At 42.2% G+C, this 59,653-nt stretch overlaps 1 protein-coding gene across 2 annotated transcripts; it reads left to right on the forward strand.

Annotated features, from left to right (window-relative positions):
* Window positions 1–29,663: 29,663 nt before the first annotated feature.
* KLF3 (KLF transcription factor 3) lies at window positions 29,664–55,706 on the forward strand. Of its 2 annotated transcripts, none has more exons than XM_075024402.1 (7): window positions 29,664–30,285; window positions 34,421–34,459; window positions 41,425–41,521; window positions 47,357–47,852; window positions 48,320–48,470; window positions 54,141–54,301; window positions 55,469–55,706. In XM_075024402.1, exons 3-7 carry the CDS (start codon window positions 41,465–41,467, stop codon window positions 55,648–55,650), a joined length of 1,047 nt encoding a protein of 348 aa, XP_074880503.1. In that variant the 5' UTR covers window positions 29,664–30,285; window positions 34,421–34,459; window positions 41,425–41,464; the 3' UTR covers window positions 55,651–55,706. The 2 variants fall into 2 exon arrangements, with proteins under 2 accessions (XP_074880503.1, XP_074880507.1); XM_075024406.1 differs by lacking the exon at window positions 29,664–30,285 and adding an exon at window positions 30,628–30,950.
* Window positions 55,707–59,653: the final 3,947 nt, after the last annotated feature.

Consider the following 59,653-nt stretch of genomic DNA (forward strand, 5'->3'; position numbering starts at 1 on the left):
TTTACGGAGGCGAGCTATGGCCAAGAAAGGAGGTTTGTACTTCTAGTGGTATAATGCCACTAAAGGTCATGTTAGAAGAACCAAGGAACTCTGTATTACAAAGTTATAAAGAGCCCTTAAGTTTCAAACTGATGGCAGTGAAAAATGAGACTGTTTGGGGCTACCACACAGTCAGTGTATGAGGCAGCTGTGGCTCCACAGGCGGTCAGGAAAAGGTTAAGATTTTCTGGAAGTGGCGTCTCCACAGATGGCAAATTCCTCTTTCTGTTCAAATGAGACTGTCAAAAACAAAACAACCTCTTTCCCAGAGAACGAAAACTAACTTTCCACGAATTCAACCCTTCCTTCTTCCACCATTTCCTCAGCTGTTGGTTCACTGCCAGCTCGCTGCACCCTCAGCTCCCTGTGGTTCTCAGAAAAGATCGTGTTTGCTGCTTGCTGTTGTTTCCCAGCCCTGGCTACCCTACTCTTGCAGTGAACATTGCATCTCCCTTACCCCTGCTCTCATTCCTACTCTTCCCTCCTGGCCTTGTGGTTCCATCCGCAGTTTGCAATATCATGCGCTGTTGGAGCAAAAGACGCTGCCTCTCCCTATAAAACCTGACTCATTCTGAACTCACAAAGTTAATTGCCTCAGGGGTATATTCATCTCAACAGCATCAAGCTAGGCCCATTCTTCTGATGATTCAGTTTCAGAGCTACTTATTACCAGCTGCTTTTGCAGGTCTTCTCTTGGTTTTTTGTGACAACCTTCATTTGCTTCACCAGGATCTTCTTTAACCTCAGCAGACTTCAGGAACTGCAGTCTGTAGGGGGTTTTTTTTCCCCTTCAGCCTTCCTCCAAGGCTTGAAAGGCTTCTCTTAACATTCTCCCTATTTTTTTTCTTATCATGTCAGTAGAATTAACTGTACATCACAACTAGTAGGAGCTCAACCATCAGAGTTAAATGTCTTAACTAACCCCTGTATCCTTCTCTGCCTGAACACTCATCCATGAGAATATGGATGTACAAATTTGCCATTTCTGTGAACTTGAAACTTTCTCAGTAGCAGGTCCATTTCTCCAGGAGGTATTCTAATTCTGTTCATATTCTTTGGCTCTGGGGCTTCAGTAACTTATACATTACTGCACTTCCAGTCAAAGTTTCATACTTTCACACAGTTATATGAATAGGTTTTTTTATATTCTAATGAATTATATAAAAATCTGCCCAAGAGTATAAATAGCCTTTATTAGGTGAACAGGCCAGCAGGAAAACAAAATTTTGCTTATTGTAACTTGATGTGGAAAAACACATTCATATGAGAAGGCCAAATTTTCTAGGAATTTCCATGAAATTCCTGAATCTCAGACTTTTCTGTAGGTCTTGGCTGCCTGTGCATGCAGATGGGCATTTAGTTTGAATCTACATACATTAATCAGATGGCAAAACTGGAGCTGCACACTGGTGTGGCAAGGAGGCACTGGTAGTGGCATGGCTGGCTATAGTGTTTTCATCATTTTCAAGCAATACAACCTCATATAATTGCTTTGTTTTGAACACATACAAAACCTGCAGCAGAGCTGAGGAAGAAAATCCCTGGCCTCTGAACAGCCAAACTATTTGTGCAGCTGGATCCCTCCAGCTCCTGCAAAGGAGACATAGCAGACAGCCACCTACGCAGCCTTTCAAGCCACCTAATTTCAGTGCTGTGCTAACCCATTGGATATGGCACTTTCAAGCATTTACCCTGCCTGTAATTCCCATGCACAACACTCACACGGGCTCCTTTTCTAGTCTCTCTCTCTCTCTCTCTCTCTCCAGCTTCGTATAGTCAAATAACAGAGTCAAGGCAACTATACTATATGAACTATGCAATGGGTATGCACAGGAAAGCTTATTATTTGGTTTAGCTCTACGTTGTACTTTTTCAACTGATGAGTAACTTAGGGGGGGACATTTAGAGAGGCTATGTGTGCTTCAGAGGTCAATTAAGCAGGACGACCTCCCCAAAAAGTTGTTCTTACAGTACCAGGGGGCCAGGGCCAGCTTTGATCTTAGAGCACCTAAGGCACTTGTAACGGAAAGTCCAACTTCTGCAAGAAGATCCTGCAGAAGACACCTACATCCAGGAAAAGATAACTACTTTCCATAGGAAAATTGTGAAATCCTTTCATGATGAAATATTATCACATATTTTCTAAGTATATGGCACATGAAAAATATTACTTCATCATCTTTTCCTACTGCCTCTCTATGCTTTTAACTCTGCTTTCACCCCCCTCCTAATTCTAACTCTCCCTAATCAGCACCTGTCGTGGTTTAACCCCAGCCAGCAACTAAGCACCACACAGACGCTCACTCACTCCCCTGCCACCCAGTGGGACGGGGTAGAGAATCAGAAGAAAAAAGGTAAAACTCGTGGGTTGAGATAAGAACAGTTTAATAGAACAGAAAGGAAGAAAGTAATAATGATAATAACAACAATAATAAAATTACAATACTGGTAAAAGGATTGGAATATACAAAACAGGCGATGCACAATGCAATTGCTCACCACTTGCTGACCGATGCCCAGTTAGTTCCTGAGCAGCAATACCCCCCCAGGCCAACTGCCTCCAGTTTCTATACTGGCCATGAGGTCACACGGTATGGAATACCCCTTTGGCCAGTTTGGGTCAGGTGCCCTGGCTGTGTCCCCTCCCAACTTCTTGTGCCCCTCCAGTTTTCTCGCTGGCTGGGCATGGGAAGCTGAAAAATCCTTGACTTTAGACTAAACACTACTGAGCAACAACTGAAATCATCAGTGTGTTATCAACATTCTCTTCATACTGAATCCAAGACATAACACTATGCCAGTGTCCTGGTTTCAGCTGGGAGAGAGTTAATTGTCTTCCTAGTAGCTGGTACAGTGCTATGTTTTGGGTTCAATATGAGAAGAATGTTGATAACACACTGATGTTTTCAGTTGTTGCTCAGTAGTGTTTAGACTAAGCAAGTCAAGGATTTTTCAGCTTCCCATGCCCAGCCAGCAAGAAGGCTGGAGGGGCACAAGAAGTTGGGAGGGGACACAGCCAGGGCACCTGACCCAAACCGGCCAAAGGGGTATTCCATACCGTGTGACCTCATGGCCAGTATAGAAACTGGAGGCAGTTGGCCTGGGGGGGTATCGCTGCTCAGGAACTAACTGGGCATCAGTCAGCAAGTGGTGAGCAATTGCACTGTGCATCACTTGTTTTGTATATTCCAATCCTTTTACTAGTATTGTCATTTTATTATTGTTGTTATTATCATCATTAGTTTCTTCCTTTCTGTTCTATTAAACTGTTCTTATCTCAACCCACAAGTTTTACTTGTTTTTTCCCCAATTCCCTCCCCCATCCCACTGGGTGGCGTGAGAAGTGAATGAGCGGCTGAGTGGTGATTAGTTACTGGCTGGGGTTAAATGACAACAACCAGCTACTAGAAAGAAAATTCACTCTATCCCAGCCGAAACCGGGACAGCACCTCTCCCAAGAACAGTGATCTCTGCCAGCGCCCAACCACCCAAAGTGCTCTGTGTACCATGCTTTAGCTGATGGTTCGCTGATGACTGTGCCAATCATTCCCAATGAGAAAGGGCTTTGTAGGCAAAAGGAAAGTGATCTCTCGTTTGCTAATCATAATTCCAGTTATGAAAATGGGATCCACCATCATTTCTCTTATGCCTGTTTTCATTGTAGTAGCCATGAATTTTCATGTAGCCTTTGAGTAAGCTGTGCTGGCTGGCAAAGTTTTCATTGTAAATACTATCTAGAGCTCTTGATCCCTGAGCTTTCCCAACTCAATCAAGTGTGAAATCTAGCTCACTCAGTCTCAGCTAAGGAGCAACCTGTTTCCCTAGCGCTCAAATGAAGTCAAGCCAGTCAGTTTTTACATCAGGAAATCCTTACAAAATGTGCCTCTAGTAATTCCAAGGAGTTTCTTCGTTGTTACACCAAACTATGCCTTGACACATTGGCATTTTTAAACAAAATGCAGTCTCGTTATTCTCGCATTTCTGGAGATAAATGTTAAATGAGAACAATGTGGCAAAATTCCAGGTAGCTTTCTGGAAAGCAGAAAGGTTAATTAATCCTCAGTGTAGTTTCAATCATGAACAAATAAAAATGTTTAAAGAGTTCCAGGGTTTAGGTTTCAGCAGAGGCTGCTATGCATACAGGAAGGCTACAATGCTCTTCGTCAGTGCCTGGCACTCCCCAGAGATTTTTCTGTATAAGTCCCAAAATTTATGGTTTGAGTTTTATTCACATAGTGGGGCTTAGGCTGAATGGCTGAGCCAAGCTTACCAGGATGTTGGGGCACTCCAATAGATTTAGCTCCTCATTTCTGCCCTCTTTCCCATCTCTCCAGCACCTGATCTCTTTTCTTTTCCCTTCAGAGAACACTGCTGTCAGTCACACACCAGAGAGAGGCCATGACCCTCCAGCCTGGCATTTCTTCGTACTGCAGTCCCAAGGGTGTGCTCCATGGTAGGATTTTGCCTGTTAAACATTGTTTCCAAAGAGATCTGTGACATGAAAAAGCCTTACTCACTCTTCTGCCATGGTTTCCCATTCTAGGCACCATAATTTCCCAAGTCTGACTTGTTCAATTATAGAAAAAATGAGCCGTTTTGCTCCTTATTATAATTGAATAAAAATTTAGTGAGAAATCATCATTTTAAGGAGACCTCCATATTGATATTTCTGATCCTACACCAATCAGGAGCTTTTTCCAATGACTTTGGTGGGAATCAAATCAGCTCCAAAACCACTTGAAAGATGCATACAAGTAAGTCTGTGTTTACTGCTGGCTATTTGGGAGTGTGGCATACGAAAAATCAGACCTAAAGCTCCAGTACTGGGGAGCTCAACACTGAGGACGTGATTCAATGACTCGTGCAAGTGAGCATGACAAGCACAATGACTTACAGAACAAGGCGGCACACCCAGTATCAATGTTTAAAGAGCTGAAACCTGATCTGATACCTTTGCAGGAGGACAGAGAGGTAAAGGACTATTAATATGTACCAGGAGAGAGATGTAAAGTTGAGCTGTGAAACTTTCCTTATGGAAAAAAACTGTGAGACAGGCCACAGCCAAAGCTATTGATCTGAGTTTTGTATTTCTCTGCTGCGGGAAACTAGAACCTCGGATACAACTACACCTAAATCCAGGGATTAGGATTTTGGACCTGGATCTAATATTTCCATCTTTGTAGGTTTTTCAAAACCATGTTCAGATTTGATCTAACGTAAATTCACACCCAGACCCAGAATCTCAATTCAGGCTCAACTCTACTGAAAATGAGTTACCCAAATTATGCCATTCAAATCCAGATTTGTCCAAATTCCCAGGAAGATCAACCTCAGCTAAACTGATTCTGAAGTTCTATGGTGAAGTTCAGATTCAGATGCCTGAAACCTCTGGAGAAATTAGGATACCTAGAGTAAGAGGAAAACACAAGGATGGAAATCAGAAACAAAATAGTGAGAGGACCAGCTGACTGCCAAGAGGGGAAAGACACACTGAGAGGGGAAAGGAGGAGATACTGTTGCATAGCTCCGCTCACACTTCTATCAGGTAGGACATAGAAAGCCAGTTCTATGTGTGGAAGCCATGGAGATAGGTCAGCATTCAATGCGTCTATTCCAATAAATCTTGCTTTTTAGGTAGACTTGCTGGAATGGGAACACTCTCATCTTAAGCAGTGATGCAGCTCTGGGACTGGAGCCGACTTGCACTTCTCTTGGAAACGATGGCACCTGACTGCTTCCACCCTGTAAGCAGGTATCTAGTATTTTAAACAGCTGACACGCTGACATGATGGTGTAGACATGACATGAGTCTGGCCCCAGCTGCAGTAACTTAAATCAGTACCAGTGAGATCTCTTCAGGTGTTAAAGACCCTCATATCAAAACCAAAATCTTGGTTTAAATGTGGCACTTCTTCTAAACTGAAATGGTGAAATTCTTATTCCAGCCCTGAGAAGGTCATTTCCATACATGGAGCCACATGTGGAATATTACTGTTTCAGCTTTGCTATTCTTGATAAAGAAGGAAACCACAAATCTTGCTTGCTCTGTACTACAGAAAGACAGAAGGAAAAACAAGTGACAGTGCTAAGTGACCACTTGCTGTGCAAGCACAGCCTGAGATGAATGTAAAAGCTAGTAAGAAATAAACCTGAAACAACCCTGTTTCATTCTTAGCGAGACCAAAGGTATAAACCTTCTCACACACAGTGTCTCCTTGATCAGCAAGATCCACGTGGGCTGTTGAACTCCACAGAAACTGCTCTGTGTTAGTACTCTCTGCCTCATCTCTCAGGTACTCACCATTGGAAGTAACTCCCCCAGGTGCTGCACAGAACCAAAAAGGTCCTTACTCAAACAAGAGGTCGCTCAAAGACATGTGCAAAAAGCACCTTGTCACTGCCTTTACAAGGGCAGTGACACTGCAGAAATTCTGCAAAATTATTGTGCCAAACTCAACATGATTTTCTGGGTTTTGTCCTTCTCTATTATCCACATTTTTGTTTACCTACTTATCATGTGCACGTGTGAAAACTGTACGTACAGCCACAGGTGCAGTTGTTGCTGTACTCTTGCACGCAGCTCTGTGCAAAGCTCAGACACACACGGGCCGAGGACAGACTCCAGCGAGACCGACACAGAGCAGTGACAGCTGTGCTGCAGAAACACTCAGGGGTAAGAGCAGGGCCACGCGAGGAAAGGGAGCCCAGACTACATGCCAGAGATGCCCGATAAGGTAAAGAGGCTGGAAATTGCAGGCTGGTTCTGCAATTCAGCTGAGACTTGCATGGGGCTCCAGCAAACAGAAAACTGGACTGAATGGGGTCTCTCACAAAACAAAGAGGAAAATTTAGCAGTGTTTAAAAACTTCATGAAAAGGAGAAAGCAGGAGCAGTAGCTACAGAAGCGATTGAGATCAAAGGTGGAGATTTTTTTAAGGTGAGAGAGACAAAAGCTTGCTTGTATTATGGGTCAAAAAATGGCAGAGCAAAAAGAAATGAAAGCAGAAAGCAGAAGAGAGTAGGGATGGGAGGGGTTCAGGTATATTCCCTGCCTCTCGCCCCACACAGCCCTATTACCAGCCATAGAGTGCCCATAGCTTGTACAGCACGACCATATTCCCTAGACAGCAGCTTGACTGCTGCCTGATCATATTGTTCATGAACCATCCTGGGATGTGCTTTTAGGACCTTTTGGCTGGCCAGATCTACCTACGTGACATAGCTGCAGTGGGACAAGGAGCTACAATGACAAATCTGAGCTGGGCTCTTGCATCTGTGAGCATGGGCACATGTAGACTTTGGGCATGACACCAGGCCCAGGCCAGTGCTCAAAATACACTAAATTTTTTGGAGCATTTTTCCCCAAAATTAATGGCATAGCCCTGGAAATGAAAGCTGGTCTCCAGGGCATTATGCAGGGACCTACAGTGCATTTTTTCTTCCATGCCCCAGCCATGGCGATTTGTGGATCTATGCATGACTGCTCACCTTGTGAACTGCACAGCGACTTGACATTACCCACACAGCAAATGCTGGGAAGTATCTTCTGAGTTAAAACATTAACCAAATTCTTTGACAGGCCTGGAAGAAGTTAAGTTAAGGTGAAGCTTTCTTTTTTTCTTTTTCTTCTTGTGAGACATTCAGCACTTGGCTCAGACCCAACATTATGTTAAATGTACTCAGTGCTCACGTGGGTATACAAGAGTTTGAGGATGTTTAGCATCCTGGAGTACTGGGGACACAAGTCCAAGGATAGTCTTTTCTTAGGAAATAATTTCAGGTTACATTTAAAATTATAGGGCAAATGGCAACAATAAAACAGGTAATAAATTACTATCACAACCAGAGCCCCGTAACTCCTCTTAAGCAAACATCTGAATGAGACCAAACTACCGGCAGTGCAATAAAACACAAAGGGTGTGGAGTTTGTGTAACATGAAGACATAATATCTGCTTCATGAATCTACTTACAGAAAGAGGAATTAAATTCTGGGAAGTAAGCAAGTGCGTTTAAACAAAAAATAAACTTCAAAGAAAATCATAAAAAGGGGAGGGTAAATGCAGAGATGACTTTGTTTTGAACTCTGTACAATTGCTCAATAAAAATGTCTGCTATTCAAATTTAATTTTTGGTTTAAACATTATAGTTTCTTTTGCTACTCTTGGCAAAATGCTGTCTGTCCTTATCCTGGAGGGACCTCCATCGTTACTCTTTTCCTTAGGCTCTAACCTTGAGGCTCCACAGGGACACCAGAGTTCATCCCCAAAGATTAGCTTCCAGAACTGGGGGTTGCTTACAGCTTATTGGAGGGTTTGGAGTGAAGTTGTTCAGATATGGAAACCAAGGTTTTCCTGCAAAAACAATACAGGTTAGCTCAAAGCTGAAGAAACTGGATGTGTCACTACTGTAGGAAAAAAAGAAAATCCCATTCCTCATTATTGCTTTTCAAACTACAGTATAAATTTCAACTATATGGAACCTACTTCTGATTTTTAACTTAAAATTGCACATTTTTAGAGCAGTGAGGGGTTAGCTGGCAAGTCAGCCCCTGCTTTTTCTCTGTCTCTGATCCCAATTCCTCTTTTAAAAGACTCTTTGTGATCCTCTTCAGCAAGGCATATCACACATCTACCAACCAAAGAAAGAAACTTAGAGGCAAAAGATGAGTTTCTATTTACTTACATGCAGTCTTTGAGAAGGTGAGATTCTCTGGAAGGAGATATGCTTCAGCAATATATACTCGTAAGTCCTTCTTTTTAAACTGATATGATTTCAATTTTTATCGAATGCCGTAGCCATATTTTACCCACAATTTCCTTATTCTCCTGAGAGCTGAACCAGCTGACATTTATAGCTTTAACTGTTAGCATACTATATGTGATGTATCTTAATTCACATATGCACTCTGCACACAGTGGCAAGGATTGCCAGAAGAAAAAGTAATTTTTAACAGTCAAATTTCCTATGGCTTTTAGTGGACCTAGCTCCCTTTGGGGGACCTACCTCTTTTCCCTGCCTTTGAAAATCCAAACCAATATTAATATTTAACAGTTTTTATAGCAACCCTTATACCAGGCTTTTAATGTTCTTTAAACAGATTAATGAATCAAACCTAATACCCAAGAGAAACAAGTGGTACTTGCACGCAACAGATCCCAAAGACCTCAAGAAGATAAAAATAAAACCCAAAGCCCACTGAAGCCAGAGGAAAGACATGGGCTGACACCAGGGACGTCAGGATCATGGTTTCGGCCAGCCACTGCGCTGAAAGCTGGAAAAAAAAGAAAGTTCCCTATTTACCCACAGGCCTGTCCTTCCCTTGTGAACATGAAACTCACTTGGAGCATGAAATGTTTCTGGAGACTATGGCATTGTTTTGGTCTGGTTAATATTTCTTTTTATAAAGCTTTTTATCATCCTTTTCAAACAGCGTTAGCACCAAAATGACCTGCTACCTTTTATTTTTAAAGAAGTGTGACTGGTCGGATTCCTAGGAATAACTATTAAAGCCAGAGGGCATGTGGTAGCCAAAGATCCTCTACACTTATAACCAAGCACTTCTATAAAACATTGCTTCAAGCAGAGAAAATGTGGCAGATAAGGCACTGCTGGATAACAGTTACATTTTCCTCAAAGTAGGAAAAACAATGTCATAGTTCCCAAAGGCCTCATCTCTGTAGGCTTGAAATAGAGAAAAAAAAAAGAAAAAGAAAAAAAAAGTAAGCACTGTATTCCATTTCTCAAGAACTGCCACAATAAAAAGACAATGGATAAGCCTTGCTTGCACTGTGTATAATATTTTTGCAACTTCATGAATGTTAGATATACAAAGTACACGTGCACACAAATACACAGAGATGTCAAGAAAAAGAATGCCATTAATGCAACCACAGAGTTGAGAAATCAAGCATTTCAAAGGCAGGAAAATGTAGTCTTAAAATAAAATGCTCTCCCTGAACTTTACCCTCCTGTATTTTTCTAAGATATGGGATTTGTTATAGACAAGAACAGGAGAAATATTGGTGATTCCAACAGCACAAACAACACAAAACCACTTTTTGTACAACTCAGCATAATATCCTCTACCAAAAGTAATGTTTGGCCCTTCCAGATCTATGGTATGGAAAACTTCAGCCCAGCTAGTTTTCTGCAGCCTTGTCATACCTGAATTTCAAAGGTCTATTAGTTAAGCTAACTTTGGTTAAATTGTCTTATTGCTCAGCTATCCTTGCACAAAAAATGCACGGTTTTATCTGGGGCAAAGTTATTTAATGCATTTGGAATGAAAAATGCAGTAAATGCATTCTCCTTGCTGCAGTGAGACAAACTATGAAATCCAATTAAATTTGGTAAAATCATGCAGAGTTGGACAAGGATTTAGAAATCTAAACTAAAGATCTCCCTTTAGTACTCAAATTATTACAAATATCTTCTTTAACCCACCCAAACGCTAATGCTTTCATAAATTAGGCAACACACACTCTGGAGTGCATCCAATTTTTCTTTGTTTTATGTGAAATAAAAATAGTAATAATGAATTAATTAAATCTCTGCATTGATATAAAACACTGACATTTCATGAAATGCTTTACAAATTCACCATTGAACAAAGTGTTACTTACTGTAGGTTAAAATTAAATTAAATGTAATATTAATTCCTGCATCAAGGGATTAGAAACAAGAATTTCTGCAACATGGTGGAGGTTATCAACTGGAAACACAGAAGAGAAGACTGAGGATACCAGTATCACAGGATGCCCATTAGACCCAAATGTAATTATGAATTAGGTAATGTAGTCCTGGGATATTTCGAACACAATGTTTCCATTAGAAATGGAATAATATTCACAGCAATGTGTAAAGCACTGCTGCACCTTCATCAGAAATATTCTGTATACAATTCTACTCACCCTTTGTTCAGGATGGATGAATTCAAGATGCAAAGACAGTGTAGATGACTGGCATGAGCCAAAGAACAGATAGGCTACCATACATAAGAATACAATAGCCTCATTTGTCTAACCTAGTGAAATGAAGGTCAAATAGGGATACAGCATAAACACCAGAAAGCTAAAATAACTTTTTCAGCTACTCGATCATGCTGACAGTTGATGGAAATTGGAATTATGAAATTTTCACCATAATTTAGATTTTTAGTCAGCAAAGAAATAGGGTTCTGAAACAGACAATAGGAAAAGTGGAAATAGAAACCTAACTGGTTTTACATAGAAACTGGATTAACTTGTGAAAGGGATAGTATGATACAATTGTCTGCAACAGGAGAGACACAGACTTGATGATCCAGAAGGTCCCTTTGAATTGATAATCCTATGGGGATGGTATACTCCACAGGTTCTCTGGGGTTCAGCCACCCATAGAAGACCGCGCATCACTAGCGTTTCAAGGATTGCAACAGATGACAGGAACTACCACCTCAAAATCACTTTTTAATTTAAATCAAGAGCTCTGGGGCAATGCCTATTCATGTTTACTTTTTTGCCTGACAACTCTCTGGGTTGCTACAGCTACAGATGCACAGCCAGTGGTAGTCACTGCCGAAAGCACCGTCAAGTTCATAGGTTATCCAAGCCCGTGCTGTCTGGGGTCTTGCCCTCATCCCTGCCCAGGCTCCTCTGCCCAGTGCTGCCCGGTGACACATCCCTGCTGCAAACTGCCACGCGTTCAGCACAAGCACTCAGAGAGCTGGAAACCCTGCACAAAATGCGCAGTAAACCCAGAGGACTGCGTGAGGGACTAGCAGTGTTCAAGCAGCCAGGATTTGGAAATTTTGGCTCTCAGCAAAAGGACAGTTTGTTAACATGAGCTGTGGATCGAGGAACGTTCCAAGCCCAGCTCTTTGACTTCAGGCTGTTTTCATCAAAGGCCATCTTTTCAGATGGATGGGGCGGTCCCACCCAAGGGTTCCTTTCTGGTCCATCTGCAACCTTGTGACTGTACATGATCTGGAAATCTGCGGCTATTGCCTACTTAAAAGAAGACTTGCCCACCTACAGCCATCGCCTGCCATTCCTCCTGCAATCTCATTAAGCCGTGTTTTGCTTTGCTGACACCAACGCTGCCAAAGAGATCAGCTGGCGAAGGAGACTGTATTAGTAATGTGGCTGGCATTTTGCCTCCTGCAGTTGAGATCACTTCTGAGCACTGACTCTCTACTGGTCCACTCGGACGGATGGCCTAAAACTCTCTCCCTCTGTTCAGCTTCCCAGTGATGTAGTGTGCTTGCAACTGCGCTATTGCACTGGCCTTGCTCCATAGCAATGATAATATCTATAATTACTATTTTTCTTGCCTTGTATCTTCTCTTCCCTAGCCAGCCACCTGAGTTGTTGAAATACTTGGTGAGCCTGTGTCCCCGTTCCATTCCTAAAGCTCTAAACAGCCTTGTAGCCCATTCATCTTAACTCATGGCAACGACTCCACTTCGCTGGAAGATTTTACTTAAATTGTTTCTAATTTGGGTTAGAATCTTTCTTTTCCAGGTGTTCTCTTGTGAAACACTCATCCCTCTTGTTCACGCAGATCTTTTCATTTCAGAGATCAGAGATGTGAAGTGCAAACTCTGTCTTCTTTGCACAGTGTATAAACAAGCCTGGATGTAGCATCCAGGATGGGGTTCATTTCACTTCATCTTAGCCATCGAAAAGTCAGCCTCACTCAATCATCTAGATTCCCTCTATAACAACTGGAAAGGGGAATTTCCTTCAGAAGGAAAACTCTCACGCTGACACATGGGGAGGTCTTACCCTCCGGAGAGGTGTCTCTCCACTGAATGCAGAGCATGTCTAGGACACCTAATACTCAGAAAATTAAAGGTAGTTGAGACCGATGATTGATGTTTTACATCTTGACAGTATTATGTAAACAGAAACTAATTATTTCTGGCTGTTAAAAGCTAAGTAAAACTTTCTAGCCCGTTTCAGGGAAGGTAGAGAAGCACATAGAGAATATATGACCTGTCAAAAGACAGACTGGCAATCACTGTCAAAGTCACAGGAAGAACACAGAAGATCCTCAGTCACAGTCCTGTGCTAAGACCATTAAACCGTGCCTCTTTCAACAAACATCTTTCTACTTGTTGCCAGCAAACATCTCAATAGCAGTTTTACATGGGTTATTAATTGCTTGTAGTGCCTTGCCTTTGAATAGCAATAAAAAGTGGTCACACACAAAGGATTCTCTGGAACTGGGTGGCCAGTTCATGTCCCCTAACCCCTCCAAGCTGGCTTGAAGAAAGGAGCCAAGTGCAGCATCCAGAGCAGTTCCAAGTGATCCTTTCCTGCTCTGGATTCAGTAAAATTCCAGTGGAGACACACCTGTACCAGAAAAGGGTTTTTTTTCTGAGGAAAGAAGGGGTGTGAGCAAAAGCAATCTTTCCTCCAATCATAACTGTGTGTATTGGGTTTGCATGGCAAGGTTTTGGTAGCAGGGGAGCTACAAGGGTGGCTTCTGTGAGAAGCTGCTGGAAGCCTCCCCTGTGTCCGACAGAGCCAATGCCAGCCGGCTCCAAGATGGACCTACCGCTGGCCAAGGCCGAGCCCATCAGCAATAGTGGTAGTGCCTCTGGGATAACAGATTTAAGAAGGGAAAAAAGTTGCAGTGGGCACAGAAACTGCAGCCGGAGAAAGGAGTGAGAACATGTGAGAGAAACAACCCTGCAGACACCAAGGTCAGTGAAGAAGGAGGACGAGGAGATGCTCCAGGCATCAGAGCAAAGATTCCCCTGCAGCCCATGGTGAAGACCATGGTGAGGCAGGCTGTCCCCTGCAGCCCAGGGAGGTCCACGGTGGAGCAGACATCCACCTGCAGCCGGGGAGGACCCCACACTGGAGCAGGTGGATGCCCAAAGAAGGCTGTGACCCCGTGGGAAGCCCGCGCTGGAGCAGGCTCCTGGCAGGACCTGCGGACCCATGGAGAGAAGACCCCACGCTGGAGCAGGTTTTCTGGCAGGACTTGTGACCCCGTGGGGGACCCACGCTGGAGCAGTGTGGGCCTGAAGGACTGCACCCCGTGGAAGGGACACACGCTGGAGCAGTTCATGAAGAACTGCAGCCCATGGGAAGGATCCATGCCTGAGCAGTTCATGGAGGACTGTCTCCCATGGGAGGGACCCCACGCTGGAGCAGGGGAAGTGTGAGCAGTCCTGCCCCTGAGGAAGGAGTGGCAGAAACAACATGTGATGAACTGACTGCAACCCCCATTCCCCGTCCCCCTGAGCCCCTCCCTGGGGGGAGGAGGTACAGAAAATGGGGAGTGAAGCTGTGCCTGGGAAGAAGGGAGGTGTAGAGGGAAGGTGTTTTAAGATTTAGTTTTTATTTCTCATTACCCTACACTGATTTGATTGGTAATAAATTAAATTAATTTTCCCTAAGTCAAGTCTGTTTTGCCTGTGATGGTAATTGCTGAGTGATCTCCCTGTCCTTATCTTGACCCACAAGCCTTTCATTATATTTTCTCTCCCCTGTCCAGGGGAGTGACAGAGCGGCTTTAGTGGGCACCTGGCACCCAGCCAGGGTCAACCCACCACACTATGGAAGGCTTGCCAGCTCCAAACATATTTTCTAGTGTAGAGCAGACCTCCAGCCTTCACAGGTACTATATCATCTCTCATCCATAAAAGTCAGGCCAATGAACCTTCAAGTTCATAGGTTATCCAAGCCACTATAAATAAATATCTATGTGTGTATCTGTATTAATATATGTACATATGCATATTTAGGTGTACCCAGAAGAATTTGCATGTGCACGCACACAATTTGATAATTTCTAGGAACAAATTCTTGATATTTAAATATTTGGTCTTACTAATAATGTATACAGCTCACCAGAAATTTGTATGCACCTATAGGGGAACCCTACAGAGATTTTTTTCACTGTATCAAGCTGGAACCAGCCTTCAGAGCACTGAAGAGACCCACAAGACCAGGAAGGGAGAGGTATGGCTATAAAGCCAGGGTGAATAATTAGTGGTGCAATGTGGTTGTAAAATCTCTGGGCAAATACCTGCTGTGTCTCTAGCCCATCGAGCTGCTGAACTCCCTACTGGCTGGGGAGGGCATGCCCTGGAGCAGCTCAGCTGCATCAGACAAGAGGCTGCATGGGCATCCTGAATTCTTACTGCCAGCTTATCAGAAACAGTCGTAAGAGAAGGAGACAAGAGAAGGATTTGCTCTTTTTCAAACAGTTCAGTAACCGAGAGCAGAAAATAGTGGGTTTGTTTGTGGTAAAGATAGCAGTATATCCTCTGCACTCACTTTGCTACTGTGCAGAAAGAGAAATGTAAGAATGCAAAACAATAGCATTTTAATTTCAGGTTGCAAATGCTATACTCTGCTTTTCACACCCCATGCTTCATGCTGAGGAAAAGCTGCAGCATGCCAGAAAGGAGCTCTTTTCAATGAGCAGAAACAAAACCGAGGAAACTGGAAATCTACATTATTTACTGCAACTAAACCTCTTTCTTATGGTAAGCAACAGCCCCGGCCAGCAAGCCACAAACCAAAAGACACCTTAGTGGTCCAGGAAGTTCAGAGATGTTTGAGTTAAATATTGAGCAATGCAGGTGCAGGCTGCAGATGGGAGGTTTGGGTGTGAAAGCATGCCAAGTGCATAACAAAACTCGATTGAAGGAAGCCAATTTTAAGATCTCAGTCTGAATTCGTTGCACATAGATGGCAGGAATTCCACAGATACCCTGTCTGAGAAACAAGAGTTTTCAAGGTTCTTCAGCGTGTGAGCCACTGGCATAAAAAGGGACCTGCTTTGCTTTGCTTTGCTTTCTCACAATTAAAGTTATCACTAGGCACGCCCAAGTATATCTTCTGTTAAATATGCGGGGGCACATAACCTTGGTGCAACTCAGCTGCAGGGAATTTAGTCTGCATTCACAGAATCAATGTTTTTTCAATATTTGTATCTAATTATTTTAAAATTAAGAACTGAAGATTTTGCTGAAAGCAAGGAGGCAAATACATATTTGAATTATTCCCACCTTACTTCTTCCACTCATCTTTTGTTCACTTTGTGTTCCCCTATTCACTGGGATATGCGAACCATTTTTAAGATTGAAAAAATCCTGTTTTGGTGTGTTCTTCTTATCTATCTATACAGAAACAGGAGCTCTAGTCTGTAAAATTGACGGAAGTTCAAGCAATAAATGGAATTATAAAGAAAAAAAACAACAACAAAATGTTGGGAGAGGGATATTTGGAAAGAAATCAGCTTAGCCTGAAAAGACTGGGTGCTGATGGGCAGACAGATTTTACCATGCTTTCAAACCTTGAATTCTCCCCATTTCTGCAAAACAGCTGAATTAATAGTTCACCATTTGAGAGGAAGAAGATGTCACAAAGAAAATACAAAGCTGATGTAGCATCTCCTTAAAGCAAAGGATCCTTGCTTGGCTACACAGCAACGTTCAAGCAAAGCCTACCACAAGTCTTAAAACAGTGGCAACCACCCAAAAGAAATCCACCCTGTATAACATGCTGCACTAAAGGCTCAATAGCCTTTTGGTGAACCTACTGGCTTAGAGTTTCCTTGAACAGGATCTTTAAAAAAAACCCACAAAATCTGGACATTTTCTTCATTAGGCTCCCCAACTGCATGATATATCTCTATTTAACATGAATTTTAAAGTGAGAAAGCTGTAACACCAGCTTGCCTTACTAATGCCTGGCTACATAGCTACATAATAATGACTTGTTTGATTCCTTAAGGTGTTTTGTCTTAGCCTTGTTGAGATGTTTACTAATATAAAAAAGAAGCAAATATCTGGTTCTTACCCCATCATGCTATTTCATCTGTAAACTATAGGTGATAATAACATAGGTGACTCTGCTGTGTGTAAAGCTTAGTGAACAGCAATTCTACCAAAACAGCCCCTTGCATTTCCTTGGAACCATTGACATGAATATTGGTATTTTGGATCTGGAGCATTGTTCATACAGTCCTTTTGATATATAAAGCCCTATGCATATGCTAACTACTCCATTACTGTTGATACATACTTAAAAGATAGATCTTATGGTTTATTCTTCATGTCTTACATGTCTTTGCTTAGGTCCCAATTCTACCTAACCTTCACAGCCAGCATTTTAAGTTTACACATTATTAGTTATTATGCCAGAAATACCTGCAGTATATTAGGTTAGGCACATACGTAAACCTTTGCAGAATCCAGGATACTTATTAATTCACAAAGACTGAAATTCTCTCTTCTCAAACATGCCTTTGAAATGACTCCTAAACATTTTCTCCAACTTAAGGATGTAAATGGGATTTATGTGGGAAATGGGCAGTTGCTGGCTGTTTACACGTGTGAATTTTGTCCAGTGGGTGTCTATGTTGATTTTCCACTCTAGAATTTCTGATCCTCCCAATTCTTCATTACTACCTGCCAAAATCAGTTGTTAGTTTTGGGGTTTTGTACACTTGAGGTCAGATTTATGAGCTTTGTTGTCAAAATATTCCACATCTGATCCTTTTTCCATTCACCTTTAACTCTCTTTCCCAGCCCTGATCATAACTGCTTAAAAAAGTTTAAATGAATCGGTAACATTTTTATTAATTATTAATGTAACTAAAAGCTAGTTCGTTAACAACTTGGTTTCTGGAGCACTGTGCAAAAAGTGTGTCTGAGGACTTCTCTGTGCCGATGGTGCCTGTGTAAGAAGCTCTAACTTATTTCTCAAGTACTTATTTCTGAGAACTTCCAGCCCCAAGTGACTGATGTTTATCTTTGCAACAGTTTTATCTGGGAAGACTTGAGAGTTTAAAAACTTCAGACTTAGTGGCAAATTTTGCAGGAAGTACATAGCCCTTTCTGAGAGAAACATTCATTTGCATTTTTAATTATATAATTATTTCCCCAAAGCAATAAAATTCAACTGCTTCTGAATATGAATGTTATTTTAGCTGTCATAATTTTAAAAATAGTATTTCCTTAAAGCTTGACTCTTAAGTTTGATGATTAAGTTTAAGCATTTTTTCTATTTCCACTTTAAATCTTAAATAACTGACACATTTTAGTATCATCTCTGAAACCCAGGAAGTAAAAAATCTGATTTGAGACTTCTGTATTCTGAATTTATACTTCTTACTTGCCATAAGTACACTCCAAAAAGAGATGTAATTTTGTGTCAGAATATAATCCTACAACTATATTACACTTCCTTTTCAAAAGTCAAGCATTCAAATATGGTAGAACAACAACAACAACAAAAATTTGTAAATTGCATTAGAAGCGAGAGCCATTAGGTTTATCCAAGACAAATACTTATTTTCTGGAGGCTCCACAAGCCCTAAACTGTATTTCCAATTATTCATGGAATATGTGGCTGACCAGTAGTAGTTTGTCCAGGTCCTTTACTAGAAATATGCACAAGGTATTGCCCTCTCCTGATGCTCTCTGCAAAGGCTTCATAAAAAGGAGACATGGCAACAGGCATAACGGGAACAGGTCAAAGGAAGATTTTGGATATTATATGCCCCAAAAAGATGACAGAGCAGACTGGATGCCTGCAGAAATAAATACAGCACAAGTGTTCCTCGAAAGTATGTTCACAGAATAAGCATGAAGAAATGTGAAAGGACACCTTTTTGTGCTCAAGAATGAATACTGAGCATTTACAAGTACTTTAAACCTAGCTTCAGAATTGCTACAGCAGATTTTCATGATGGTATCTCTAAATAACTGTTCACCAAAGGTGGGATTTCCCCACTGATGTGAACCTGCTTTGGCCATGCCTCACCAGAAGGTTTTGATGAGGGAGTTGTTTTGAGAGATCACCACAGGAGTAGCTTAGCTGTTCGTAAGGGATCCAAAGAAGCCTGAAGAGAGCATGCCTTCAGTGTAGACAGAGGAGAGTAAACTTGACTGAAAAGCCATCTTCATGTTCTCCCAATCTTGGTCTTCTCAGTCCCATGTAATTCAGGCATCCCAGACAGACTCTTTGGAGGGCACGTCAACAGCAGTGCTCTCCCAGCACCAATACACTTTAATGTGCAGCCATTACTAATGTCCCCATGGCTCTCGCCACACCCATCCCTAGTAAAACCCTCTCACCAAGTTTCCGAAAGCATCTTTGGAAAGTGGCCACGTGGCTGTCCCCCCCCACTCCCATTCCAGGTCAATTGCCTCCTCTCTGAAGACCTCTTCTTCTCTTCCATCTCTCTTGCATACTGCGAGAGGAGACAACAGGGATAAGGATCTCAGCTATGGTTTATGTAGAACCACCAGCCCACGTTTTGCTGCCTGTGTGACCCAGGAGAGGTAAGATCTCATTTCTGGATGGTTTTCAGTAACTTTTTCCTGTTTTGGGAACTGTTTTATTTCTGTTTAAATGTTACTATAGATACTGGAATTCAGCCTCGCGAAGTTACATAACCAGCCTCTGCAGAGGCGAGGGCAAGGATGTCGGGAGGGACACAACATCCTCCTGTGCAAACCCCACGCAGAGGGGAGCCCGCGGTGCGAGAGCGCTGGGAGGGGAAGGGACCCTTCACACTTCTCTCCAGATCTGGGAGGCTGTGTGCCTGCCCTCAGGCCCATATGGGACTGAACGTGGCCAAAACATCTGGGAATGATTGGGTGAAACTAGTCATAGGACAGTCATTAAAAATATTGAAAGGGTAATAGCAGATTTTGTTCAGACGTCGAGAGACGGCAACACATAGAAGCAGACATTCCACAGCTTGGAAACAGGAATGAAGGTACGTTGCATTTGTCTGCACCATTCAGGGTAGGGATGTGCACAGAAACCAACCCACCTTGGAAGAAGCTAACTCCAGGCCCAGAGTGCCGGTGTGGCCATGTACCCCGGCTAACTAGCCCAAAAATCAGAGCTAGTCAGTTGTCGTGTCAGCGCTGTCTCCGTGCCCGAGACTTGCGGTGGTGGCTGGCTAAGCACAGTGCAAAAGTTACCAGCTTGCTCAGAGCAAACTCTAAGCAAAGTTACCTAACCACGGTGGTATGTTCACGGCCTCAGGCATTTTTCTATTACTCATGAGTATTTCTTTATCATATGGTAGGGAAAAAAAAGTTCCTAAACCAACTTGTAAATGCTTAAAGGCACTTGGCTTTTTCACCATCATGTTCGTAATTTTGGAAATTACTTAGAAAAAGTCCACTATCCTCAAAGCCTATCAATTCTCTGTTGCTCCACCAGATACAACTGAATGCCAAGTGGACACCTGCATGTCAGAAGGGGAAGGATGGTTCACTGATTTCCCAATGTTTTCAAGAAAGCCGGGTTCAGCTCTTGACCCCTTGAAACATGAAAGTCTAAGTCCATATTTCCAAACCAAGACAGGCATTTGAACGTTTCACAGAGAATCTACTGATTCACTCTGTTTTCCATGAGTGAAATGGTGATGATACTTCCCTATTTCACAGAAGTGCAGCAAAAAGAAATTCCCTTAGCGAGTACGTGATGCTTATCATCAAACTCTGAACAAAAAGGCAGCTGAAAGGGAGATTCCCTGCATCACAGGCACATAAAATGCCCAACTGTTTTTTATTTAAACTACCGTCAGTTGTAATCTCACCTTTCTTGACAACTACTACAAATGTTGCTTTTACAACCAGTACAGATGCTGCTGCTGCTGCTTTAGTGAAACAAGGAGAAAGACAAGACAGAGACATCAGGCACAGTCATTTAGGACCAGAAGTGAGTAAGAATTAATTAACATCACACGGCAATATAGGTAGGCAGATTTTGTGAACAGAAGCCCTGTTTCACCTTCCCTGGGTTTTTTGCATATACCTGCCACCCCAGTGTTATATCTCACAGCTCCTAAAATGCCAATTATACTGATACTGGAGCTTTTAACCCATATGCAGTTTTTAATTAAACAAAGGCCATTTAGATACTCTTCAAGGATCCAAATATTCACAAGCTACATGTGCAGTACTGTACTTGAAATAGCCTCTGACACCATTCTAAATAAGTGTAGTTAGTCCACTTCAGTTAGTAGAGTTTTTCCAAATCACGTCAAACAGGTCACACATAGGTTCCATTGCATTTGCACATTTAAAAGACAGGGTTTATATAAAGAGGAGTATTAAATGATCCAGCACTGAGAAGGCAAGTAGGTGGTCATGACCCCAGTGCTTGTAGTGCACAGATAAACATACAGACATTTCAGTTCTATTTCCTCCTTCAGTTACCAGCAACAAAATTAAAAACAAACAAACAAACAAACAAACAAAAAGTCCAGTTTGCCTTGAGAAATGCCTACAGAGAACAAATTCTAGGATGTACTGACTCCCCCACTTTTTGACAATCTGATTCCTTCAGAAGTGTCTCAAGATGCACATTGAAAAGCTGAGGTCTTAAAAAGGACCTGGTCATTTCTGAAAATACAATACTAACATGAAGTGTTGCAGATTAAGGAACAGAAATGGGGAGTCTTCCCTTAAAGCTTAAACTGGAAGATGTTTTTCTGGTGCTAGTTTTATCTGATTCATGAAAAATTACGAAGGTGTTTGGCGAAACACACTGTACAAATGCTTTTTCTATTGTATTGAAAAAACTATGAGCACAACTGGAAGACTTGCACATATTGTGAAATAGTTTATTTGCTTTCACATCATTTTAATGTCACTCAATATTTCTTAATGAAACCCTGAATAATAAACTGAGACATAGACAGGATACCTATGTAGTACCCCCCATGCCTTTGGATGTTCTGAATGCCACCTCCCCTTCTATCCCACTACCTTTTCTTTTACAATCCCATAGACTGCTTGAATTCTAACTGCTATCGGAGTATTTCAAAGTAATTCAGGCCACTTTAACCGATCAGTTCAGTGTGGTTCTTTGCTCAGAAATGCCAGTGTGACCTTACCATTTGCTGAATCTGTAAATAAGTAATTATTTGGCTTACTTATTAAGGTAACACACCCTAGCTAGGATGAAAAACCAGACCTACAAGATAATCCTCATCTCAAGTTTCTGCTGGCTGTACTGTCTCGAAGTATTTGCCCATATTGTATTAGTGAAATTTCATCCATGTTTGATACTGTAGTTGGAAGTATGAGGCACGGGTGGTCAAAGCAGTAGTCATCTAACAGATGTTTTCTCCCATTAATATATGAGCTTATAATCTTGTTCTGCAGATAGAAAGATACCTTTTCCTTACTACAGAAACTGTATTGCTAAGTATGTAGTAAAAATTTTCTGTCAAATGACTCTTCATTAAAATAGGTGGATCAATAATGGTATTACTAAGCATCTGTGTAGAAGGCAAAGAATTAAATTTCATATAAGGGGACTCTATTTCACACTATAGCTGATATCACCCAGAACATTAATCTTTTTGTTTATACATTGAAATTCTAAATAACATTGCTTTACAAAAATAATGTGGAAGTATCATGAAAACAGCAGTTATGTTAAAAAAATAGACATGTTGATGTAAGAAAAAAAAATATTTTTGAAAGGATATATTTTCCCAAAAGTTTTTTTTGCTTTTAATACTTAGAATATGCAGTAAAGGAAAAAATAATAAAAATTGATGGTACTGCTGGTAAAAATAGGGAACAGTACTTGTTCTCTGCTTTTAACCAACAGATACCATTCTTGCTGGAGTACATAGTGGTAGATACAGGTATGGAAAATGGTAGCCACTGGCCATTCCTTTACTTCGTTGTTAATGTCTGCATTATGGTAATTTTAACTTGCAATTTGTTTTCATTCAGGTTTTCTACTTAGCAAGTACAACATTTTATAGGTAGTGGCTGCCATGAACAGCCTGATTTCAAAGCACATAATGATACTTATCTTCACCTAAAAGTGGTACTTAATGCAGAATCACAGTGTTGGTCAGGTTGGAAGGGACCTCAGAAGGTCATTTAGTCCAATCTCCTGTTCAGAGTAGGTTCAGCTCTGAATTCAGAACAGATTTGTCTAGGCTTTGTCCAGTCAGATCCCAAAAACCTTTTGAAAAGATCCAAGAGCCTCCCTGGGCAGCCTGTTCCAAAACTTCATGGCAAAAGACTGTTTTTTCTTGTTTTGGCTGGACACACCCACCCACCATTCCCTCGTTTTTATGACCACTGTCTCCCATTTTCACACTGTGCTCCTCAGCTTCAGCTTCACCTTCTCAGTAACCTCCCCACAGGTGCTGGTGGGGCTGCTGTTAGGTCTCCCTGAAGCCATTTCTTCTCCAGGCTGTCACAGCCTTTACTGAAATACTTTTTTTATACAGTGATATTTTTAATATACTGATACATATTTTTAATATACAAAAAATTAGCTAAAGATGGCACTAGTCCAAACTGGTCAGATTCTGCAGAGTTTTTTCAAACATCAAGGGAAGGAACCAATATCATACCCACTTCAGTACATCTCTTCAGACAAAGGAATTAAATCCTACGCTTTGTCTGGTAAGTCATTTCAGGACCTCACAATTCAGCGAAGAAATGTGCTAACTTTTCCCTAAGTATTTAATGACATTAGAGTAAAAGAGATATAACATTATTCAGTCCTACATTAACTTTTCAAATTCTGCTAGTACAGATTTCTCATGCAATACCAGCTTTGCAAGGAAAAAAAAAAAACCACCAACATTGTTTCCCAAAATTGCATGCTTTTGGAGGCTGTTTTTGAATATTGAGCATTATGAGTCATTTGTGACTGTGGAAATTCCAGTAATACAATGGAGTTATGTCAGACCTGAATGGGACTCTTTAATTTCTGACAGTACATCCTAAACTACACAAGCAAACAAACTCCCCAAATATGAAAGGAGGAAAAAAAAAATGCAAAAATGGGTGTTGGTATCTACCATATTTTAAGACACCTCTCAATCGCCCAAATTAGACGCAAAGTAGTTCCTCCATTCTAGCAGGACACCTAAAAACCTGTGATCTTGGGATATATGAGACCTCCAAAGGTCAATCTGTGTCCTACTCAAGTTACATAAAGGTGAAGCCATACATAATAAAACATGACAGAATGGGGAAAGAAATGCTTTAATTAACCCAAAAAATTAACATAATATCTTAAAATTTATCTATTTTCCCATCAGTCAAGGAAATAAATAATAACTGGAGGTATATCAGCCTGAACTATAGGCTACTATAATTAGATGGCCTTACCTATCTCCTGGAAGATCCAAGATGCGTTTTTCTCCTAGGAGTGATCTGGCATTGCATCCATTGAGTTGCCTGACTGAGCAAAGTCAAAGTGACTTTTACATGATATGGACCCTCAATAGACATAAATAGATACATCTAAATTACTTTTTGCACAGCAAAGTCAACTCTCATCTGTTAACAACTTGACTTTCTAACTGGCACAAACCAAGATTTTTTGAGAATAGCAAAGAGCAGAATTACTTCTCTGGACTTCCCATCAATTCAAGACTTTCACAGTGTATTTTGGAACATGGAGCAAATCTTTATACAGTGAAAGTCAACAGCTGCGTAAGCAGACTAGTTTACATTTTATATCCAGTGAACTGACCTGAACAGAGTTAACTCACTTCTTATCCACGTGTTTCCCATTGCTTTCTGTTGGGAAGGAACAGTGGACAGAGACTAAAAGCGATAGAACTTTTAAAACCAAACCACTGACTGCGTATATTTCTTGTATGAATGAATCACATCATCTTTCTGTTTCCTGTTCTACACTCTGAGGAGAAATTCCAGCCCCAGTACTGAGGAAAATGTTGTTATAGTAATAAAGCCCAAGAACAGTAGTAAGAGACAGAGCATCTACACAGATGGCAAGACTGTTCTCAATTACATCAACATCCACACCTCCTCTTGAGTTCATGTCAGCATAAATTTGATGAGGATTTGGTCTCCAGACTCAGCAACCTTTACACATACATGTCTGCTATTACTTCCAAAATTGCTGCTATTCTGCCTGCTATGGAAATCTCAAGTGTCCCTCAACTACATCTTGGACGTCAATACTTAATACAACAACCTTTCTACACTTCAAGTAATGAAATCGCAGCCCAGCAGCCTTCAGTAGCAGTTACACCTGCAACAAAAACATGCGTGCCCTCAGAAATACCAACATGTAACAAGAAATTCAACACACACCGCACCCCCCAGTCCCCTAACGTTGTCTCTGTAATTTTGATTGCTGCAGCGGCCTTGAGGGCTGACCCTCGTAGAGCTACTTTTTTATTAAAAGCAGTCGCGTGCGACTCAGTGGTTTTAACTAGAAAGAGCAGCCATCCATCCTTCCCTTGTGCGAGGCGGTGAACACGGAAGAGCCGTGCGTTGTGGCGTTTGAAATTTGTTTCTGCACAAAACGAGAATTCTTTTCAGGGGTGAGGAACTACGCCAATTGCCTCGGTCCTTGGGCCACAGGAAGGGGCAGGCGGGGAGGAGGAACGCGGGCCAGGCTGGGCAGCAGAACTCGTCATCCCGCACGTGGGCAGGAGGAGGGCGGCAGGGAGGGGTGCACCCGCTTGCCTCTGCCCTCGGCCCCATGCACCTCCACACCGGCTCTGCCCAAGCTCCGCCGGTGGTTTCCTCTCGCCCGCACCCGCGCGACAGAGCCGGGGAGCCTGGCTGCTCGCCGCCGCCTTGCCCTTCCTCCGAGCAAACAGTGAGGTCCCAATTATGCAAACACGCGGGTTGACTCACAGGTTGCTCACGTGCCCGAGCGGCTACAAGACGAGAGCCCACCATTTCAATATGGGAAGCTTCAGTGCAATAAACGCGCACCTTATGTCGTACTGTGAGGTTTTTAATACCTGCAAAAGCCTTTCCTGGGGACCAGTGAGTTGACGCTACCCACACAGCTCCCAGAACAGCACGGGAATCGCCTGCCAGAAGATGTGGCTGAGTCACAGAATTCACAGCAAGGTATGTCTATACTACAGTCACAACTGATGGGACTGCAATACAGCGTAAGCATAGTCGGGCAAGCTTTAAATTAGCTAGCTTGGGCACCGGTAGTAGTCTAGCCATTAAGTCCAGGCCAGCCTAACCGCTCAAGTATTTACCCAGCTTTTTGGGCACGTTTTCCAGCCGGCTCCGAGTTCCACGCTGCCACAGCTGGACTGCTACCAGCTCCCAAGTTGACCAGTTTAAAACCAGCTCAGGTATGTCTGTGACTGCAACATAGACATACCTCAGCTCCTACATCATTTAAACTCCTACTGTCTCAACTTCCACATTTCTAAAAACTTGGAATTACAACACTAGCCTGTATCGTCACTGTACTGCTGAGATTACACATTTGGGGTGCAATAAATAAATTCCATTTTAAGTGTGAAGTTTATGGTTCTTCCAAGATGTGAACTGTGTTTAACAAAAATAATTAATATTGCTGGCTATGTGACAACCTCTTTCATTCAGTCGAGAAGCAGTTCAGTGAGTACCAGATGTACGAGGTGACTATCTGACCTGAAACTCTGCAGAACACAGTAAGTTTATACACAGATATCCAAATAACTCAAACATGTCTAGGCCTTACCCTGTATCTGTGGACTAGGGGAAAAGTCTGCTGATTCCAGTGGACATTTTCCCTGCATAAATACCACTCACTAAGTAGTACATTTTGTAACACAGAACAACTTGGAAGAAATGCCAGCTTAACAGTTGCATTGCTTGGGACCAGCAAATCACTCCTATTTCACCCCATAACCTGAAGTTGAATTAAGGACTGAAAAAGTACACAAAATTCTTCAACTAGTTCTTAACTGATCTTTGGGAAGCAGAACATGGCTTTTACCTTTAAAAGCCATAAATTCGTGTACAATTTAAGTCACATTCATCGCAGTGGTAATTTAGCTGATTGTAGCAAGGGTTCATCTCACCATGGCTGGATTTGGTCCTTTAACAGACATCTGAATATATTATACCTTTTTCATTTAGCATTTTAATACCAATTTGTTCACGCTGAAGATCCATACATTCGCCTCCACCCACTCAACGTACCACCTCCTGTCTGCTTATACCAGAAATTTGTATGTGCCAACACTCTCCCTAATGCTTGGAGAGTATGGATCCTCAAGGCCCCATCATGTCAAATGCTCCATCTCATGGCAAAGGCTCATGCCGTGTGCTACAAACCAAACGACACCCAAGCAATATTCTTTATTCTTTCAATACCAAGGACTTGCATACCACTTCTCTTCCTTCTGTTTTCAGAAAGTCATTCAGCACGTCAACATTTGAAATGCTGCGGGGATGATGGGCAGAGCAGAGATGGAGGAGGTGTTGTGCTGGAAGATGTTAAGGGCTGCCATCAGCCAGTCCTTTGATCTAGAAACACTTCCAGACCTGGTTAAAACTGCTGGGTCTGCTAACCAGATGGCAAGGACCCTCTGTGTTCCCAGCTTCTCCCTCCTAGTTTTTCAATTCCCATTAAAATCAATGAGATTCTGCTCCCTTCAGAATTTGAACATCCCTTCAAATTTTTGAATTGTTGAAGTATGAAAACCAAACACAGGAAGGCAACGAAATGCTCACAGGTGTACAATCTTGCTCGGCACCACAAAAGCATCATTCACAATCCTCCCTCTCCTCTCTTTTGCCAACATAAATCCAAAGTGACTTCACAAGAAGACAGTAAAATTACACCGGATTAAAACAGGTTCATCTGAGGCCAGAACTAGGTAATAGTTAGCAGGAAAACCTGGTGACTTCACCAGAAGCAGCATGCTAGCTACTACTAAATATTTTGGCATTTCTTGTGATTTGACATCAAAACAGCTCTGCCTCTGACCTAAGGGTTCTAGTTAGCTGTGTAACCTCTGCTAATTCCCAGAATAAAAGAATGCAAAACTGGGACATAACTACTTTATCTTGAGCATGTTCATGCAAGAAAAACACAGCAGCTCCTTTTCACAGCCCTAATGAAATGTTTTGTGTCCGTGTGTATGTTCTAACACAGCAATTCTGTTTATTTTATAGGCTTATCATAAAAAAAGACACTTTATGAGCTACACAATAGTATTTCAACAATACCTTGTTGTGACATGATATGGTGTAATTACTTAGCAGGAGATACTACAATTTATTGTTATGTCATTGAGTCATACCCTTCAGGGCTTCAGATTGGTGTCTTAGTTTGCTTTTTAAAGCCATAGAGACTAGCAAGCTAAGTCAAGGGATGCATTAAAACATCCCAGACATCTTTAGACATAGACTGAACATGCGCCTGTACACAGCAGCATGTTTGAAAACGCTTCCCCCATCCTTCCCCCTCCCCTCTTTGTTTTGCCTTTGCAGCATTATTGACTGGGTTAATAATAACCAAAGAGAACAGAAATTTCAACCCAAACATGTCAAAAACGTGTTACGTTACGTTAGGGTCCTATTCAGGCAGTTAAATACACAGACTGATCCTACGGAGCCGGAGATGCTCAGCACCTACCACAGACTTTACCCACGAGAACGCATCGCTGGCTTCTCACCTGTCCATGCAGTTTGCACTGCAGGACAGGGCCTTGCCGAGCACAGCGTCTCCCTCTTCCTTGGCATCATTTTTAGGTACCACGTATCAATGAGGAGAGGACGTGATTTTATTATATAGCACACTGTAACAACTGTAAGCGCAATACAGTGAATTAGTGGCAGCACCTTTCCCTAACCAACGGAGTTGAGGCAGTAGGCCAGGATATGTATTTTTTTCTTTAAAAGAAGCACGGCTCTGACTGAGGTCCCTCGGTCTACCCGTGGGTACGGAGACAAGCGGCTCCCGTTTCACAGGCGGTACGTGCAGCGCACCCCGCTGAAAACTCTCTCAAGCAGCCAGCGCAGCCCTGGGACAAATTCAGCCTCCCCGCCGCCACGGCGCGCCCCGCCGCCACGGCGCCCCGGGAGCCCGGGCAGCCTCACGGCGCCGCGGGGCCGGGCCGGGCCTCCTCAGCCCAGCCGCCCCCCGGGCAGGGCGGCAGCCGCCGCCGCCGCTGCCCCGCTCCTGCCCCTCCAGCTGCGAGCGGAGCCCGGAGAGGGGCAGGACCGGGACACGCACACCTGCCCCGCGCCGGTGCCGGCCGCGGGGCTGGGCAGGCAGGGGGCGGCCGGCCCGCCCCGGGGCCGCTGCCCCCTCCGAGGGGAGGCCGAGCCGAGGGGAGCTGGCAGCGCCGCTCGCCGTCTGCCCCTTCCCCTCCCGCGCGGAGCCCCTTCCCGGTGGGAGGCGGGAGCGCACCCGGGCCCGACGGGCTGGTCGCAGTCATAAAGAAAACCACCCCGGCAGGGGCCTCAGGCAGCCGGCAGTCCCGGCGGCGGCCGGGGCGGGCGAGCCGCCAAGCCCGGGCGGAGGCGGGCCGACACCTCTGCCCCACGCCCGCCGCGCTCCGGCCGCCGGTCCGCGCCTTGGCCCGCCTCGCCTCGCCCGGCCCCGCCACCTCCCCGTCGCGCCGGGGCGCGGCGCGGGCACAGCCCCGCGGCGGCCGGGCCGGGGGAACCGCCGCCCGGCTCCGCGCCGCCCCGCTCCCTTTCCCAGCCCCCGCCGGCGAAGCCAGCTCGGCGGCAGCGCCCCAGAGCGAGCACCTCCCTTCCTTCCCCCCGGGCGCTGGGTGTTGCTGTTGTTTTGCTGCCGCCGCCGCCGCAGGTCGGCCGGGGTGGGCGCGGAGGGAGGGAGGGAGGGGAAGCGGTGCGCTGCGGGGCCGGGTGCCAGGCGCACGCCTCTGCCTGACACACGGGCGGGGAGGAGGAGCTGGCCGGGCAGGTTTGTCAGCGGGGCGGCGGCGGCCCCGCTCCCCTCCCCTCCCTTCCCCTCCCTCCCCGGGCTGCTGGGGATAATTAGTGTCTGTGCGAGTCTGTCTGCCCCCGGGAGGCAGGGCGGGCGGCGCGGAGTCAGTGCGTGCCCGGCTGTTTGTGCGCGGTGACTCGCCCCGGCCCCTCGGCGGAGCCTCCACCCCGCGGGCGGGGAGCCGCCCGGCCCGCCCGGCCGCGCTCCCTGCCGTGACCCTCCCACCGCCACTCACCCCGCCGGCCCGGGGAGCCTGGCAGGGCGAGCGGCGCCGGCGTCATGTGACAGCGCGGCCCGGTGCCAGGAGCCCGGGGGGAAGGCGAGCGGGCGGGCGGAGGGCGGGAGGCAGGGCAGGGCGGCGGGCGGGCAGCTCCTCCTCGCACACAGACCCGGAGCCACCGCGGAGGCGCCTCAGCCGCGGGGACGCGGGACACGCCGGCCTTGCGCCTCGGTGCCGCCGCAGGCGCGACCCCCCCCCAGTCCCCGCCACCCAGCGCGACCCCCGGCACTGCGGGAGCCGACGGAGGCCGGCACCCTCCGCACCGCCCGCCGAGCGTAAGTGTGAGGGCGCGGGGGGGAGAGACGGACCGGGCTGGGCTGTGCCTGCTGCAGGATGGAGGTGCCGGAGGAGGAAAGTTTCCAGGCGCTGCGAGCGGCGCGGAGCCCGGGGCGGCAGGCAGCGGGACGCCGCCGGCACCCGGGGGCGCGGGAGCCGCAGCCGGGCCGGGGGGCGCCGGGGACAAGCGTCTCCGTCGGGCCGCAGTTGCGGGGAGGGGGGAGGGGGACAGGACTCGTCTCGGCGGGGCGCGGGGGGCTCACGGCAGGGCTCCCTCCGCGGCGCCTGTGAAACTTCCTGCGTGGCCGCCGGCGCGGTGAGGTGGCGGGAGCGAGGGGTGGGGGGCTGCCGCTGCCTGCCGCGCCCGCCCGGGCGGGCAGCGCACCTGTGTGGCCGTCGCCGTCGCCCGGGGCCGGGGCCGGGACCGCGGCCGCCTCCCCCGCGGCGCCCTCCCCCGCCGGCCGCGCTCCCCGGCGGGGGGGCTCTGGGGCCTCCCGCCCGCCTGCCCCTGGCGGGAGGGCCTGCGGGCCCCCGCCCCTTAGGGCCGCCCTCCCGCCGAGCGGGACCGCGGCCCCCGGCCGGCCGCCCGGCGCGGCGCGACAGGCTCGTCTTCGGTTAGAGACTGGGAGGAAGCGTCGTCGGATCCCCCGCGGGATGTCGTGAGGTGAAAAGTGTAGCGGGCTCCCTCGGTTCTGAGGGCGGTGGGGGAGACGCCGGGCTGGGCAGGAGCTCGCGTCTTGGCGGTGTCCCGCCAGCAGCGCGAGGCTGATCGGCGGCGCCGTGTCCCCGCTCTAACTCCCGGTGAAGTCAAGGATGAGACCGGCTCTCCGGAATTTATCCTTCGTATTGTCATCTAACCTTACCACCGCTTAGCCGTGATGTAGGCGACGTTAAAAGGCGTAGCGCCTGGGACGGCACGGCAGTTAAGTGCGGAGTGAGAAGAAACGACCGTAAATTAGCTTCCCTTTTCTGGATGCCGTTTGTTGGGTTTTTTTAAAGCCGAAATGGGAATAGGAGTTATTTGCTTTGGACCTGTGTCAGGTGAGTGCCTGGCACAGCTAGGGGAGCCCTAGAAAAGGAAGGTTCGGCAGCAGGCGCCTGCGCTGGGAGATCACCTAACCGGAGGTTGGGAGAAAGATCTATTTCGGAATACCTCAAGTTCTTCAATAGTTATATGAAAAAAATACATTAAAGTTGCTTTGTGTACTCCCCTGGTGATTCGGGTACTGTACCTGCGCTGTCTGCTGTGTTTTATTGGTTTCCTCACCTTCGAAAATTCAGGAAGTGTCACTATTTGTGGAGCTGAACTCTGAAGGTTTTATTGTTGGGAAAAGCTGAATTTGGGTGGCTGATGGGAGAGCTCTGAAGACTTGACATTATTTAAACATCCATAAATGTTCATTACCTGTATTGAAAACAAAGAATTACACGGCTGCTCACTAGTGACTTTCCATAGAATACTTTTAAGAGACACTGTCTCGTTAATCGCAGGAGGAGCTGCTTCTTGTGTGAGAGGAATTACATCTGGATTTGATAATCCTGCCTGACCCAGAAAAGATTTATTTCAAACTAACTTTCCTCTTGTATTTTTAAGAATATTTTGCCTAGTATCAAAATACAAAAAACCTGAAGTTGACTTGAGTGGCCTTTTTTATTTTTTTCCCAAAGGCAAATACTTGCCCCCCCAGCTGGGAAACTGGGCGTAAGGTGGGGGGGGGGGGGGGGGAAGAAGATACTAAATGGTTGCTCACTTCCCTGAGAAACTGAGCAAAATTTCCTCTAAGCAGCAGAGCTGTGAGGGAGCCCTTAGGTACTGTGAGGATTTGACCTAGGCAACACCTGTTTAGCCAAAAGCAAAAGTCTTCAGATAAATAATGATGTAAATGTGACTGAGATGAGTCGAAGGCCTGGAGATAATAGAGATGGGAGTTATACAACCACTAAATTACTTATATTTCCAGATATTCACTATGAAGAAAGGAAGGAACTGATACCATCGGCATAAAACCTACACCCACACATTGCTGTGTAGATGCTGTACTAGCCAGTTGTTACCTCATGTGTGTTGTTAAACTCCAGCCATGAAACCCCACAGCAATTACTAGTGTTACTGTGGTACTCGTCCACATAATTTGCTGTAACACATTCTCACATTGGATAATATTAGATGTCCCACCCATAGTATATAAATAACCGATGCAAAGTATGTAAGAGAGAGTATTTGAAACCACAGCTTTGAAGGAAAACAAATGTTGAAGTTACTCTCTTGCAAGACATCTCTGCCTCATGTTGTCAGCTTATTTCATTTATTCAGCTGTATATTTAGGTGCTTCAAAAATAAAGTATTATATCCATGGAAAATCAGGTCCTGAGATGAAGTCTGAGTGTGTATGAAACAGGGATGTACAAGGCTAAGCGTGTGACAGCTTAGAAAAATACTCTTGGGTGCACTGAGTGATGTTGGTCCTCAGCTATTGAGCCATACGGAACAAAAGTGAGACACTGTCCGGGAGCAGCCCTTAGCTTTACAAATCACTCCTGCGGTGGTCTGATCCCCCTAGCTCTGTCTATGAAGAAAGAAGGTGCTTATTGTCAGGCTGGGGTGCTCCCTGTTTGATGTCATGAGCCTGTAGCTCTGTTTAGCTACTGGCATTCTGTAAATACAGTAATAAACCAGCTGATCCCAGGGAAGGTTTCAGCTAATCGTCATGACCTGTGGTGTCTAAAAATCTCCTGCTCCCTGATGTTAAGGGAGCCTGTTTGTAAATAGGGCAGGTCCCCTGCATAAGGACAGTGTTTTTATTCACACCCAATGAACAAACACCTCCACCCACTGTTGTTGTTTTAAAAGACTCCAGCTGCTCATGAATATAGGGTCAGGGAGGGCCGCCTAAATGTTTCTCTGTGCTTTCTCCCCAGCGCAGCCAGCAGAGCTGTTTCCTGTTCTTTGTTTCAAGGCTGGGGTTTGCGTCACACATTCCAAGTGGCATATGTGGTGCTCTTTCCTGTTTCAGGCTGTTTTCTGGCAGATCGGTAGCCTCGTCCAGGCCCCTTGTCACTGCCCCTCAACTCCCAATCCCCACCCAATGAGTTATCATGTCTCTACACACTCACGATTGCTTAAGATGCCTGTGTTATGTCATAATAAGGTTTCCAAGTTAACCTTTAACGCACGCCCTCGACTCCAATGTAGTTATGGGGGTGAACTGGAGAGCTTCGCTACCTTCGCTGACAACTTGTACTTGAGTTTACAGAAAGTTGTGAGCCAGTTTTCTGCTCTCACTTGCTCATCAGCCAATCTGGAATAGCTCCATTAAAGTCACGGAGTTACACTGGTGTGAAAAGAGTGTGAGAAGAGAGTCCACATCTGTAGGCTCATACTTATAAGAGGGTTTTGGCTTCTGCCATGACCCAACCTGAATGGCCCACCATAAGCACTTTGTATTTCCAGATCTCAAAAGGAATAGGTATTTTCTCCTTATACAAACTAGAAGATTTCTCTGTCTTCCAGATGTAATACAGAAAATGAGGCACTGCTGGCTAACTTTTCTTTGGAATGAATAGGTATGGCCGTCCCACATTTTGCATTTTTGAAGGCATAAAAATAAATCTTTTACTCCTGTTTTTATATTTGTCTTCTTCCCCCACCTTGTTGCAGGCAGACATAGAGATGAGAGGAAATTCAGAAAGAGAGCATAAATCTTTGTGTTGCTTTGGATCTGACAGAAGAAGAGCTAAAGGACCCGGGCCAAAGCTCATTGAAATCAAGAGAAAGACTTGCATTAACTTCAGTGGGCTTTGAATCAGGCCCTGGATGAAAATGCAAGATGGAGTGTTTATTCTTCTCTGTCACTTACGGGCTGGAATATGCATGGTTTCTGTACAAACAGAAGTACTTCCACCCTTTTATTTTACCTCTTTTTATTTCACTCGTTTTTAAGTAATCTTACAGTTCCTGCTGTTGCTCTTTTGGATGCTAAAAGTTCGCTGTTTGTGCTCATTGCAGGTATCTTTTAAGAAGTATCCAAAATACATGCTTTAAACTTCCTCTTTCAGGGCTTAATTGTATGTGAAAAATAATTTTTACTGAATTCTGTGCACGTCCTTACATCAACTTGTTTTTTGTCTGTTCAGAAATCCAGATAACAAGAAGTATTTGGCCACACAGTTTTGGTAAGTGGTTTATTGATTATTTTAATTTGTTACTCTCAGTTGTTTTTACATAGTTGTTTTTCTGTTAATTTTAGAATGCTATGGGTTAGTTTATCCATTAGAACCCAATAAAATATCTTAATTCTGGTACTGTTAATTTGCACAGGATTTCAAACATATTTAATCTTTTTTTCCCATGACAGAGGGAAAGTGTTGCATTTAACTGCATTTAATATTGGAAACTTGTGTATAATAAATGCAGTAAATTTTGTGGTTCACACCTTCTTGTAGCCAGAAGTTCTACAAAATCAGGGACTGAGATTAAAATTATAATGGTTTTGTAAACCAACTTTTTAATATTAATTAACACCGCTAACAGGAGGTCTTTTAGAGTTCTTTTATGCTGTCAGTGTTGAAGCTTTTGTGTTTTCATTCCAAGGCTAGTTGCTTCCAATCCAGAATATGAAGTTTGGCAGAGCTGCTTTTAGGAGAGATTTAACCCTTCCCTGTTAAGCATTCACTTGATGCCGAGTTTTACTTCGAGGGTTTTGTAGCTGTAGTTGATATCTCCCAGGGGAAGGAAGTGTAAGTGTAGATCAGCCAAATGGAAAGATACAGCTCTAACAGGTTTTTAATAATAGTAAACTAAGAATGGAAAAAAAAACCAACCAAACGTGCGGTCTGTCTATCATGCAGTCAGTGTGTGTTACCAGCAAACTAACTTGATCCATGAAGGCATAACAGACTTTCCACTTTTAAAGAGTCTAAGCTGCTTTGATCACTTGTCTCATTTGTACTCACTACACTGTCCAGCTCTTCTCCCTGGTGTTTTTTTTCCGACTTCCGTGGGTACATAGAAGTTCATTGACATTTGCCCTGTATTCAAATCCTCATTCAAATTAATCATTTAGGCTATTATTCATAAATGTACACTTCCTTTCTTTAGGATTAGATTTTTTTTCTTCTTCCCTATACTATCAAAAATGTTGAATCTCTGTTTCATATGTTTTGTGAAATAGCAGAACCTTTTACGTAAGAGTATTTTCTGTCATTCTTCCCTCATAATAAAAAGATAGGATTTATATTTCTCCTTTTAAATTATCTTCAAAATTTACCTCTTAAGAAAAACACAACAAAAAAACAAAGTTCAGTTTGGAAGGGAAAGATTATCATACCATTCCACATACTTCACTTGTTTTCAAAAGTCTGATCTTTTATCCTTACTAGACTGTTTCTCCTTCTAAGAAGTAGCTTGAGACAGGAAACCAGACAGCAGTCTGCCCTGATAAGGGAGAATATTGTCTAATGGAGGTGCCTCAAGGGCTTTTCTTTCTCTCTCCCTAAGGTTCAGTAACTGTAGAACTGAAGGTTGAACAGGCTTTACATGGGCTCCATTTTTCCTTGGTAGAGAAGTCATTTTCTTAATGAGCACTGCAAGAACTTTTTTGCCCAAAATTTTTACATACAAGAAAGCCATTTCCAGGCATGTGGCTTCAAAGAGCCTGCAACAGTATTATCAAAATTTTAATGGAAATACTGATTAGTCTGCTACACAGCTGATAAATAATTACATCAAAGCAATTCTAGGTCAAACAAAGTGATATCAGCAAAGTTAGGATGCACAAGTTGTGCAAAACCCAGATTTTTCAGCCTGTTAGCAGTTCTGAAAGGAGGAAGGTAAACGATTTTCATGTCAATAAAAAGCAAAAATAGTCTTAAATACTAAACAACATAATCCTATAGAAATATTCTTTTTCTTTGTGCCTATCAGGTAAAACTTTCAGCAGAAAATTTTTGCCCAGGCACCATTTTCTTTTTACGCAATATCCTGACTTTTTCAACAGTTATTCCTGTTTCCCAGTGGAAATCCAATGAATAAACAAACACAGAAGGCTGCTGATCAGTGAAACGTTTTCTCGATGTACTAGTTCATCGTGATTTTCCCCCTGCTCTGTTCTTCATGGGCTGGCTGCTCCAGTCCCTTCCCCCAACACCGTGTCTGGGCCTTTGCTCCTTTCCCTGCTCTTGCTTGCTTTGACTGAGTCTGACTGCTGTGCTGAGCTGGAGAGTTTCTTTGCCTGCTGCTATTTTGGGGCCCAGTGCAGTAAAGCGCTTGCTTACTTCCCATTAAAGTTAATGGAACTTTAGAAACATTCTTTTGCTGACTCAGGTCTTGATGAGCAACTGGTACAGTAAGTGCAAACACATCTTGTTACTAGCCCTGGAAAACACTTTTTGTACCTTTTGCAGGGAATCCTGCTCTCAGAAACTGTTTTTTCTCTGTCAAACTCTCTTTCAAGGTTCCACTGAAGAAGACTTCTCACCCAGGTTCAGAAAACCTCCCCACCCTTTGGCTTTCATCCGTGGAGACTATTCTGATATTATCACTTCTCCTTAGTATCAGGGGAAGTTTGACTCAAGGCTCACAGAAGTAATAGTTTCAGAGCAACAGCCTAAGTCCCAAAGGGCTTGGACTGAAGAGCTTTGGCCACATGACTTACGTCGGCTGCTAGATGCCAACAGTGCTGCAAGAGCTGCACTGTCTTTGCAGAGGACACTCATGCAGTGCTAATTTAGCAGATATCATTACATTATTCTGTAATTATACCAACAATAACAGTCATACCTTGAAGCTTCTAGACAAAGTCTCACTGTACCACAGGGCAGCATTCCTTGCTTCCCCCAGGCACAAAGATTGAGAAAGCAAACCCCATGCATGCTTTCATGCAGCGTGAAGAGAGGCAGAATTTATGGTCACCACCCCCCTGTCCGCAACAAGAGTCAGGTCACTGAGCGCTCTTCCAGGTATTTAATGAGAGCAAAGGCTTTGTGTTAGAGGGAGGCTTTATAGTTGTTGGATGTGCACAGTCAAAACTGGCCCTTCACCCCACCCTTTCCTTTCATAACAGGTCTGCAGAGTTGGTGGACCTTGAAGGTAGATGCACAGAGCTGCTGGGAATAGCTGCAGTGCAGTTGCTCTTCTCCAGCCGCTCTGCCGTGCAGATGTGTAGTCTGGGTCCACTCTTTAACCGCTTTGCTCATTTCATCCAGGGTAAATAATCCATACAAGTCCTTATTGTCAGAATACACGTTAAGTACCTTTAAGCTTTCATTTACTCTTAATTATGTCTCTGAAACAGTAAACAATACCTGTCAGGAAGTTAGTATTGAGAAGTCTTCAGTCCTGACAAGGTGATGAACTCTATCGATGATGAACTTCACTTCTGGAAGGGGTACTTCACTGCGTATTGGATCATAAGGGCAGAGTCTGTGTTTTTTTCTGGCTTGGTGTCTTCACTGGACTTCAGATAGAAGAATACTGAGGGACTTTGCCTGGACTTCACCTTGCACCTGCCCTTATTTGCATACAAAACCCAGTTGCTTCATTTGTCTTTCTGAAGTACAGGGTGTGAGCAAAATGTTATCAAAAGCCATGTCCTGTTTGGACAAGTTGGACTGACTTGGCGGAGTTCCACAGGGTGGAGTGAATGGGAGGAGGCAAGAAAGTAAAACTGGGTGGCTTGTTAGCAGAAAAAGAGAGGGAGAGCAAAAAAAAGAGGGTGGAATGTTTGCCTACTGGATTGTAGTTAATTATTTAGTTTCAGATTACATGCATTTTAAATTCTTTTAACCCACATGAAAAAAACCCTTTAATGCAAAATAGTTTATCTAATAATGTGAAAGACAAAGGCCCTTATTTTTTAATACGCTTAATATGAATATGTTGTTGTCTCCTCACTCTTTTTTCCGGGGTATCTCAGGAACGAGAGACAGTGTTTTGATTTTCCAGAAATTAGTTGTATTTACTAAACAATTTGTGGGCTTTCAAACAAGTACGTTATGAAATCAGTGTGTAAAGTAGAACCCAACTATTTTTTCGTTCCTCTGTAATAGAAACAGATAAGACTGTTTACCTTCCCTATTGCCCCCTTCTCAAACGTTTAGGAGAAAGACTGAGTTTTTGAGTGAGTAGGCACAATTTTACAAATAGACTAGGAAAAACTACTGACTTCTTAGTAGGAGTAGCATGCTTTATTTGTGTGTTAGTGTGCATGCACGTATTTGCTTGTGAATGTCGTCCAAGCAATAGATTTGGAGCATTATTTTTAAATACAAAGAGAATTTTTTGTGAGTTTATTTGCAGCCTTAGGAAAGTGTCCTTCTGAGCTAAATTTTAAATGCCAGACCCAAAGCTGGTTTGTATTGACTATAGCAGCTCTATCAGTTTCTACCAAATGAGAATTTGACCCTCTGATCTGGACAGTAGAACCAAGCATTATATATTAATTGATTTTCCTTTCTTGAAAATTGGTTTCCAGTCACTATCAAATGGGGAAAAGAAACCAACCGCTTAAGAATAATGTGATAAAGAAGTGCTCAATTTCTGTACTATGATGCAGCAATAAAAGTAACGTTTTCCTCTGCTGTTCGTAGATGACTGCACCCGAGAAAGATCGAGAATTCCGTTTCACTTTTATTCAGTGCAGTACACTTTCTGTTGTCTATGTCAGTCTAATTCCTACACAGTAATTTAGAGCCCTCTGAGGAAACACTCAAATGTGTAGCATGACTTGTGAAATGTGTATCAAGTGTTTTTCATGCACTTTCTTGGAGTAAAAGGTGAAAAGGAGTAACTCTTAAACTGAAGAAAATCAAATTTTAAAACAACAGAAATAACAAAAAGAATAGGCTGGGAGCATGACTGCTTACTTGGAACAAACTCTTTCCTTCTCTCTCTCTCTTTTCTTTTTTCCCTTTTTCCTTTTCCTCCTTTTTCCTTTTCCTCCTTTTTCCTTTTCCCTTTTCCTTTTCCTTTTCCCTTTTTCCTTTTCCTTTTCCCTTTTTCCTTTTCCTTTTCCCTTTTTCCTTTTCCTCCTTTTTTCCTTTTCCTCCTTTTTTCCTTTTCCTCCTTTTTTCCTTTTCCTCCTTTTTTCCTTTTCCTCCTTTTTTCCTTTTCCTCCTTTTTTCCTTTTCTCTCTTTTTCCCTCTCTGTTTCTCCCTTCCTTCTTTCCTTCACTAAAGTACAAATTGGTGTGTCAGTTTATCTGTGCACATATAAACTAAAATTTAGAAAGTTTCTGGAAACTTGAAAGCAAGTAGTTCCAAATTCTTATATATGAGGTCTGACAGGCTACATTTTACTTTAAACATTTTTTATGTCCAAAAGTATAACTTTTTTCCTGTTTTCACAATCCATATATGTGTGTGGGAATGTGTGTGAGTGATGCATAGATATGCATATATGTATTTAACGCATAGATACATGGATATATTTCTGGGAAGACAGTCTTTTGAAATGTTAGTTCTAGCTATGTGAAATGTTAAAAATCTGAAAAAGATAACCATTCAAAGAAAAATAGTATAATTAATAACCTTCTCACAAACATACTTAAAGTATTTACAAAATTATCACAACTTTTAGCAAATAGTGCATTCTTACACAACTGCTTCTAAAATAAAACTACATGTTAAGTTTAAACTGGAAATTACATTGAGCTGCTCTATTGGTTTCACTTTTTTGCGATTTGGTTTTGTCAGGCCTTTGACTTTTGTAAGAAGAATTATGAAGATACTTTTGATACTTGTTTGTTTCCATTATTCAAAATGTACACTGTTGTAATATATTTCCATAAGTCTTTAAACTTTATTAATATACCTGAATAATTAATGATAGACTTGCAACAACTCATGCCATCTTTCTCTGGAAGCTCTTAACAAAGTTTTAGCTATAAACACACATGATAGTTAATTGCAAGATTGTTCATTAGTGTAGGCTTATTAGAATTGTTTTAATTTGAGCAGGTGCATCTTTAAATTTTCATTTTGATTTCTGGGAGGATTTTCCGGCCACAGCTACAAATCTGTTATTGAGCCTTTAGCCTACTTCCGCAGGGTGAAATTGTCTGGATGTTGTAGTCTGGCTGTATTTGTTTCTTTCCAGTGCCATCTACTGGTCAAAATTGAATTTGTGTAAATTTTTTTTTGTCCTCAGATCTTAATAGAGGTCATACCACTTCCAGGCAGGGCTGGGAACTGTACAGTGTATGGTCAGAACTTGCTCCTTTAACATCAGTCATATAATGTATAACCTCAAGTGATTTATAAAAAGCTTGCCAACATCTAAATGTCATTGAGAACCGCTTTCCTTCGCTTCTCTTGTTTTTTTACTCCATACACTTGCGGCTTTGCCCAGTAGAGATGTCTCCTCCTTCCCTTCACAGCATCTTTCCAAGTTGACCATGGCAGATGTGTAGTATGATAGTTAAGTTATGACATGCTTTATGCTAAATACTTTTATTTCAGGCAGTTTGAGATAAGCTAGAATTGGATAAGTGAGGTTGAACACTGTAGTGAAGCTGCACAGAATACAACCAGATTTTTTGAAATGCTTCTCTTTTGCACAGATAGCACAAATTGTTGAATTGTCAGTAGGTTTATTATCTCAGGCAAATAACTGATGTATTTTTTATGTTAAGTCATTGCAACATGTTGAATATACCTCTCCAAATTAGTCCTGGATTTTAATCTTTCTTTTGCATTGATTTCAGTGTCACTGTGTGTGAAAGTTTCAACTCCAGGACTCTTAGAAAAAAGATGTCCTCTCCAGAATCAGTTCACTTGTATAAGCAAGATTATTCTTAAGTTGTAATGCTGATGAGAAATGCCTAGTCTAAACTGTGATGTGTTTATACACTGGCAGCTAATGAAAGTGACAGTTCTGTGATCTTGGTATGCTGACATGCACAATAAAAATTCAAATTAGCTTGCATTAAAGTGAGCAGATGTCCCTTTGTTTCAACAGCAATTGGGAAAGAATAAACTTACAATAACTGAAATATCTAAATGAAGCCCAGTCAAATGTTTAAGAAGCTATGTTAGAGGTGGATAAATATTCACATTAATATGACAAAATAGTAAGTTCTGTACAATTCAGAAAGTTTAGGGGATTTCCTGCGGCTTTGTAACACCTTATCTTTCCCCTGCAGGCCAGGACATCAGAGACATCAGAACAGCTGAATAAAAAAGATGCTAATGTTTGACCCAGTCCCTATCAAGCAAGAAGCCATGGAGCCTGTTTCAGTGGTAAGACTTCTAAAATACATTAGCCTTTGTGATTACTGTATAGGTTTTTCACCTTTAAATTCATACCAGGGTTTCTCTAAGCTTTGGACTAGCTTAGGAAAGGCTGTGAAGCTGTATTTTGCTCTTAGGGCAATCAAATTCATATTTTAGGAAAACCTTTTCTGTAGTTTATGAGTTTATTGCCCCTAGATGACCTGCCCCATTACCTCTGCTGGTGCTTCCATCCCCAGAGCAGAGGAGAGAACATCCAAGTACTCCTCAGCCACTACAGTCCAAATATGATCGCTGTAGCTCATGCTGATGGAGGTGGGTTGAAATTAAGTTGCCAGACTTCACAGTGAGGTGCGAAGGGCCTGTGGTTTCGATTCAACACCTTTGAACTAAATGAACAGCTTCTCACTGTCCCCTTTTCTGTTTCTCTCTTGGTCTTGACAACATGTGCCTGGAGCTAATTCTGCGCTCTAAACAGTAGAAAATAATCCTGACAAAAAAAGCAGTGGCTTTTTGCTGGGTAAGCTGGGTGCATTACCTTACCATGTGAACAGATTAGAACCAGGGCGGTGGGGAGGAATGGGGAAAAAAGGGGAAGGGGAGACTTTTCTTTTCAATTGGGTTAATTTTCCATCAGCTTGGTGTATAGGGTCATCTCAAAGAAGAGTCTCAAGCAAGATCAGCAGTAACATTTAGCTGGGAGGGGGACAGTGGGAATTGTGATGATTTAAGCTGCCAGGGAAATACAGCCTTAGGAAGCAGTTTCATGTATACTTCACCTATTCAACTGTAGGCCACTGCTGAAAGGGAAGGTTCAGGCTCTTCTCCCTCCTTTCCAGCTTTGTGTCTCCTTTGTATGGCATGAAGCAATTGTGTGGCCACAGAATGATTGGTATCCTTTGGATCAGCTCAATGAATAGTCAGAATTGCTAACCCACCAAAAATACCCGTATTTTTTGGTCAGATCAGGAAGCTGATCTGACTCATTCTGTGCAGCTGCTCAGTGCTAGAGCAAGGGGAAGGGGGAGGACAAGGGAACTGGACCTCCCCTTTCACCAGTAGCCTGCAATAAAATCAGATTAAGTGTAACATGAAACCACACCCCTAGAAAGGCTGATCAATTAAAAGGGTGAAGTCAGTGTGCATAAATTAGAGTGCATTAAACTCATGCTCTGAATGGCATCTTTCAGTGAAAAGTTTGCTTCCTGTTTTATTTAAAATGTAGAATAATTGTCATCAATTTAAATGCATCTGTAAGCAGTTTGATTTCTTCAGTGCTATTAATAACACTTTTTGAGAGTTAAATTTACATGCATGTTAAAATTACAGTTTGACTTTCATGGGGTTTATTTACTTGAAAGCAATGATAGAAAAATAACTGATCTATCACTGAGAGTGTAAGTATGACAAATTCCAATATTTGGGTCAAGAAAGAACTTCAGTATTAGCCAGACTGTCTGTCATTTCAATCACAATTATTGCATAACCTTATTAAGATTAGTGCTGATTATCTATGTTTATCTGAGAATATTTAATGGTGTACATCAAAGGTGGAAAATGGGCCACTTTTACAAGAAAAGTGTCATTACACAAATAACAGAAAATCGCTGTAGGGACAGTGTGGGCTGTCTTTTGTACTCATGTGCCTTCACCTCCCAAAGAAGGTTCTGCAGTGGCTTGGGATGGTGCACATGAGAGACACAAGATCCTGTCCCAGACAGCTGTGTGCTTCTACAAGATGGACAGGGTCAGTCCCTCAGCAGGCTGACCAAGAGAGGAGTGAGCAGTCTTCCCCAGACTGGCAGATGAAGGAAAAACTGCAATGGGAAGAACAAGGGAGCATTTCTGAGCCAAGTGCATTTCAAGACTGTAGTTTCAAATGTTGCTTATTCTATACCATGTGCTCCTTGCAGAGGTGTGGTACCTGCCATGCATTAGACCCCTGGAGTCATCTTGGATGTTCTTATAACTCAGTGTCATCACTCTGACCAGCCATTATAGACTATTCAGAGTATTTTACCAAATCTGTATGCTTTCCTTTTTGTTATTGCATAATGAAAAAAAAAAAAAACCCCACACAGGAAAGGAAAAGCAGAAAGTCCAGAGGAAAGGACATTTTTTGAGTGCAGTTCCCCCCATGGAGATTACTCTGATTTCCCTTGGGCTGAGGAGTGTGTGTGTTTCAGCTTCTGTACACACACAGGCTGTTTAGCCCCAAGCCCTTGAGGTCCTGGCTTTGCCAGCACTTCTTGGTCTTGTGGCTTCCTTGGAGCCCTGCTGCAGCGGCTCCCCAGCAGAAACTGCTCTTGAGACCCCTCTAAAGGGAGGAATCATAGTATAGAGAGAACATACGAAAGGATAGCGGCCACTGAGTGTGTTAGTTTTCTTGACCTTCTTTTGAAGAGGTGGAAGGAAAGAGAAACCATTAATGTGATGTTTTGGAAGTGCTAAGCATAGCATTCAGTTCATTGCGGGCTGACATAACTCAGAAATCTAAAATCAGGGTTTATTTGTATCTTATCTTTCATTCTGATAGTATTATTAGAGGCCAAACTAAATGAAGCCCCTTAGGAATTATTTGTTATTTTACCTGAACATACACTGTCTGTAGGTATAAAGTCTGTCTTAAAAAAATCCTATTAGTTGGGGTGGGAGAAGGAAACAAATTATGGTTTTGACACCACTGTATTTCAGGGTGTGTGGCTGAAAGGATTAACTATACTTCTCGCATGACTGAAGCTCGCACCCACAGTATTTCATCACACTACCAACAGCTCATGCTATTTATTGAATTGAATTATTGAACACATTTTATGATAGTTCTTAATGAACTAGTGACAAAGTCACCTGAGTCCTACCTAAATATTTGCTGCAAGGACTTTTTAAACATTCAGACAAATACCAGTTACTGTTTAGTGAAAGAAGGAAAGAAGTTGCTTTTTTATGTGTTACCATCTTTCTTTGAATTGAAATAAACAGTTTTTCTCTGCCCTTCCATCAGTCCCAAAACTACTTATTTCACCTGTTTTTAAAGACAGCTATGTGCTATATGGGGGGTTGAGATCTTTAGTGTGCTGGAATACAAATTTCATGTGGTGAGAATGCTTTTTCATGTATTAGCTACTATTTGGATTAAATCCTATTCATCCTCTTACATGATACTGATTTGACAAATAGTGTAAGAAGGTAAGCAGGTTCTTCACCTGTTCTTGTTTTTCTAAGAGGCTGGCTAAATTTTAAAGTTAAATTCATAGGGTTATGTAGTTTATAAAATGAATTGCTTCAAAATTCAGCAGATACTCTCCTCTTCATTGTTCTAGCATCCATCTGAACTTTTCCACCCTTTTTCTTCCCAACACAGAGAATTTGTTGCACCACATTTTTCTATCACAACTTTATCTGCAGTTCAGGTAGAAACATAGGAATTAAAATTGCAGGAGGAAGAAAAGTTTAGAAAAATGATTCAGCTTCCCCAAACTGCCAGAAAAAATAGCTTATGTTAAATATGCGCCAGCTTAATTACAACAATTAAAACCTTCTATACAAAATAATGCAAGGCATATGGGTTAAAATACCGAGTCCCTAAAATAATCACTTCTTAAAAACAGGACTATTTTCTTCCTAATTCCTGGAAAATATTTCTTCCTTGTCTAAATATATTTTACTTAACTTTTCTAGTTTACAGTTCTCTGCACAACATTTTAATAGTTTGGTATTTTTTCAACACAAACCTGGTGTTACTTGAACAGTTGCAAGAGGATAACTGTTTATATATAAAGGTTGCAGCTTGGAGATGCTTTGTTCTTTAATAGACTCGTTGACCAAAAACATTCCCTAAGATTTAAATTGCATAGGTGTTCTTTTTCCTTTCTAGTATTCTTGCAATGGAAGAAATGTTCATAGGTAGTGACCTTGTGATCATCCCTGACAAACTTGCAGCACTGTAAATGCACTGATGCTTAGTGGTGGAACATTTACAGTTTGTTGAAGCCGAGTAGACTTTGTACTGGCAACCAGTAACGGCAATTTTAACAGAAGTACTTAGTATCTCTTATGTGTTTAAATTTTGAATTTTTGCCTATGCCCATAACTTGATCAGATTTAATAGATATTAAGTACTGTTAAATATTAAACTCTATCAATATTCAGTGGCCTTCATCACTTAGAATGTTAATAATTTCGTCACTGGGCTCAGCAATGGTGGCAAATCTATAGAGCTTGTTTTAGTCAGCACTGCTTGCAATAAAGGTATTTTAATAGAATTCTGAGGAACCAATTACCACCGAAGATGAACATTTTTATAGATTGAATTTGTAAGAATAGTCATAAAGAGAATAAATAAAGTTTCAGCGGTTTTAATGTAATGTTTACTGTTTTAAGATTAATCACCATTGTGTATGCTGCTTTATTTGAGTATTTTGTGGAATAGGTGACTCAGGTTTGTTTTATCACAGTGCTATGAATGCAGGAAAATTTAATACTTTATAAACTCACTGTTTCAAACAGTAACTGAAAAAAAGAAAAATACATTTGTGTCATTTTGCAAAAATACTTTTAGTTAATGTTGACATTTAAAATCAACTACCAATTCCTCACAGGCAAGACAGAGGTAAGAAATCAGGAAGATGTATTGCTAGAAGTTTTCACCCTGGGAAGAAAATAATTGAAATGTCATGGAAATGATTGTATAAAAATGCAATAGTTTTATACTTCTACTCTGTTTCACTTTCTACCATTTCGAATATTTTTTTAACCCCACTTATCAAGGTCTTTTTGGTGCCAAAGAATTCAGCAGTTTTTCAATATTAGTGTGAAACTGCTTAGCCTTAATGTGAAGCTTTACTTACCTAGAATCCAAAGATAGCATTTAATTTCAAAAAATTTACAACATCTAAAGGCTAAAAAACTGTGTGGATTGCATTTTCTATGTCTATCTGCTATGTTAGAACATCGCGTTGGGTTCTGTTTTAAGTTACCTCAGTTTTCAACACTTCTAAAATGCAAAATCGATCTGGATAGTTGTTTAATAATACTATACTCTGCAATAATTGTTAATACTTCTTGGTTTACAAAAATTGTTTCCACTAAAATATGAAGATCGTCACATTGGTCAAGATTAGCTTCAGGGTTTATATGATCTTGTAATGAGAACTGCTAGCGACCATTAACAGGAATATTCTTCCAATGTGTCAAATGTTTATCTTTATACCAGTTTTCCAAAATCAGATGGGCTAGTTAGCTGCTTTATTTCTCAAAAAAAAAAAAAAAAAAATCTAGAATTTACCTTTTACACTCTTGAGTTTATCACCCATTGCTTATATAGTTCAGCTGTGTGTTTTTATTGCTTGTAGGGTTCAGATACGTAATTTCTTGCTTTAGTGGTGATTGTTTTCCAATTACTTAAGCAGTTGATTGGGACCCATTACTTGCAATTCTAAGTCCAATTTAACTCCCCTCTTGCTTGACTTCATGATCCTCAGTATACAGTTATATGCTGGGCACAGGACCATGTATCTCCCAGGTCAGTTAAGTAATGTGCAGCTTAGTGTATGAAAAGCAGTTTTTAAGGGAGAAAAAGAGTTGAATAAGCCTTGAGGATTTGTTTTCATCATCTGTTTTACATTGCTTCTGAAACAGTTAGTGAATCAGTCAGTACTTGAATAACTTCCTTTGTGTGAAATATTAGGCTTTATTTAATTCACTTTTATTTAGAAAGTACATTAAAGTGCCTTCTTGAAACTTTTTCATTTTGCCTCAGTTTTATTAGCTGCCTTTCTTCTTCAGCAGTAATTGTGTGTGTGTTGATTTATTATTTGATTTTCTTTATTTTCCTACTCCTGACAGTCATACCCGTCCAATTACATGGACCAAATGAAGCCAAACAAATATAGCGTCATTTACTCTACACCGAGTATGTTGCACAATAAATTCTACTCAAATCCCGAAGGACTATCAAATGGAATCCAGATGGAGCCAGTAGACCTTACAGTGAACAAACGGAGCTCACCACCTTCAACTGGAAGTTCTCCTTCCCCCTTAAAATTTCAGACTGTGCATAGGAGAACTTCACCTGGATTGACTCTGTCCTCACCCAGCTCACCTCTCAGTAAATTCACACCATCACCCCCAGGAGTACAGCCTATTTCCATGCCAATAACAATCCCACCTGTAATGGCGGCCGCTCTTTCACGCCACGGACTTAGAAGCCCTGGAATACTCCCAGTTATACAGCCTGTTGTGGTCCAGCCAGTTCCTTTTATGTATGCTCCCCATCTTCAGCAGCCCATCATGGTGTCCACAGTTCTTGCAGATGAGATGGAAACTCCAAGTAGCATGCAAGGTTGGTGTTGTCAGAGTTTCTTTTTTATGCCATCTCATCCTGAGAAAATAACTGTATATCCAAGCACTTCTTTGTGTGTTTTTCACATTTTAGGAAATGGAACATAATTCCTTTTCTTCTAAAATATACAGGCATAGAATTTATTGTGTAAATATTTTACCAAACTTACCAAGGTTGTATTCTGTTCTGATTTATACCTGCATAAAGCTATTTATCTACTGAGATTTATCCACTGACTGATAAAAATGTTGGACTGATGAAAATGAAGAGAACTGTTTTGCATCATAGTTCATCAGGAGATAGACTAAAATTGGAAGATTTTGTATTTTAGCATAAATTCTTGCACTAAATATAGAGCTGGGGGATTTCTTTTGTTTTAACTGTAGATTTTTACATACAGTTTTTATTTCCATAACTTTCTGTATTTTTGATGTGTTGCTTTCCTTCTCCTACCCTCCCCCATACAGTGCCTGTCATTGAGTCTTATGAGAAGCCTACACTGAAGAAAACAATCAAAGTAGAGCCAGGAAGCGAACCATCGAAGACTGACTTCTATCCTGAACAAATGTCACCTCCAATGATGACCTCATTGTCTCCCCAGCAAGTAATGTTGCAAGAGTAAGTAGCTAACTGCTTGGACTACTAGCTAGTCCCAAGATCAGGAGAAGAATGAAAAGTAGTTCATTGCAGCAGTTACCAATTTTGAGGGGGGGGGCAGGGGGGCCAAGTGTTGCTGTGCTTTAGAACATGTGATAAAATACAGAAAAACATCATTCCCCTGCCACTGCCACTGCGAAATGTGATTTCAATGTTTTTTTCGTCTTTAGCAGTACAGGAGTTGATATGTATTGATACATCGTAACCACATAGCTTGGCCACTTAATATAATGCATTTCTAAAGTAATGTTAGTCCCTATCCTACGATTTACTGAAAGTAGAAATCCCAATAAGCCAGTGAGACCTGTTTATGTAAAACCAGCAGCAAACTGGAAAGATACTGTAAAGACATTGCATACTGATCTCTGTATTTATGTTACCTAAAACACCTTTCTTTAAAAAGAGTCTTGTGACTTTTTGTTGGAGGACCTCTTTGTCTTTTAAAAAATGTTGGCTACTTGGTGGAAAGAACCCCCTCAGGCCTACAAGTTCTGCATATATTGAGTGAAATTCCATGTTTACCTAAGACCGTTGTTCCGTTGGAGGTTTTTTTGGCAGCTCAAGTAGATCCTGAAGTTTGCTCTCCTCCCAGCCATTTGTTTCTGCCCCAGTCAGTACCAATTCATTGTGCTGGTACAAGTGTAACTGGGGCCACTGCATGAACTGGATCACAGATCTAACAGGGGTTAAAACAGTCCTGTTTACAGAATGCATAGCAAGGGCTAGAAAGAAGTAGTGAGGTCTGGGGCAGAAACTTTTTAATTGGAAATATTAAAGATTTCTCAGGAAGTACCTGAGGAGCCATTTCCTGTTTTCCTAGGGAAAATTCTGTCAACTTAACCAAAATTATGGAATGGCCCAGAGCCCAGCTCATCCTTCAGCACGCACTGCTCTGGGCAGGCATGCAGGCTGCTGGCATGACTGTGGCAGGAGCTGAAGCTGGGAACTCAGCTGGGCTCACAGTACATGACCTCAGAATCCGTTTCTGCCCTTTCTTCCTGCTCACAGTCGCCCTCAGAGTGGTTGTATGAGACCTCACCCCCTAGAGTGGGGAAAAAGGGCTCCAAGCCAGACTCCCAAAACCAGTGTGTGAACGCGGGGCGATTCAGAAAGAGGGAGAAAGCATGAGATGGGCAGTAGGCTGCATTCCCTTCAGAAGGCAGCCTCTTCCTCTTGCTCATGACTGTTCCCAGGTTAGAAGGCACACTGTGGCTCCAAAGCTAACTACATTCTGCATAGCCTTCTTGTGGGCACCCCTCCTCATTTTCAGGTCTCTAACCAGCTTAGATGCAGCTTCTAGACTGCAGGCTCTTTGCAATTAACTAGTTGCCAGCTAGCTTTTATAAACTGTATGCTGTTTATTTAAAAATAACCTTATCTGGTTTATTATAATAAGCACAAAATAGTAAACATCCATGTTTACTAGGGAGTTACTTATCTTCCATAATGGACCTACCACGTAAGGGAGTCAGGTCTGCATGTACTTGGAACTAACTTCTGCTAGATCAGGACTATGAAATGGTTCGGTTTACTTTTGTCCTTTGTTAGGCCTCTTTAAGAAGAGCAAACCAGTAAGTGCTGTTCCTGGCTGATGCCACACCCTTCCTCCAGGGCTGAGACTTCTGCAGACTTGTCACCTGCATTAGTGATTTGCATTAATTATTTCCCAATGAGTCCAGTTTCCACAGGAAACCCTTCCGCTGAGCAGAGAATATAAAATTTGGTATAACGTGTAGGTAGTGTTGTCACAAAAAACATTTGAATAGTCCGTGTTTTCAAAGCATCTCCTCTGCTTGCCCGTGCAGAACATTATGTTTATGGAGACCCTGTCCTCACATTGTAATGGCTTAAATTGCTTCCTAGCTGTCCTGTAGAGCTGAAGTTCTTGCTCGTTCCTAAAGCCAGCCCTTTCAAATTCACATTCTGCTATATCCGCAACAAGAAGTTTGTAAATGGTAGTTTTCATCTTTTTATCATTTTAAAAAAAAAATACAGAGACAAATCACACAAGTTACAAGATGAGAGACCTAGATAGTTATAAAATTTCCTGTTGTCTCACAGCTTCATCAGCCTCTCTCTGCTTCATGAGCTATAGTTAGACAATGATTTTTTTATCATTTTTCATAGGTTCCAGCTGCCCAGAGTGCACTATTCAGACACATAAGCTACATTAAAGGGGCATAGGAAACCTTCAGTCTCACTTTTAAGTGACTGATTTTGCTTTAGTGTTAATTTTTGGCATACACATTATGTACATAAAGTTGGTGGCATTTCTGTAGGGATTTTTGGACTTTCTAGTATGTCTGATAATTGGCATAACTATACAGTTATTTCTAAAATCAAACTTGAGGTAATAATCTCTGACCAAATATAAGAAGCCTCATTAACGTCGTATTTTTTCATGGGTGCAAGTGTCGAAGTCTATAACTCATGCTGTCAACATAGTATGGTGTTGGTAAAGAAGGGGAAAAAGCTGTTGAAAATGTAACATGATTTTTGGAAGATACTCTTACTTATTAAAGAATGGCGCTTAAATAGTTAGACTTAGGTGAATTTGTATCTGGTTGTGTAAGAGGGAATGAAAGAATTAGGGCTATGCTTTTGTTATTGGCACTTAATGTTACTCTGAGTTTCGACACCACCTTAACCATTTTTTAAAACTGCCACACCCTATCTGATTATTGATAACATTCCATAGTCTTGCCAGCCTCCTTTCCTCTAAAGGGAAAATGAGACAGAGACAAATTCTCATTGTTTTTTTACACGCTCTTAGATTGAAAACCATCACAAACAGTGTACAGCCAATATCCTTTTTCTCCCTTTTTCCAGATGTTACCATGTCCAGGACTAGCCTCCACACATAGGGATTTAAACCAAGTTTGCTTGCTGTCCTAAGCCAGAGCTTCTCCAAAAAGACTGGTATGCAACAGCGTTAAAACTGAGCATTGCTTTAGAGAAGCATTTATTTAGAAGCTAAAAGCCTGCCTTTCTTATTTAAGTATGTACATCTGTGTCTAACATCACCATCTGGGGTTTCCCGCCATTACAGTATTTTTAGCTAGATTTAATGTGTACTTGAAGAGTGCATCACTCAACAGTCACAGAAACACCCAAGAAAGAGAATTTGGCTCCAAATTTCAGGCTTGTAACTGTAATAAAAGAATTAATAACAGAATTAAACTTTTCCCACATCAGTAATTCCCATCCTGCTGCTGTGGAGAGTAATAGAAAATTTTTTTCCTTTCTAAACCATGCACAAGATTTTCTGTCTTTAGCACATGCTCTTTATTTTGCTGAAAGGAGTAGGTATTCAGTGTTTCTGAAAATGAGGCACTAAAGGAACTTGGTTTAAGTAACTAAGACAACCTAGCATTATAAAATGTAATTCGATCAGTAAAGAAATGTGAAACACAGTAACTGAGAAAAGACGGGAGTTCTAGAAAGCTTATTTCTGTCACATGGAGGAGCTGGTTTTGCAACAAGGACTGCTAGTATCTGTACACTATATACTAAGTTTCAGTTAAAAGCTAAAAAATATATTAAAAGCACTGATACAGGTCTGCTAACGAGTTGAAAAACCTTTGTGAGGTTGCAAGATTTGTAATGCCACTTCTTGATGAACATACTTACATCCTTTTCTAACATTGACATGGAAGAAAGAATCAAGGTTGTCCCCAGTTCTACAGTAGGGGTGTTGTTCAAACCTAACTATCCACAGTCAATGACACCTTTTAAGAAGCTTGATATGTTTTCACATGCGTGAATGTTTTAAGTTTTTGTTTGTCACAGGAGCCCATATGTATAGAATCATAGAATCGTTTAGGTTGGAAAAGACGTTTAAGATTGAGTCCAACCGCCAGCCCAACATCACCATGCCCACTAAACCATGTCCTGAAGTGCCACGTCTATGTGTTTTTTGAACGCCCAGGGATGGTGACTCCACCACTTCCCTGGGCAGCATGTTCCAATGCCTGACAACCCTTTCAGTAAAGAAACTTTCCCTAATATCCAATCTAAACCTCCCCTGCCGCAATTTAAGGCCATTTCCTCTTGTCCTATCTCCAGCCACCTGACAGAAGAGGCTAGCACCCACCGCACTACAACCCCCCTTCAGGTAGTTGTAGAGAGTGATAATCTTAGAATCATAGAATCATTTAGGTTGGAAAAGACCTTCATGATCATCGAGTCCAACCATCATCCATGCCCACTAAACCATGTTACGGAGTACCCTGTCTACGTGCTTTTTGAATACCTCCAGGGATGGTGACTCAACCACTTCCCTGGGCAGCCGATTCCAATGTCTGACAACCCTCTCAGTAAAGAATTTTTTCCTAATATCCAGCCTAAATCTCCCTTGCCGCAACTTGAGGCCATTTCCTCTCGTCCTATCTCCAGCCACCTGACAGAAGAGACCAGCACCCACCTCACTACAACCCCCCTTCAGGTAGTTGTAGAGAGCGATAAGGTCTCCCCTCAGCCTCCTCTTCTCCAAACTAAACAGCCCCAGTTCCTTCAGCCGCTCCTCATAAGACTTGTGCTCCAGGCCCCTCACCAGCTCCGTTGCCCTTCTCTGGACACACTCCAGCACCTCCATGTCTTTCCTGTAGTGAGGGGCCCAAAACTGAACACAGGACTCGAGGTGCGGCCTCACCAGTGCCCAGTACAGGGGAACAACCACCTCCCTGCTCCTGCTGGCCACACTATTTCTGATACAGGCCAGGATGCCGTTGGCCTTCTTGCCCACCTGGGCACGCTGCTGGCTCATATTCAGCCGGCTGTCAGCCAGCACGCCCAGGTCTTTCTCTGCCGGGCAGCTTTCCAGCCACTCTTCCCCAAGCCTGTAGCGCTGCATGGGGTCGTTGTGACCCAAGTGCAGGACCCAGCACTTGACCTTGTTGAGCTTCATGCAATTGGCCTCAGCCCATCGATCCAGCCTGTCCAGACTCCTCTGTAGAGCCTTAGTAGTACATGTCTTACCTGCACTATACCTGTGGGCTTCAAAAGCAAAAAATGATGTTTATGAAGGTCGAGGGACAACTTCAGACATCCTGTGGGTGTGCCACACAGGCTAAACTCTACTTTTAGGAATTGACGTCAGTGGTATAGGGAGGCCGCACCCTCCTGCCAGCACCAAACAGGAAATTCTTAATTACTCTCTAAAGGAGTGGCTGGAACAATAAAGATCGAGTTCTGCTTTGAAACCCTAAAGATACAATTTCTTTAATAATATGGAATAGCTGTTTCCAATTACAAGTGAATTAGTTACATTTGAAGGAAGAAGAAAAACTTAACAAGAGAAGTTCACTATGAACTCACAGAGTTTGAGAAATCTGGGTTTGACTGAAAAACAGGAATTTGAAGGGGTTTTTTTCCTTTGTAAGTTTAAAAAAAGCTAGGGAGTAGTAAAAATGGCTACATCATGCCACAGAGGGAGTAAACATTTAAAAATATTACTGCTAGAATACACGAAACTTGCTAAGCCCTCTTGGAATTTTTCGACATGCATGTAATGTTGTTCTTTCTGCCAAGAGACAAACTGGTAGTGAATAAAGGGCTCTGTCATGAATTGTATTAGCTGGGGTTTGCTGTGCTAAATGGTTTTCATTTTTAGCATTCAATTTGGCTTTGCAGGAATCACCCTTCAGTTATAGTTCAGCCAGGAAAGAGACCTTTACCTGTGGAATCTCCGGACACGCAAAGAAAACGCAGAATACATCGATGTGATTATGAAGGCTGCAACAAAGTCTACACTAAAAGCTCCCATCTGAAAGCTCACAGAAGAACCCATACAGGTTTGAGCATTGCTATGCTTTTCTTTTGTCAAGTCTATGGTAAAATAGTAGACTAAGCTTTTAGTTTGTGCTAATGCCAGGTGACCACAGATGTAAATAACAAAATGACAGAAGTTAGATCTGGCATTGTGCTGAATATAATTATAGGCTGAGCAAAAGACAGAGGGTGCACCAGGAAAAACCCACAGCAAAAGACTGTAAGCCAAAGCAGGATCACGGTGTATGCTGGTATGCTTTACATTCACTGGCCCTTTGCTCATTTTCTGTCCAGTTGCTTGCAGATTACTCATTCTGCACACCCTGTAAACACCAAATCAGTTCAAATTGCACTACCTCACTTCTTACATCACTGTTAAATTTGACTGAGACTTCCATGGGAGTAGCCCATTTGCAAAAGTCTGGACCATGTGCCAAATACAAACACATCTGCTTCATGTGGACATACTAACCACTGGTCCGATAGTGCTCTTTTCTGAGGGAGTGTTTCAGTAAGCATATCCCTATCTCTGTTCTCCGCAGAAACGTTCGTCTTGGCATGCTAAATGAATATATGTACATCCAACGTTCTTACAAAGATATGGGACACTTTTAGGTAAAACGGAGGCCAGTTTACATCTGTCTTACATCAAGCCAGCCCTTTACCTGTTAGGCAGCACAATGGTGTTAAGGACAAGGAAGATCACATATTAGAAAGTAATGATTGAGAGAGATTTTAAGTTGACCTCCTTGTGACACTGGTGCCGGTTGCTTATACTATAGTAACTGAGAGGTCACAACAAGATTTCTGCCTGCTGTGCTGAATGGTAGCACCAGTCGTTTTCCCCCAACTAATCTAGAATATGGGGTCCTGGTTTTGAAATACTTGAACAAATGCCTAAACCTTCACACTTCTGGGCTTGATGAGACAAAACAAGTGCTAATATGGCAGAGGAAGGAACAGAGAGACAATAAAAAAATAAGTTGTGGCAGGAAACAACTTTTTGATCTGTTAACTTTGACTACACAGTTCCTAGTGCAGAGTACTCTGCAGCCCAGTGCTGTTTGGAGGCTTTTTGAGTAAGCATTAAAGTACTTGCTGAAATTTGACAAGGCAGGAGGATAAATCTGTCAAATATTTAACTGATTTGTTTGTGTCTTAAATCCCCGCTTCTGTGTTTCTTTTTCCAGGTGAAAAACCGTACAAATGCACTTGGGAGGGGTGCACGTGGAAGTTTGCTCGTTCTGATGAACTAACGCGGCATTTCCGCAAGCATACAGGAATCAAACCTTTTCAGTGCCCAGACTGTGACCGTAGCTTTTCACGTTCGGACCATCTTGCTCTTCACAGAAAACGCCACATGCTAGTTTGAATGTCTTCTGTCCCTGACTCCTGTCACACTTTTTTTTTTTTTTTTTTTTTTTTTTTTACACATGCATTTTAGTTTGGATTCAGCTGGTCTGAATCTCTGAGTTTATACCATTAAAAGCTTACGTATGGTCAGTAACAGATGTTATCTAACCCTTCTATGTCCTTGCCACGGGTCAGACCTAAAGAATGTGAACGCTTTTTTTTTTTTTTTCTCCTGGGGATGCTAAGCAAACCCTTTCTCCAGACAGTATGTTTAATGTATTCCATTGTGAATAAGGGAATTTGTAAACTAACAGCTTTTGTTGGTTTCTTCATATAATCAACCCAGCATATACTGATAAACTAGTAAATGTTATTGAATATCCAAAATGCTAGTCCTTGCCAGAGACTTTTATTTATGTGCCCTGTAAAGGATACACTCTTATTTTATACTCAACAATGCAATGAATGGACTCTCCCAATGGTGTTGATTTCTGCAATATGGTTAACACAACAGTTTTTCTTAGAAAGACACCTGATTTAGAAATCCCCTCTGCCCAAACAGTGAATAACACTGTAGAAATAAATCTAAGCATTATAATTACTTTACAGAAAGATTGAGTCATAGTATCATTTACCCCAGTCAAGAAGAAAAAATTGGCAGGAATTGGTCTGTACATAATATTGTGCATCTAAACCAATGTCATCAGTTCTCTGTAGTATAGTGTAGTATATATCCTTGTTTTTATTGCATAATGCCCTGGTGGATTTGTTAAACGAAGACCTTGTGTGACACTGTATGTCTGGTTTCTGTGCAAGTGTATGGATGGAACACACATGGTACTCTCCTATGACGTGGCATTAGATGATACTTGTAGAAACCTACCACACTTCATTTCAGGGATATAGACTGTCCCTCTACAATCACTCCCCTACATTTCCTCTAAGTTTTTTCTCTTTGCTGGACCTCAGAAAATAGCAATCATTATGTAAGAAATGCTCCAAACTGTATTGTTGTGAGTGTGTGCCACTTTAGTACATTACAGTATTTAAAATTATTAATCCACAATATTTTAATGAGAAGATTGCATCAGATATGAAGCACTTCTGATGATAAATTGAGCCATGTATCTGTTTCGGATAAAAACGTATACCAAATCATCCTTTTGATAACTCTGATTTTTGACTCTGGTAGTCTCTCAACGGTAGGTAGACGAAGCTTTCCTGTGGATGTCTTGCATTAAAGTATCACATCAGCCAGTCTTAACACCCATGTCAGCAAATACAACTCAATAGATAAAATAAACTGAATTCAAGCAACCTCCAGTTCACCCTAGAAATGTTCCTGCCTCTGAAAGCCTGCTGAAAGGAAGGTTTCTGTCTTTATTAGCTGGCAGACTTCATGGTACTGCAAGGAAACAGGATGTATTTCCCTAGGCTCTCAAACACCGGTGCTGTTTTCTTCTTTCCCCTATGTAAGGTAAACACCATTCCCTGCAAACTCAACATACTAGTCAGATTTTCATTGCTCTTGGAAAAACCTGCTCGGAAAATGGAGGGTTGAGGGGAGGAGGAGTTTCATTAAACTCTCCAGGAGGAGGCAGGTGGAGTGTCCATCTGCAGGTGGGTATATTTGAGCTAATGGAGCAGGTAGGCTGTGCTGCCACTTCTTGTGGAGTCCAACAGCAAACTGGAAAGATCTTGCAGATGGAAGAGTGTGAGTGCAAAGAGCCTTCCCGTCATGATAGGGGTTTTCCAGCTGTTCTGCTGAGGTCCTCATACCCACAGAATTGGAGAGGAGAAAAACGCTCCTACAGCAGTTGCTGTAAAACAGAAAGTATTGTTCCAGTTGTTTAACAAAGCTTACGTGTAGGAGTCTGGAACCGGCTATTTAAGGAATAGAGCCCTGAACATGTGCTCTACAAAGGGGAGGACAAGGATTTGCAAAGCGGGCCTGGAAACAGTGCTGCAAAGCTTTTGTGAGGAAGATGCATATGCTCTGTTACAGCGCTTCACTTAGGACTGAGGGAAGTTACACCAGATCTTATAACTGGCCCTCATCTGCTTGTCTATGGAGCTGAAAAACCTGGGGAGATTAATCAGTCTTTCTTTGGTAGGCCAGGTTGTAACTAACATTGAGGAACTTGCAGAGAAGAGAATGATATTAATGAGCAGCTGTTGTAGAATGGGGGGTTGGGGTGGATATTTTTATTGTCAGTGGTAGCAGAATTGGCCTTCATTAGGCTCTAGGTTTTAATGGCAGTTCCATGAATGCAAACACATCGCTGACCGAGAGGCTGTGAGGAGCCCCCGTAGCAACAGTCATGAGTCTACAGACATTTAGTATCCTGGGATGAAAATAATTCTCTATTATATTCTAGGGAAAAAAGCAGATGAGATCCTATAGACATAAGCAGCTTAATGGCAACTGGTCCCATTTTTAGCTTAACAAATGCAAATGCATGAAATTTGGCATGTTTAAAGAACATTTCTTTCCAATGCTCTATTTCTCTTTTAAGGCTTTCACAAAATATTTTCTTTAATTTTTTTTTTTTTTTTTTTAATTAGAACTCTAAAATCAAGTACTCTAAAAGCAGGAGTTCTTTGTAACTAAGAGTTACTTTGGAGAATTTAAGCTAGGTTATTTGTCATGTTCGTTCATTAGCCTATGTACCTTTTTCCTGAAAATATTTATGCTAATTGTGGGGACATATACAGTGGACATTCAATAGAACTTTAAAATATCTTTATCCATGTGCCTTGTGATTTAGAACTACAGAAATTTAAATATTAAATATAAATATTTGGCATTATTTCATGTAAATGCCTTGCTTGTAGGATCTTTCACTTGTGTCTGTGGTGTCTTTTGTGGGATGTCAAAGTCAAACACACACTTTCATCTTTCAGCTGAAAATGTGAATTTACATCTTCTTAACTGGCTCATTGATTCATTTTAGCAAATCTTGATTTGAGGGATATCTTGTAATTTTTAAATATACACAACTAAATACTTTTTAAAGCCAGTCCTTCCATCTTTGCCCTCAAGAGAAGCCAGTTTAGATACAAAGATAGAAAACCCTCGTCCTGCAGCACATGTATATTTAAAAACCCCACCTGTTTCCCTAGCAGTATTGCACTGTGCAGTGTGTAACAGGTAATACTGTTTTGCTAAAATGTGCCTGTTCAAGCCATTTGATTATAATAAATTACTAGTTTCTAAGACAATCGGAAAAAGCTAAGCAGTTATTAATGTGTGTGGCTTTATTTAAATATACACTGCTACTCTGCAGTGATATTCCTAATGCCACATCTTGTCCAAATACGTTGTTGTCTCTGTCAAGGTTAGCAACATGTAGATGAATACAAATCCTTTTCTATAAAAAATTAGAAAGCATTTTACATACCTTAAGAGGGCTACACCAGTTTTCATTATATTTTACAGATATTAGCACTGTTTTTTAATGTACTTTAGAGGGTCAAAATAATCTTTCTGCTTAGCATCTCTCACCTGCAAATATAGCAGGGATGTTATATTTACTTTAATACTTGTATAAACTATGCAGAAATTTTTTTAATAAAATGTAATATATTTTATAAGCTAATAAGACTGAATGGGTAATTAAAGGTTTCTAGTGTGCATTACTATAACTTGCAAATACAGAGACATTTTGGTAATCTTTTCTTACTAAAGATGTGAACGTTTAATGTACTTTCACTGTTTCTACTTTGGTAGTCCAATGGGAATTCAGTAATGACATTTTGTCATGTCAAACTGTGAACATAAATTTGTACTGTACAGTCCTCATACTATATTTAGTATACAATGCATATGTATTATACTTGTTAATAAAACCCTCGGAATGTTGTTCGTGGTCACGTCGTCATACGCTGTAGGACAGAGAGCAGTGGCACGGGTACAAGGGTCAGAGGCGTGCCCAGGGATCCCTGCCAGCTCCAGGCAGTGCGGGAGCCCCTGGGTTTTCGGGTGACCCTTCGGCAGTGCCCGGGCACTCTCCCCGTGGTGT

Source organism: Buteo buteo, chromosome 1, assembly GCF_964188355.1.
Source record: "Buteo buteo chromosome 1, bButBut1.hap1.1, whole genome shotgun sequence".
NCBI lineage: Eukaryota > Metazoa > Chordata > Aves > Accipitriformes > Accipitridae > Buteo > Buteo buteo.

Bases quoted from the DNA above. Each gene is read 5' to 3' on its own strand.
- KLF3 (XM_075024402.1), top strand. From the start codon at position 41,465: ATGCTAATGTTTGACCCAGTCCCTATCAAGCAAGAAGCCATGGAGCCT. The intron at 41,522-47,356 runs GTAAGACTTCTA...TACTCCTGACAG, and splicing joins CCATGGAGCCTGTTTCAGTG to TCATACCCGTCCAATTACAT. The intron at 48,471-54,140 runs GTAAGTAGCTAA...TTGGCTTTGCAG, and splicing joins CAGCAAGTAATGTTGCAAGA to GAATCACCCTTCAGTTATAG.